At 47.3% G+C, this 72089-nt stretch overlaps 1 long non-coding RNA gene across 1 annotated transcript; it reads right to left on the bottom strand.

The window, feature by feature from the left end:
• Window positions 1-53935: 53935 nt before the first annotated feature.
• On the bottom strand, window positions 53936-64670 carry LOC146347157 (uncharacterized). Its single transcript, XR_014789853.1, has 5 exons — window positions 63175-64670; window positions 61555-61765; window positions 61251-61398; window positions 56938-57029; window positions 53936-54486 (listed from the first exon to the last, which is right to left on the bottom strand). It is a non-coding gene; the product is annotated as an uncharacterized LOC146347157 (long non-coding RNA).
• Window positions 64671-72089: the final 7419 nt, after the last annotated feature.

Here is a 72089-nt window from a genome sequence, read left to right as displayed (position 1 = left end):
TGTTGTTTTTAGCATCCCTCGCTAACCTCACCTCGTTCTCCGCTTTAGCCTTCCTGACGCCATCCCTGCAATTCTGTGCTACCTGCCTGTACTCTTCCTTTGTTACTTGGCCTTCTTTCCACTTCTTATATGTGTCCTTTTTTGTTTTCAGGTCATCCCTAAGCTTTTTGTGAAGCCACATTGGCTTCTTCTGTTGTCTTCCACCTTTTCTTCTTGTTGGAATTGTTTGTGATTGTGCCTTGAGAATTTCCTTTTTTAAAAGTTCCCACCCATCTTGGACTCCTTTTCTCGCTAGCATTGTTTGCCATGGGACCTTACTGATCATTGTTCTGAGTTTATTAAAATCAGCTTTCCTAAAATCCAGGGTACGCGTTTGAGTACACTCGGCTTTTGCTTCCCTTAGAACCAAGAACTCATGGCGGAATGAAGCCCCCCTCCCCACCACCCCGCGAAAGGCGTGCGAAATGGGGCATTTACCTGGTGCCGTTCACGCTGCTTTGCAAATGGCGGCCGCATCTGCGTAAATGTTTACGTAGCCTACCACGGCAAATGTTTACAATGTTTACGTAGCCTAAATGTTTATGTAGCCTAAATGTTTATGTAGCCTAAATATTTACGTAGCCTATCATGGCAAAAAAACAGGGGCGCAAATGGCAGCGACTACGGTGGCCGCCATTTGCTTCCCCACTTTTGCCGTGATAGGCTACATAAATACTTATATAGCCTATCACAGCTAATGCAGGGATGCCATTTGCATCCCTGCTGAGGCCGTGATAGGCTACGTAAATATTTACATAGCCTATCACAGCAAAGAACGAGAACACAACTGGCAGCCGCCGTAGCTGCCGCCATTTGCGCCCGTTTTTTTGCTGTGATAGGCTACGTAAATATTTATGTAGCCTACAACAGCAAAAAAACAGGAATGCAAATGGTAGGGATGTACGAATCCCTTACCTGTTCCGGTCGGGGCATCTGCTGAGGGGGGAGGCGCTCTGTCCTTCCCCCTGGAATTCTCAACAGGGGGGGAGGCGTTCCGGTCCTCCCCCCCCCAGAATCCTGCCTGGCTGGCTCTGCTCTGTGGCGGCTCTGCGGAGCAGCTGGCCAGGGCCATCCGCAAGCGGAGTTCTGGTGGTGGACAGAATGCTGCAGACGCAAATGGTGGCTGCCATAGCGGCCGCCATTTGCGTTCTTCCAGGCTGCCGTGATAGGCTATGTAAGAATTTACGTAGCCTAGCACGGCATGCCCCCCCCCAAAAGGCATATGCAAATGGTGGCGGCTACAGCGGCCGCCATTTGCGTTCCCTATTTTTCGCTGTTCTAGGCTACATAAATATTTATGTAGGCACTTGCAGCAAAAGAAAGGGAACCGCAAATAGTGCCTGCTATGCTATTTGCGGTTCCCTTTTTTTCGCTGTAATTGCCTACGTAAATATTTACGTAGGCTAGAATGGGGAAAAATAGGGAACGCAAATGGCGGCCTCCGTAGCCGCTGCCATTTGCGTATGCCATTTTTTGGGGGGGCATGCCATGATAGGCTACATAAATTCTTATGTAGCCTATCACGGCAGCCTGGAAGGATGGCAATGGCGGCCGCAGCAGCCCGGCCGCAGCCAGCCAGGAGACCATCCTCCGCTGCCACCGCCGCTGTCGAATCCGCCACCGGAACTGCCCTCGCCGCCAAATCCGTCCCAGGTAAATTCCATCCCGGGGGATTCCACGGGCGTGGGGGGGGGCAGGAGGCCATTCCACCACAGATTCCGGGGGGCTGGATTCTTTAGATTCCTTACTGGAATCCGTGGCGGAATTCTCTGCCATCCCTAGCAAATGGTGGCCGCTGTAGCCGCTGCCATTTGCATCCGCAGGCTCCGCACGCCTGCGAATGCACCTGGCCGGTGGCTCCACGGAGTTGCCACAGAGCGAAGCCAGCCAGGTTAGGATTTTGGGGGTGGAGCGCCTCCCCCCCACCACGAATCACCCCTTCGGAAAGATAAGTGACTTTCGCACATCCCTAGTTGCAGACCATGACCAGAATACAACTACCAAATTGCAGAGATGGTCATGAATTCTGCAAGGGTTTAATTTTAAGGAAGAAGATATAGATTTGGGGATCAAATCCCTGACTCACCATGCAAAGGCAAGCCAAGCCAAAGGAGTCTGTTGGGCCCTTAAAGGGCCAGATTTTGTGGAGACAGACATCCTTACTTACACCATTTGTGCTCTAGACAATGTCCAGCCTGTTTCATTGTCCTCAGACATGGCCGCCATTCAATGAGCACCGGAATGGCCAACAAAGGTAGACTCCATTCTGGGCCCATTTCGTGGGGTGGGTAGCTTCATTCTTCCATGGATTCCGGGGGGGGGGGGCGAATGAGCTGGCATTTGGCCTCCCTGGAATCCATGGTGAAGTTCTCCAACACCCCTACCCTACTCTCAGCACTGGAGAGGGCAATCAGGTGCAATTAAGTTGATGGCCCTCTGCATCTCACCATTCCACAGTGATATTAGGGCCTCAGCTTATCAGCTCTCTCCACTGAAAAATCCCCAAGGGCATTCAGAAATCCATTGGATTCCATCAATCTCCTGGGGTAGACCATCCAAATGGGTCCATCCACCTTTGCAGGAGGGAAGTAATGCCATGAGTTCAAATCTCACCAGGAAATGGTCTGACCATGGCAATAGGGTGACTTGTACACCACCACCCCCATTTACAGACTACTCGTCTAATAGCTCAAAGCAAAGACCACATCAAGGTCTGCCCCATTTCATGTGTTAGACCAATGACAAACTGAGACAGCCCCATGGTTGTCATGGAGGCCATGAAGTCTTGAGGTGGAGCTCCAGAGAAAGCCTCAGCATGGAAATTAAAGTCACCCAGGACCACTATCCTGGGTTACTTCAACACCATACTTGAGACTACCTCTGCCAGTTCAGTCAGGGAGGCTGCTGGGCAACAGGGTAAGTTATAGTGGCAGAGAGTTCCTTAGGCCTTGAAATATAAGCTATTCCTGGAAATAAGAAACTCCATAGGTGGGACTGCCCAGTGTAGGAGCAGTTTTCCCACTGATGGTGGCAGTGCTGGAGGAAATCTCCTATTGGTCTAGTTAGCATGAAAAAGATATTCAGAGGAGAAGTGAGAGCACCTTATAAGCATATCAGGGAGGGCACACAGTGTATGTCTAGAGGGGGAGATAAGCCATTTAGGTGACACATGAATACAGGATCTAGTGGTTAAAATGACCTCTATAATTGAGAAATTAACTGCAGTATGAAACCATATTTGTTGTCAGTGATGAATGAAACTTCAGTTTCTAAAGGAAAGGGTGTCTTGTTTTGTTTTTCATTTGGACATAATCACCCCAAGGCAAAAAAAGAAAAGAAAAAAGAGAGAGGCTTCTGGGAGATATCGCTGAAAGACTGAATTTGGAACCACTGTAGAGTCATTCATGAGATTTCACATTAAATAAAATGACAAGTGGTTCATACTGTATCCTTCGAGTGGCGTTTGATCTAAGAGTGTATGTAAACATGCTTCTCCACTTCAGAATGAATACAACTGGGGTTTACCTCTTCCCTTACCACATGGGAACCATTGTGGTTGGAATATTGCACCAGGCTGGGGTAGATACATGTTCAACCATCTACTCAGCCATTAAGTTTTCTTGGTGACCTTGGGCCATTTACTCTCTCCTAGCCTGATGTACCTCACAGGATTGTTGTGAGGATAAAATAGGTAGGGGAAGCATGTGTTCCTCCTTGTGGAAAGGTAGAATAATAAGTCTGCAATGCTATGCACTTACCTGGGAGTAAGTCCCATTGAATTCAGTGGGGGTTACTTCTGAGGAGACATGCACTTATAATGTAATAAATAAATACATATTTCCTGAACCACCACAGTCAAACGAATTGCCATTTTCCTACTACAAGAAATGGAGAATGGTGACATCAGCAATATCATGTTATTACTTGTTCGAAATGCCCAATGTTTATTTTTTTAAAATAATAATATCAAATTCATAGAAATATAAATAGGCACATTTTTTGCAAATGCAGTTCTGTATTCAAAAATCACAGGCTTGCATATCCTTGGCAGGTGAGAATGTGTACTAAAAGAGATAATGAAACTCTGTGGCAAGAGTGGTGAAATGTGTTTGGTTGCCTATGGGAAACGATGTGGAGGCTGTAAATTAAGTAACAACTTCTGTGATGGCTTGCAAACTAAATTCAAATATTCTACTAAAATAAAAAAAAAATGCATTCATATCAAAAAAGTGTTTCCGCTGCAATGAGACGTAAAGAAACAAAGTTTATATTCTAACATCAGAAATGGAGGGAAATGTGATGAAATATAAGGCTTAATGGAAGTCCTTAGGGGTAGGGAGAACCCTGTTATAGCGAATTACTGGGGTAGCTGTGTTAGTCTGAAGCAAAAATAAGGAAGAGTCTTGTGGCACCTTCAAACTAACACATTAACTACAGCATCAGCATTCATGTACTACAGTCCACTTGATCAGATAATAAAGTTATCATGGATCAAGCCATAACAGAACCTCATGATAAAAAAGGCCTTCTGTTGCTGACATTGGTTTGATTTCATGTTTTGTATATTACCTAAAGCAGTAGGCAAGACAAAGAATTAGAAGCAGGGCCATATACCAAATATGTCAGAGGTTAGATTTCCAACAATAAATACCTAGCACTTCAAATAAATGCCACTTAAGAGACATTTGTGCAGTATATAGTGAAAAGGTGCTGGGAAAATAAAACCAAGAAAGACCATCAGAGAAAGAGAGAGAGGGAGAAAACGAGTACTTCAATCTAAATGGCTTTCTCTGACAAATATAAGACATGCGCAGCAGAAGAGGTGTCTTATTACACAGTTGTAAGCAAACTTACTCTTAGCTTTCTAATGCTCCATGTACTTTGCCATTGGTCATGTTCAGTTGGAGGAGTCACATGACCAGGATGAACAATATGGCTGCATCTCATGGCAGGACCATCATGCCTGGGCTCTGGGTGAAGTTCATGTGCGAAGACACCACATCATGTCCCCCATTCCTGCCCAGAGATGCACAGATCTGTCAATTTTGCTTTCTTTTACACTGGAGGTGTGTGTGTGTGTGTGTGTGTGTGTGTGTGATAATGTTAAGGTCTTTCTGTCCTGTTTATGAAGAAAAATGCAAATTTTGGTATGCTCTTATCAAAAATGAACTGAATGAAATTCTCACCCATTTTACACTGGCTAAATTCTCACCCATTTTACACTGGCTGTACCTTCCTTCCATGTGTCTGTGGGAGCAACCTCTAAGAAAAAAGCATAGCAACCCTAATTCAGCACCCACAAGGCTGCATACACAAGGATACAAAGCCAGACTTTTAAGAGCTAAGCATCCACAAAGCCATGTGCCACATTCATTTTAAACTAGAAACAAACACTCGAATTCTTTCCATTTCGTTTATGAAGAAATCTACAGATTTTGATAAGCTCTTGTTAAAAAAATGAGCTGAATGAAATTCTCATGCATCTCTATTCCTGCCTTACACACTTTGCTCTTTCAGACATTGGATGTTGTGAGGCTGGTGTGAAGAAAGTTATCTCCCATGTAACTATGCATGAATCACAGTTCATACAATACATATGCTGAAGTTGCTTATATTTTATTATGGCTTTCATAATTTTTTTAACTGTAATTATATAACATAGCATGCATTTCTTTAAATTGTTCAGTACACATGACATTTTGCCACTTAACATGCTAGTTATTTAATTTGGTGGCTTATTCAGATATGACCCAAAAAACACATATTACACCTACTATGTTTGGTACATCAGCTATGAGTGGGGTGGATTCATTTATTTATTCATATATATGTATGTATGTATGTATGTATGTATATGTTAGTTATTTAACTTATCACCATCCATTTATCTCCTGATGACTGATGCTTTCTAATGATCTCTTCCACATTCACTTAACATGCAATGAAACTGTTGTCTACATCACCAACTTCATCAGTGGCGCACCATAGAAATCTCACACCAAATTTGTGTCACTGCCTATGTTTAGTTCAGTTGCTGGCTAGTTCTTGCAGAGCTGTGCTATAGGTAGAAAGGGGTGAAATACTGAAGAGGTAATTGCTACAATTGCCAAGAATTTGGGCATTCAGTTCTCAATTAAAATCAGAGTGAACTGTTCATCTAAATCCCCTAGGTGGCTTTGAAAACTTCACTGAACATGCTTGGATTAGGGGAGCAGGTGCTAACTCAAGTTTTATAGTTAAGTTTTGCTTCATTGCAATTTATGTCCCAAGACATAAATTCCTTGGTTGCAAGCACATGAAGTACTACTTCTCTTCTAGGGTAAAGCCCCAAAGTGATAGTTGTAATATTCATCCATATTCATGTACACGAAAGATTGTAACCATTCCATTCCTAAGCAACAATACCATTAATCTACACAATTTCATTTTAGGCACTCCCCCCCCCAACCCCGCCACTGCCCAGTGCACAAGATAATCATACAGATATCATTAACAGTAATAGCAGTGATGGTGTTGGAACAGAGGGGAGTCTTGCTGTTCTAGGCATTGTGTAGGTTTCCAGCAAGAAGACTACTTCTGATGAAGCAGACATCACTGTAGTCTCAATGTAGGTCAAGACAGGAAAGCTAGTAATACAAGAGGACATAAAGCATGCAGTACAGGTGCTAACATCCCAGTCTTTGAACATTAGAAGTAAGTCAAGCATAGAAATAGCTCCCACTGGTACGTAGGGGTCCATTCACACAACTCATATCCATGAGAAATGGATGCACATGTTGGCTCCCAGCACTGCCATATGCATGATTTGGGCTTTGCATACTACCACATTCTGTTGTTTGATCATTTACATGTTAATACCACCTACTGCATGTAATTCTGAGTGCAACAACTTGTGAGTCATGCATAACTCCCAGGGTCCTTCTCTGGTCATATCCAACCATAACCATGTACCCAACATTTTGCACAACATAGGAGCTAATGGTGCAGGATGAGGGGGTAGAGACAAAGTGTCCCAGATGGGTACATTGGTGTGCATGCATGTTTGCCTGTGCATATAATGAAGCAATGAGACTGGAGAAGAGTACCTCACTATAGGAATTTAGCTGTTCTAGAAGAACTGCTTTGCAAAAACAAGCAAACAAAAGTGGAGAAGCTGGTCATCTTTAAATAGGGATGTGTGAGAAATTTGTTTCATCAAGGTTGGGTTTTTTTAAAAAAGATTTACCCAATTTACATCTTCTGGACCCAAAACAATTTGCATTGCAAATCCATACATTTCTGAGCTTCCAATGTGTTCTGTGAAATAAAACACGAAATGTATTTGACAACATGCACACATTTAAAAAATGCACACATTTTCAAATTGTGCACAAACACACTTTAGTCAATGGGTACATGCATCCAAAATGTGTATGTTTAAAACTGTGCACAAAAATGCATACATTAATGTATACTTTACAAAATAATATGTACACATTTCTGTATGGACTTTTTTTAAAAAATGGGAAGCTCATGCAGAAACAGGATGGAACAAGTTTGACCTCAAAAAATGGACAATCTCAGGGAATACAAGACTGATAAACCTGTCCATCCCTATCTTCAAATGTAGAAGAAATTGAAATGTAAAAAAAAAAGGGGGGGGACTCTTTGCCACAGCATGGATTCAGCAAAACTATTTAAAAAATAACAGAATAGACAGAAACAAGAGAAAAGGGACATAAAGAAAATATATCTAGATAGATACAGTATCTAGATAGATATCTAGATAGATAAAAAGATACCAATATGTGCAATTGCATTCCTCATGCTCAGACAACTTGTACTTTAGGTGCAAGCAGCTCTCCTCATGGATCACTGCCTTGTTGTGGCGAAGGGGCTTGCGTAACTCAGTGAAGCCATAAGCTATGCCGTGCAGGGCCACCCAAGATGGACAGGTCATGGCAGAGAGTTCTGACAAAATGTGGTCCACTGGAGAAGGAAATGGCAACCCACTCCAGTATTCTTGCCAAGAAAACCCCATGGAACGTATCACAAGGCTAAAAGATATGATGCCAGAAGATGAGCCCCTCAGGTCGGAAGGTGTCCAGTATGCTACTGGGGAAGAGCAGAGGGTATTTCCAAGTAGTGCCAGAAAGAGTGAAGCGGCTGGGCCAAACCCAAAAGGACACTCAGCTGTGGATGTGTCTGGTGGTGAAAAGAAAATCCGATGCTGTAAAGAACAATATTGTTTAGGAACCTGGAATGTCAGATCAATGAATCAAGGTAAGCTGGAGGTGGTCAAACATGAGATGGCAAGATTGAACATCGACATCTTGGGAATCAGCAAACTAAAATGGACAGGCATGGGCGAATTTAATTCAGGTGACCATCATATCTACTATTGTGGGCAAGAATCCCTTAGAAGAAATGGAGTAGCACTCATAGTCAACAAAAGGGTGGGAAAAGCAGTACTGGGGTACAATCTTAAAAATGATAGAATGATCTCAGTACGAATCCAAGGCAAACCATTCAACATCACAGTAATTCAAGTCTATGCCCCAACCACTGAGGCCGAAGAAGCTGAGGTTGATTGGTTCTATGAAGACCTACAACACCTTCTAGAACTAACACCAAAAAAAGATGTCCTCTTCATCATAGGGGATTGGAATGCTAAAGTAGGAAGTCAAGAAATCACCGGGATAATAGGCAGGCATGGCCTTGGTGTACAAAATGAAGCAGGACAAAAGCTAATAGAGTTTTGCCAAGAGAACATGCTGATCATAGCAAACACTCTTTTCCAACAGCACAAGAGGCGACTCTACACATGGACGTCACCAGATGGTCAATATCGAAATCAGATTGATTATGTCCTTTGCAGCCAAAGATGGAGAAACTCCATACAGTCAGTAAAAACAAGACCTGGAGCTGACTGTGGCTCAGATCATGAGCTGCTTCTTGCAAAATTTTGGCTTAAATTGAAGAACGTCGGGAAAACCACTAAACCGTTCAGGTATGACCTCAATCATATCCCTGATGAATATACGGTGGAGGTGAGGAATAGATTTCAGGGATTAGCCCTGATAGACAGAGTGCCTGAGGAACTATGGACGGAGGTCCATAACATTGTTCAGGAGGCAGCAACTCAATCCATCCCAAAGAAAAAGAAATGCAAGAAAGCCAAGTGGCTGTCTGATGAGGCTTTACAAGTAGCTCACGAAAGAAGGGAAGCGAAAAGCAAGGGAGAAAGGGGAAGATATAGCCAACTGAATGCAGATTTCCAGAGAATAGCAAGGAGACACAAGAAGGCCTTCTTAAATGAACATTGCAAAGAAATCGAGGAAAACAACAGAATGGGAAAGACTAGAGATCTCTTCAAGAAAATTGGAGATCTCAAGGGAACGTTTTGTGCAAAGACGGGCATGATAAAGGACAAAGAAGGCAGGGACCTAACAGAAGCAGATGAGATTAAGAAGAGGTGGCAAGAATACACAGAAGAACTATACAGGAAAGATCTGAATGTCCCTGATAGCCATGATAGTGCGGTCACTGAACTTGAGCCGGACATCCTAGAGAGTGAAGTCAAGTGGGCCTTAGGAAGCATTAGTAACAACAAAGCTAGCGGAGATGACAGTATTCCAGCTGAGCTATTTAAAATCCTAAAAGATGATGCTGTTAAAGTGCTGCATTCAATATGCCAACAAATCTGGAACACTCAACAGTGGCCACAAGACTGGAAAAGGTCAGTTTACATTCCAATTCCAAAGAAGGGCAACGCCAAAGAGTGTTCAAACTACCGCACAATTGCGCTCATTTCACATGCCAGCAAGGTGATGCTCAAAATCCTACAAGCTAGGCTTCAGCAGTATGCGAACCGAGAACTACCGGAAGTACAAGCTGGGTTTCGAAGAGGCAGAGGAACTAGAGATCAAATCGCCAACATTCGCTGCATCATGGAGAAAGCAAGAGAATTCCAGAAAAACGTCTATTTCTGCTTCATTGACTATGCTAAAGCCTTTGATTGTGTGGATCACAACAAACTGTGGCAAATTCTGAAAGAGATGGGAGTACCAGACCACCTTACCTGTCTCCTGAGAAACCTGTACGAGGGTCAAGAAGCAACAGTAAGAACCAGACATGGAACAACCGATTGGTTCAAAATTGGGAAGGGAGTACGACAAGGCTGCATATTGTCACCCTGCTTATTTAACTTATATGCAGAGTACATCATGAGAAATGCAGGGTTGGATGAATCAGAGGTCAGAATTAAGATTGCTGGGAGAATTATCAATAACCTCCGATATGCAGACGATACCACCCTAATGGCAGAAAGCGAAGAGGATCTCAAGAGCCTCTTGTTGAGGGTGAAAGAGGAGAGTGCAAAAGCTGGTTTGAAACTCAACATTAAAAAAACGAAGATCATGGCATCTGGCCCCATCACTTCCTGGCATATAGAAGGGGAAGAAATGGAAGCAGTGACAGATTTTACTTTCTTGGGCTCCAAGATCACCGCAGATGGTGACTGTAGCCATGAAATTAAAAGACGCTTGCTCCTTGGAAGGAAAGCTATGGCCAACCTAGACAGCATAGTAAGAAGCAGAGATATCACCTTGCTGACAAAGGTCCGTCTAATCAAAGCTATGGTTTTCCCAGTAGTAATGTATGGCTGTGAGAGCTGGACTATAAGGAAGGCTGAGCGCCGAAGAATTGATGCTTTCGAACTGTGGTGCTGGAGAAGACTCTTACGAGTGCCCTGGACTGCAAGGAGGTCAAATCAGTCCATCCTAAAGGAAATCAACCCTGAGTGCTCATTGGAAGGACAGATAATGAAGCTGAAGCTCCAATATTTTGGCCACCTAATGCGAAGAGAAAACTCCCTGGAAAAGACCCTGATGCTGGGAAAGACTGAAGGCAAAAGGAGAAGGGGACGGCAGAGGATGAGATGGCTAGATAGCATCACGGATGCAATGAATATGAACTTGAGCACGCTCCGGGAGAGAGCGCAGGACAGGAAGGCCTGGCGTGCTATGGTCCATGGGGTCACGAAGAGTCGGACACGACTGAACGACTGAACAACAACAACAAGCTCTCCTCAGGTCAAAGCCAAACTGAAACAGTTGATTTCTCAAAATCTGGATGGATTCAGCATTGTTGAATTCTAGTAACAAAGTGAAATGGAGCCAGAAATGGAATGTATCATGCTACTAAATCAACTTGGGGGAGCTGGGGGAGGTGACGGCTGACAGGAAGCTCTGGTGTGGGCTGGTCCATGAAGTCACGAAGAGTCGGAAGCAACTGAGCGAATAAACAACAACAAAACTAAATCAACTTTTTCCTGAAGTGTTACATTAACAAATAGGCTTTAAGTATTTGCTGTGCTCCACTTACTCAACATTGCCTAATATTTTATAATGCTTGCAAAAGTCAAAGAACAAAAAAACATAATTATGGCACAAGGTAAAGTCTAATAATATATATGTCCTAGAAATTGTGTTATATAGATTCAATTGCCTACATAAATTAGAGACATAAAAAAGAAATATCTTGAATTTAGGCAACATTTATCTGAACCACATCAAGATTTGGGTCCCAATTTGGCTGTGTCAATATGGAATAATATTTTTCACAAATGTTTGGGCACACACATACACATGTGCACACACATGCGCACACACACACACACACACGTTAGTTCACATAGCTTAAAAACTATTCATAAAAGGGCCCCTTGAATAAAAACTACTTGAGGGCATTATTAAAACTGCAAAGGAAAGAGGATTGCTGGTTTCCCCAGGGAGGGGATTCCAAAATCAAGGTGCCGCTACAGAAGCTTATCGGACGGATATGCATCTTTTAAAATTGGGAGTCCTTTCTCCAATCTGTCTGAAATTTGGCAAGTCTGATGCCTTGAAGCAGTAGTTTGGAAATTTTTCATGCCTTTTTTACATTAAATTGCAATGAAATTTTCAAGCACTATACTATTCCATCAAGGCATCACAATAATTATACTGCTTGTTTAAGGGAATGCTGAATGCTGGAGAAGACTGACTGGATCTCCCACTGAAATTCTATGGGAAATAAAAACAAATGAACTAGGTTTGAATCTGTTATGAAAGTGAATGAAAAGCAAAAGTATGAATAAAGAATTTTTTTAATGAAGTATTTTTTCCTTGCACACTCCTAGAATATATTACAATAAAGATATTATGAAAATAACACTCTTTATTTCTGATTGCTGTTTATCTGAGGGAAAAGTCATAAAGGGCTTCTAGAAAATATTCTGATGCAGGCTATGTCAAACCACTGGAAGGAGATTGATCCAAAACTGACAAGTAAGAATACCCCTCACAGCTTTTACCTTCTCAGCAGAACATAGACTTCCTAATATGATCTATAGAAGTTTTTCATGATATATGTGTAGTGTGGTTACTGTGAAGTATCCAGTAGAAATAAAACACACTGCAGGAGTTCCTGTCCCCCTGTCACCATTCAAAACATATATTTGTCTGTATTTTTCTAGCCATAACAATTTCTTAGCACTGTATCAACCAAGATAGTGAATGGGTTTGCATGATCACAGAGCAGGGAAGAAGCCACGGTGGCTTATTTCCCCCATCATGCATGCCAGCCACGTGCTGGGAGGATTTACATAATTACCCTCACATGTGCAGCTTGCCGTATTGTGCAGAGCCGTTGAGACTGGCTTGTGGTAGTGGTTAACAAGCCACCCAGAACCCATGGGCTGATGTAGGATTCTGGCTAGCTTGTTAACCACAGCAACAAGCCACCTTTGCTGGGTTCCCATGATGTGGCAAGCCACACCAGCAAGGGTAGTTATACAAATCCCCCCGGAACACGCACTGAAGGACATATATAAGACATTGTGGCTTATTTCCCAATCCGTGACTGTGCAGACAGGCCCAGTATTACTCAGTCACTACTGCATTATTATCTTCATGCTAAACTATTTATTTATTTTTAAGTGTGTGAATGTGTGTGTGTGCGCACGCGGATATGCACACATCCATCACCATCACCATTCTGAACAACCATGTAAATCCTACTTACTGAACCAGTTTTTAAAAAAAGTTTTAGAAGAACAAATAGCAACATCTTTGCTGATTGCAGACTAACTAAAATGGTTCACATCAGCATCTCAAACGGATGACAAGGTTTGCACTGAAAGTGTAAAGTGGGAGTGAAAAGCATCCTGCAGATGCAGATGGTTAAAATCTCTTTAGAAATTTTTGTAAGAGTATAGCTACACATTTTCTTAAAGCCAATTGTGTGGGATTCTCTCTCCGCAGCACTGCCACTACCTATGGAGAAACTGCTCCTTCACTGGGCAATCCCACCTATAGGATATCCCATTTTTAGAAAATGCTTATATTTCAGGGCCCAAGGAACTCTCTATAACTATAACCCAGTATTCTAGAAGCTGACCCTTTTCCTCTGCCACTAGTTGTCCCAGAATACTTCAAAACCTCCTAGTATCCTGGCTTAGACATGAGATGGATAGCCAAAACACTAGAGATGGCTATTAGACAAGTAATTTATTATTAAGGGGATATTTTGTACATAGGGGAATATTCATGTTGGGGTTTTCAAAAGACTGGTTACTGATAATTTGAAGGACTCAAAAGACACTGTTGCTAATACAAGCCTCTTAATAACTTCTTTAACCTCAGGCCAAGTTCTCTAAACCTTCAGTCCAGCCAAATACCCTCACAACTGGGCCAGCTCTTGGGTATAGCCTTCCTCTGTCTCCCAAAGCTCATCCTATCATATTTCTAGCTTCCTGGACAGTTTATCTGGGTTTTTACTACCTGCTTCTTTAACCTTCTTCTGGTGAGATCTTATGAGAACCTCTTGGCATAACACAGCCACCTGCTCCCTTCTCCTGATCTTCACCAGCCATGTATGACTATCCCACAGAGAAAGAATAGCTTAATATTCAGGAGTCAGCTATTCGCTTTCCCTTCAGCTTTTTCCTAGTCTTTCTATAACACCACACACTAACCAGGAGACCTTTCCCCTCCTTGTCTACCAACTGACTAACTTCCTCTGTCAACTGTGAACTCTTTAACTGTCCAACCACTCTTTCCCACCTAGCTAGAAACCCCAGCCAATCAAAATTGAATTTACCTGATCCCAGCCCCATCTAACAATATTCAAAGTAACTGTCTCCCTCTGCCTCTTCAGAACATCACTAAGCAGTGACCACACAGGCCTTTGACAGTAACAAAGCAAGGCATCAGGCCCACTCAGATACACTATTGCCTTCCAAAGGCCATACAAAGTAAACGTTACAAAACAACAGTTATATACATGGCATTTCTTCAGACCAATCTTTAAAAGTACTTTCCAATTGGTGAATTACTGTTTTTCCATGTCAGTAATTAGAAATAGAATACATTTCACAGCAAAATTATCAGTGGTAGTAATTACCACATCATACTAGTTACTAGGGATGTACACCGGATTTGGACAAACCCTGAAACCCATGCAGAATCTGGAAGTTGGTCCAGTTCTGGTGCTTCTTCTTTTTCCTTTCTTTTTTCCAACAAAACCAAACCAAACCATAAAGAGGGGGGTTAGCTACATGGTGCTTCCTGTGGTGAAGCAGGCTTCCTTCCAAAGCAACGAGAACCAAAGGTGGAGCTAAAGAAACCTTTGTTACTGACTTGTGCTTTGGAAATGTGGAAGATGTGGACACTTTATGTCTCCTGCAAATAGCATCTGTTAGTTTCATTTCTCTAAAACACTGAGCCAGGGAAGGGGAGAAGGATTGAGTGACTGGCAGATCCACCTTCTAATCCAAGGCACATTTTACCAGGGGATCCAATTACTGTCCTTTGGGAGAGACTAAGTGTTGCAATAAAACTCTTGCTGTCTTCCTTTTCTCTCAGTTGTACAGTGTAGCAAGTTGGGACTAGGAAGTGATGTGATTGCTTCTTTTGTGTTGTGGAGTGGTGGTACTTGGCTTTAAGGTGTGTTCGTACATGATTTCCTACTTTATGCTTTAATTCAGTCTTTCTCCCAGCAAAATCTTTTTCTCCGTTTTTGTCTGTTGTGTCTTTGCATAAAACTAGGTAGTGAATCCATTTTTCCCTCCCCTACTTAAGAAAAAGAAATGAACTTATTTTAATTGAGATCCTATTGTCCTGTAGTTTTTCATGTGTGTGTGTGTGTGTGTGTGTGTGTGTGTGTGTGCGGGGCCAGCATCAAGGGTAGGCATGTCAGGCATCTGCCGAGGGCCCACACCCCAACAGGTGCCCACTGACAAGAGACCCCTGGAGTTGCTCCTCCTCTTCACCATTGCAACCTACTTCTTCTCCTGCCTCTTCTCTGGCTCAGACAATGGATGTGGTGAGAAGGAGTACCAGCAAATGGCATTGCCTACTTGCTCATTGGCGCTTTAGCTGTCAAGCAAGCACACTGTAGCAAGGATGAGAAAGAGAAGGAGGAGCACTTGTAGCTGGTGACAATGATGGTGAGAAGGTAGACTCACTGAAGGAGGGGAGCCCATGGAGGGTGTTTTGCCCAAGGACCCTCAAACACCTGGAATTGGCACTGTGTGTGTGTATGTGTGTGTGACATTATCTCCTGATTTATGTCTTGTTTCTTGCTTTGCTTTCTCACTAGGAAGTTCACCATACCCTAGTTTTTCTTTCCCTCTATTCAATTTTGAAAAAGTGTTTTTGTTTGATTTTCCCCAACATTTTTGTCCCATTCTTCTTTTGTTTCTGGTTTCATTCAGTACATTTTGCATCATATCGGCTTTATTAAGTATAATTAACAATATAATACAATTTATTCATTAGCTTTCCCCTTGAAATTCCTTCTGTTTTCTGTCTCTGAGGTAGGCCTTCAATCCAACAGGGTAGGGCATGGGTAACACCATGAGAGGGCCATTCTTCCAATGCCATCACACTTTACTGGGAAAGAGACTTAAATTTGAGCATCATAAAGCCCTACCCCTGTACCCATCACTCTGAAACTTTGCATGTTTGTTGTCTGGGGATATCTATACAATACATTCTATTTTCATACAAATCGCCCCAAAAACCATAGGGTGAGGTAATGGGAAGTGAATCACTCCCCCCTACACACACACAAATTGAGAACTCTGCTTCCATATGAACTGCTGCACCTATCCTGAATCTTTGCAGGTTTGTTATTGAGGGTCACCTTTAGTTTGTCTGTCACTTTCAGAACACTGCTCTGCAAGGAACGTGGTGGGTGGGAAGGAAAGTGTGTCATCTTTGGGATACCCTCAAACTGTCAAGGCTGCAGTGATCATTCTAAAATTTGGCGGGCTTGATTTCCTCAGCAGGGGCAAGTATCTCTGCAATTTTCATCCAATTCTTCCAAGGAATAAAAATATTATCAGCATTTCCCTTAAAAAAAATCAAAATATAAAGGCACATAGTACCTGTTGTTTGTCAGGCCTAATCCCCTCCTAAATGGCTACTCTGCCTGAAATGGTCATCCAATTCTAACCAAGAAAACAAAAAGTTAATGGCAATTTTTGATTTCCCATGATAGTCAATGGGAGCCATGAAGCCTCGGATTTCTGAATCTCAACTCAGGTTCAGGACCCAAGTTGAAGTAGATAGACTCTGAATCAGTTTGAGCCAAAGCTGCCCATCTTCAGAAGCACTGAATCAGCATCCAAGTCAAACTGGGGTCTGAGGGCAGCCTTGGGCTCTGTGCACATCTCTATGAATTACCTACATATGTCCTACCCCTGCGTCCGGCTTGCCTGGCGGTGGGGGGGGGGTTGCGGGCAGGTGGGGCGATGAGGACAGGTGCGGACTACCATTGGGCAGTCCTTCCCGCCGATGGGGAGGTGGAGGGGCTGGAGGGGCCTTTGTCTCCATCCTGCACCCCTCTCCTGGCAGTCTTTCTGGCACTGCTGGCAGCTGCAGAGCTTCCAGCATCCCACAGCGCACACCAGCAGCAGCCTCAGTGATGACCCCAGCAGCTCACTGGCGGCCTCACTGGTGGAGCACGCTACCGGCAGCTGCGGCCTGGTGGGGGGTCTTGGCGGCATCTCTGGCGCCCCGGTGGCTGTGGCGGCAGCGATCCCAGGGGGTGGCTGCCCAGGGGGGGCTTTGGCAGCATCCCCAGCGGCCCAGTGGTGGCAGCAGCAGTCTCAAGGGTGGCTGCCTGGCAGGGGGGGCTTCAGCAGCATCTCCGGCAGTGCAGCAGCAGCGGCTCACGGTAGCCCCTGCAGCTCAGCGGCCACGTGGAGGCCTCAGCGGTGGCCCGGCACCAGTCCCGACCTTGGATGGGTCTTTGCAACTTCTAGCCTCCACAGCGGCCCCTGCAGCCTCTTCAGCAGCACCACGGCCCACCTGGCCTTCTTCCGTCAAGGGTCCTGCTTGGCGGCAGCTTTGTGGGTGCTTTTTTTGCCCTGTGGGGCCACGGCCTGCCTGGTGTTAGGCAGGGGGAGGCTGCGACGCCCCGTGGCTGCAGGCCCTCTTCCCGGGATCTCCCCCACACACACTCTTCTTCTTTCACAAGATTGATCTTCTGGGCCTGCAGGCTGAGGATTGGAGTTGGGTCCCTGGGTGGGGGAGAAAGGGAGGGCAAAAATTTGTCCTTCAGGCAGGCTTAGGGCCCTCTCAGCTACCCAAGCATAGGTGATGGCCCGCCCAATTAAAGGCATTTCTGGGACCTTAGGCCGGGTGCAGGGCAGCTTGATTGGGAGGAAGGGGAGGTTCAACTTAGCCTGCGGCTTCCTGTGTAGCCAGCGGCCCCTGTGCCTAGTCCTTGACAGTAGGGGGGGGGCTAGGCTAGACATTGATGGGGGGGTTCTCTTCGCCCTCTTACAAGGGGGGCATCCAAGCCCAAATGTGTTGTCACATCACCGGTTTTAGCCCAAAGTCAATCAGGGCTTAGTTGAGTGTGCTCGGCACCATGCCTCTGAAAAAAGGGCAGGGCAGCAAGAAGGGAAAGTGCAGGGCCCCTAAGCTTCTCACAAAGAGGGCGTGGGGGGGCAAGACTCTTCCTCTGAAGATGAGGTGGGCCCTGATTTGTCTGCCATCCTGTCACGCTTAGAGGCAGTAGAGCAGGACACCAGTATTGTCCCTCCTCCCCAAGCTAGACCACATAAGTCCAGCATGGGGCAGCCCAAAAGAACGAGGCTTCATACACTCTTCAGCACTCTCTTTTGCTCTCCATTGCAGTTCATTTGGACACCACAGAGGTGTCCTCCTCGCATTCAGTAGACCGTGCAGGGAGTAGGGATGGCAGAGAATTTCTCCACGAATCTCCGGGAGGCCGAATGCCAACGCATTCGGCCCCCCGAAATTAGTGGAGAAATGGTCCGCCACCCCCCCGCCACCCCCGGGATGGGACTTACCTTTGGTGAATATCCCTGGTGCTGGCGGCTCCCGGCAGCTCCTAGCGGCAGTTCAGCGGCGGCGGTGGCAGGTCTTCCGACCGGCTGCCACCGCCACCATTTCCAAGTAAAAAAAAACAACTCAAGCAAACGTGATAGGCTATGTAAAGATTTACGTAGCCTATCACGGCTAGATTTTCAAAAAACACCGTGATAGGCTACGTAAATCCTTACGTAGCCTATCACGGCTGACTTTGAGAAGAAAAAAAAGCACGTATGCAAATGGCGGCGCCCATGGGCATTGCCCTTATTTTCACCGTAGTCTATGTAAATGTTTACATAGACTACACGTGCCCAAATAAGGAACGCAAATGGCGGCGCCCATGGGTGCCGCCATTTGCATACGCACTTTTTTTTTCCCTCAAAGTCAGCCGTGATAGGCTACGTAAGGATTTACGTAGCCTATCACGGCTGACTGCAGGGACGCAAACAGCGGTGGCTCCATCCGCCGCCATTGGTGTCCCAGCCGGCAAGGAGGATTCGCAGCCGGAGGGACGGAGCTCCTCCCCCCCGGCCAGAATTTCGGCCGGAGGGATGGGGCGCCTCCCCCCCAGCCAGAATTTTGGCGGGGAGGGATGGGGCACCTCCCTCCCACCAAGAATTTCGGGGGGAGGAATGGAGCGCCTCCCCCCCACCACGAAGCAAGCTGTGGGACCAGGTAAGGGACTTTCGTCCATCCCTAGCAGGGAGTGAACATCAATGGGAAGGTGCAAGTTCCTCTACAACGGCTCAAGCTGAGACAATAGGTGAACCAACAACCATCAGTGCTCCTGGGGGCTCAGGCATTTCTGTCCAGGATTCTGGTGAGGAGAATGTTGCACCTATACACACCAGTTCAGGTATGAACTCAGGGCCACTAGGTCCTTGGGGATGGACCCCTTGGCTCAATCTCCGGGGTTGGCCTTTCTTAGCACCTCAAGGTGTTGGACATAGCACAGGGACACTGGGCCCAGCAATAGTGTCAGAGACTTCAACTCCCTCACTGCATGATAGGACAGTGCCCTTGGAATCAGCTGCTGTAGTCCTGCTGATTAACAGCCCTACTGCAGCGGATGGGGTGGTGGCGTCCCTCACCTCGCCTTAGGCAGAACAGAGGCAAGCATTTTCTCCCTTTCCTGGGCTCCCCCACCCCCAGTTTTAGCCTCACAGGGTGTAATGTCCCGTACACTGGTGACAGTCACGGCCGTGTGTGCTAATGTGTGGCAAGGACCCATGGGGCCGTTGCAGGGGCTCTCCCCCTCACTTCCGCCTGTGCAGACGGACCACCAGGTGGCACACTTGCCTCAGACTACTTCTACAGTCATGCAGGTAGCACAGACGGACCCTTTTGTTCACTTTGCAATGGGGGCGATGCCTCCTGGCACCACTTCCTCCCCGATAGATTTCCACTTGTCCCTTGCCACTAGGGACAAGATCCTGTGGGGGGAATTCATTGATATTTTTTATCTACTATTCCAGGAACTGGACTTTGTTGAGAACAACAAATCTAAGGACAGAGAGGTACAAAGAAACAGGGGGATAAAGGTGGCCCACACCTGATCAAATTGGTTACCAGGTATTCTGATTTATGTGGGAATTGTTCAGCAAAGATTCCCAGAATGTGGGTGGGTTCTCACAAAATATATGGATATTATTTACAGGGTGTACACAGAGTATGAGGGCGGGGCATGACTGGCGTATGATGAGGCTTTTCGCTGGAGGGCCGCAACTGACCCATCCATGTGATGGGACCTTAAGGACCAGGACCTCTGCCTGCAATATATGACCCCATCCTGAACAGGTTTTGGGGATAGATCTGAGAGCGGTCACATTTTTGCCAAAAAGGCCCCTGCATCAGCCTCCAGGCCGCTTGTAGGGCAGGGTTTTCAACACCAGGGGCTGTGCTGGGAATACAGTTCCAAGGGCTCTTGCTCCCAGAACCCATGTAGGTTTCACCATGAATGTTCCATTTGTGGCGGACAGCATGCTAGCACCTCTTGCCATCATGCCCGGGGTTGGCAGGGACCAATTAGGGATGTACAAAACTCACTCACCTTTTTGCGGAATCTTTTGTGGTAGGGGGGAAGGCGCTCTGTCCCTCACCCCAGAATCCTCGACTGCGGGGGAGGCGATCCAGTCCTCCCTCCAGGAATCCTTGATGCCCAGCTCCGCTCTGCGGCCAGGTCGTGGAGCAGCCGGCCAGGGCCATCCACAGCCAGATTTCCAGTCACAGAAGTGCTGGTGCAGACGCAAAAGGCGGCCGCCATAGCAGCTGCCATTTGTGTCCAGTCAGGCAGCCATGATAGGCTTAGGGATGGACGAAAGTCCCTTACCTGTTCTTGAAGCTTGCTTCACGGTCGGGGGGAGGCGCTTCGGTTCTCCCCCCGAAGTTCAGGCGAGGGGGGGAGGCGCCCCGCCTCGCCCGGCCGAAATTCAGGCCGGGGGAGAGGTGCCCCATCCGTCGCCGGCAAAATTCAGGCCAAGTAGGAGCGACCCATCTACCCAGCTGCGAAAAAAAGTAAAAAAAACACAAAAAAACACAAACACCCGTGATAGGCTACGTAAAGATTTACGTAGCCTATCATGGCTAGATTTCCAAAGTCAGCCGTGATAGGCTATGTAAATCGTCATGTAGCCTATCACGGGTGACTTTGAAAAAAAAAATGCACGTACGCAAATGGCAGCTCCCATGGGGGCCGCCATTTGCGTTCCTTATTGTGACACGTCTAGTCTACCTAAAGATTTACGTAGACTCCGGCAAAAATAAGGGCAACGCAAATAGCATTCCCTTATTTTCGCCGTAGTCTACGTAAATGTTTACGTAGACTAGATGTGCCAAAATAAGGAATGCAAATGGCGGCGCCCATGGGCCGCCGCCATTTGCATATGCACTTTTTTTTTTTTCCAAAGTCACTCGTGATAGGCTAAGTGACGATTTACATAGCCTATCACGGCTGACTTTGGAAATCTAGCCGTGATAGACTATGTAAATTGTTACGTAGCCTATCACGGGTGTGTGTTGTTTTTTTTACTTTACTTTTTTTTTTTTGCAATGGCGGTGGTGCGGGCACCCCCGCACCCGACGGAACGCCGCTGAAACGCCGCCGGGACCCACCACCGAGAGGGACATTCGGCCACGGTAAGTCCCATCCTGGGGGGGGCCGGGGGCCAGCGGAGAATTTCCCCACCAAATTCAGGGGGCTGAATGCGTTGGCATTCGGCCTCCTGAAGATTCGTGGTGAAATTCTCCGCCATCCCTAGTAGGGATGTACAAAAGTGACTTACATTTAACGAAATTTGATTCGAGGTGGGGGGGAGGCGCTTCGTCCCTCCCCCCTGAAATTCTGGCAGGGGGGAGGCGCTCCATCTCTCCCCCCTGAAATTCTGGCGGGGGCGGAGGCGTTCCGTCCCTCCCCCCCCAAATCCTGGCCGACCGGGTGCGGAAATGGCGGCGGACGTAGCCGCCGCCGTTTATGTCCCTGCAGTCAGCCTGATAAACTACGTAAATGTTTACGTAGCCTATCACGGCTGATTTAAAAGAAAAAAAAATGCGCATATGCAAATGGCAGTGCCCATGGGCGCCGCTATTTGCATTCCTTATTTTGACACATCTTAGTCTACGTAAACATGTACGTAGACTACGGTGAAAATAAGGGGAATGCAAATAGTGTAGCGTCTACGCTATTTGCGTTCCCCTTATTTTCGCCGTAGTCTACGTAAATGTTTACGTAGACTAGACGTGCCAAAATAAGGAATGCAAATGTCGGCGCCCATAGGTGCTGACATTTGCGTACACGCAGTTGTTGTTGTTTTCTTTTTACTCAGCCGTGATAGGCTACGTAAACATTTACATAGCCTATCACGGTATTTTTTTAAAATCTAGCCGTGATAGGCTACGTAAATCTTTATGTAGCCTATCACTTTTTTTGGTTTTTTAAATTTTACTGGAAATGGCAGTGGCGGCAGCCGGTCAGAAGACCGGCTGCCGCCCCCGCCGCCCTCCCCGCCGCTGGAGCCGCCACCGCCACCAGGAGGATTCACCCAAGTTAAGCCCCATCCCAGGGGGGTGGGGGGGCAGACCGTTTCGCCTCCAATTTCAGGGGGCTGAATGCGCTAGCATTCGGCCTCCCCGAGATTCATGGCGAAATTCTCTGACATCCCTACCCCAGTCCTAACTTTCTTGTGGATCAACTGGACACCCTCAATCAATGTTGCCAGCTCCCAAAGGGTAAACTCGCAGTTCTGCGTGGGAAACTCATGGCAATTTCACAATCTCGCAAGGTTTCCTTGCAGGCCTTCCAAGAGTTAGTGGGGCATCTAAATTTTGCTTGTAGTGTGGTTGCACCTGGCTGGGCCTTCATACGAAGGCTATGCTGGGCAATGCAGGGTCTACTCATCACCGAACGAGGGTCATGGCTAGGGATGTACGAAAGCGACTTACCTTTCGCAGATTATGTTGCTGGGGGGGGAGGCGTTCCCTCCCTCCCCCTGGAATCCTCGACGGGGGGGAGGCGTTCCATCCCTCCCCCCCGGAATCCTTGATGGCCAGCTGTGCTCCGCGGCAGCTCCACAGAGCAGCCGGCCAGGCCCAGCCCAGCCCAGAGCCATCCGCAGCCACATTTCCGGCCGCGGAATGCTCTGGGGGGGGGGAAAACACCACGTACGCAAATGGCGGCGGCTACAGCTGCCACCATTTGCGTTCCTTACTTTTGGCTGCCTGAATCAATGTAAATATTTATGTAGACTATGACAGCGAAAATAAAGGGGAATGCAAATAGCATAGCGGGCACTATTTGCGTCCCTTTTTGATTCACCATTTTAGCCTACATAAATCTATACGTACGCTAAAACGGCGAATCAAAAAGGGACGCAAATAGTGCCCGCTACACTTATTGCATTCCCCCTTATTTTCGCCATCATAGTCTATGTTAATATTTACTTAGACTAAGACAGCCAAATATAAGGAACGCAAATGGGGTCAGCTGTAGCCGCCATTTGCGTACGCGGTTGGGTTTGTTTTTTTTTAAACCCACGCAGCCATGATAGGCTACATAAACATTTACGTAGCCTATCATGCCGTGTTTTGGTTTTTCTTAAACCCAGCCATGATAGGCTATGTAAATCTTTACGTAGCCTATCACGTCTTTTTTTTTTTAACTGGAAATGGTGGCAGCGGCAGCCGGTTGGAAGGCCGGCCACCGCTGCCGCCGCTGCTGCCGAACCGCTGCCGGAGCCGCCACCGGAGCCTGGAAGATTCGCCCCAGGTGAGTCTCGTCCCAGGGGGGATCCGTGGGGGGGCGAGGGGGTGGCAGGCCGTTCCACCACGGAGTTCGGGGGGCCGAATGCACTGGCATTCGGCCTCACCAAGATCCGTGGCAGAATTTTTTGCCATCCCTAGTCACGTCCGCTATGCGATTGGATATGAAGGTCTGGCTTCAGTTTTTGCAAGACTTTAATGGTACTTCGTTTTGGAGGTGCAAGTTGCTCCTCAAAGCTGACCTCCAGATTCATTCCAACGTGGCCGGGACACTGGGCTTAGGCGTCATATGGCTAGACCGCTGGTGTTTCGGGCAGTTGCCTGAGAGCTGGATAGGAGTGGGAATTTGCAGGGATCTTACATTCCTTGAGTTTTTTCCCATTTACGTTGCGGTCCACCTATGGGCCAATCAATTGGCCAAAACCGTGGTTCTATTCTGGTGTGACAATCTAGCCACCGTGCACGTCATTAACACACTGACCTCCACAAATCATAGGGTTATGTCATTGGTAAGAGCTTTCATGCTCCACTGCCTACGACATAATATCCAGTTCCGCACCCGCCACATGCCTGGCTTGGACAACTCAATACCCGATGCTTTATCACATAACTAGATCAACAGGTTTCGAGAGTTAGCACTGTGGGCTCGTCCATTCCCAGACCCCATGCCCATTGCTCTATGGGATATTGGCGGACTGAAGTTGAGCACGCCATGATGAACTCCATAGCTCCCAACACTAGGGCTGCCTACACCAAAGCAGGTAGGGGGTTCTGGGCCTTTCGGAGTGACTTCCACTTGCATCACATGTGGCCCATCCCAGTGGGTCACCTTCTGCAATTTTGTGTGTACTCCCGAAATTAGGGGCTGTCACCTAGGACTATTAGCGGTAAGTTGGCCACATTGTCCTTCTGGTCTAAAGTAAAAGGTGTAAGCGACTCCACAGCTGATTTCAGGGTGTGACGCACCATACAGGGCTGGGCTAGTTTGTCACCCACAATGGGGGACACTATGCATCCCCTTCACCAGATATCCTGTTGGGGCTTCGAAACCTTTGGCCTTTCATCTGAGCCTCACGCTATGAGGCTACATTGTTCCACGCCATGGCCTTAACAGCCTTCTTCGGGGCCCTGTGGATTTCTGAATTAGTTTGGGCATCCAAAAATGACAGGGCTAGAAGGGCTTTGAGATACTCAAGACATTCTGGTCAGTATGGATATCGTTCATCTTAAGATTCAGATATCTAAGACTGATCAGCAAGGAAAGGGTGTGACGGTATCCCTCCATGCAGCCCAGGTCAAGGAATTATGCCCGGTTAGTGCCTTAAGTAATTTTTTGGGTTTGCAGGGGTCAGCCGACGGCCCATTATTCTGCCACTCTGGGGGTTCCCCGCTGACAAAATTCCATTTTTGGACTATCACCAAGTCAGCACTGGAGATCCTCGGGCTGGGTGATTTTAGATTTGGAACACATTCTTTCCAGATAGGGGCAGCTTCCACAACCGCCTCTTTGAGTTTCTTGGAGGATCAGGTGAAGGCAGTGGGTAGATGGCACTCTCATGCCTTCAGGTCGGGTGTGCGCGGATCAGCCATCTGATTTGAAGCTTGGTTTTCTGGTGCTTAGTTATTTGTTATCATTTTCCTCAAATCGTAGTTTGGTTGCTCATATGTGGGCATAACATGGTGTTCTGGGCTGCCCGGAGGGCTTCTGTGATGAGCTGCGGAGCACAGCTCAGATTGTCCAGCAGGCAGCAGCGTCACTGTGCAATGGCTAGCCAGACGTAGCATGTGGTGGGAGCGCCTTCTGCCCACGCTATTTCACCAAGGTTGGGTTGAGCTGCCCCCGCAGGTCTTGGTGCTGCATTTGGGGGGCAACAACTCGGGATGTGTGAAAGGCAAGGACCTCATTGTGAAGGCCTTGAGCGATTGCCAGGAGATTCGCCTGAGATGGCCCGGCGTAACCATTTTATGGTCTTCTTTGCTTCCAAGGGTCAAGTGGAATGCGGTCAATGTGGGTGCCATTGAGAAGGCCCAGTGGAAGGTCAACAGAAAGGTTGCCTTGGAGTTACTCCATCACGGTGATGGAGTCATCACTCATCAGGTAATTCAATGGACTCGGAGGGAGCTCTACAGAATGGATGGGGTGCATCTGTCTGATGCAGAAAACAACATCTTTCTGTTGGATCTGCAAAGGGGCCTGCAGGAAGTTCTTCTGTGCAGGTAGGGGAGAGTCTGACAAGCAATAGGCTTGTCACTCCCTGTGGTAGTTAGGACGGGCCAAGGAGAACAAGCTTAGCGATGGTGAGCATTCAGAGGTACCTTACAGTGACAGGTGACTCCCGAGGACTTTCGCACAGGTTATGAGGCTCGGCGTGGGGGATAAGGGCTGCCTGGGAGACCAACTCACCTCACTCACCCAGGAGCTGTGTGGCCCCAGGAGGGGGTGACATGGGAAGGTCTACCTCCCCCAGGAGGGGCAGACCAGAGGGGCAGCGATGCAGGCATGCCACCCCTCAGGCTGGGAATGTTATAGCCCAAAAGGTGCCAGCTAGCTGCTGACACAGGCAGGGCCCGTCCTATGTCTCCCCTTTGTAGTTATTTCAATAAATGTGGCCCAATTTTGATCCAGGCTTTGTTGTCCGACTCTTCTCTGCACTGTCTCTGCTCGCAACTGAGTTGAGATTCAGAAATTTGAGATTTCTGAATCTCAACTCAGATTCAGGACCCAAGTTGAAGTAGATAGACTCTGAATCAGTTTGAGCCAAAGCTGCCCATCTTCGGAAGCACTGAATCAGGGACCAAGTCAAACTGGGGTCTGAGGGCAGCCTTGGGCTCTGTGCACATCTCTATGAATTACCTACATCAGGAGTTCTGATTATACTAGGAGTGGACGAAACTCACTTACCTGTCCTCGAAGTTTTTTGCGGTGGGGGGGAGGCGCTTCGCTGCTCCCCCCATGAAGTTCAGGCCGGGGGGGGAGGCTTCCCGCCTCGCCCGGCCGAAATTCAGGCCGGGGGGGAGGCTTCCCGCCTCGCCCGGCCGAAATTCAGGCCGGTGAGGAGGCGCCTCGCCTCGCCCGGCCGCGAACTCAAAAGTTTTTTAAAAAAAAATAAACGCCCCCGTGATAGGCTACGTGACGATTAACGTAGCCTATCACAGCTAGATCTGCAAAGTCACCCGTGATAGGCTACGTGATGATTAATGTAGCCTATCATGGCTGACTTTGCAAATCTAGCCGTGATAGGCTACGTTAATCGTCACGTAGCCTATCACGGGGGCGTTTTTTTTTTCTTTGATTGGAATGGCGGTGGCGGCGGCCGGTCGAAAGACCAGCTGCTGCTCCCGCCCCGGACGAACACCCGCCAAACCGCCGGCCGGACCCGCCGCCGGGAGGGACATTCGGCAAAGGTAAGTCCCATCCCGGGGGGGGGGTGCGGGGGGGGTGGAGAATTTCCCCCAAAACTTGTTCAGGGAGCCGAACACGTTGGCGCTCGGCCCCCCAAAGTTTCGGGGAGAAATCCTCCGCCATCCCTAGATTATACACCCTTGCTGTTTGCCATTGTTTAGTATCTGCAGGACATTTGCCTCCTGGATAACTGTAACAATGACAACTGTTTCAGCTCATGTAGAATAAGATGGGCAACCTCCTTTTTCCCCCCTTGGGATTAGGGATGTCAGAGAATTCCACCACGGATCTCAGTGAGGCCAAATGCCAGTGCATTTGGCCCCCCAAACTCCGTGGCGGAATGGACTGCCACCCCCCCTGCCCCCCACGGATCCCCACCAAGATGAGACTTACCTGGGGCAGATGTTCTGGACGGCGGTGGCTCCAGCGGCTGCGGCTGGTCTTCCGAACAGCTGCCTCCGCCGCTGACATTTGCAGTCTGTTCTTGTCCCCCCCCCCAATTTGTGATAGGCTACGTAAAGACTTACGTAGCCTATCATGTCTGGGTTAAAAAAAACAACAACCACGTACACAAATGGCGGCGGCTACAGCCGCTGCATTTGCGTTCCATATTTTTGGCCTTCTTAGTCTACGTAAATATTTACATAGACTAAGATGGTGAAAATAAAGGGCAATGCAAATAGCGCCCACTACACTATTTGCATTCCCCCTTATTTTCGCTGTCTTAGTCTACATAAATATTTATGTAGACTAAGACAGCCAAAAATAAGGAATGCAAATGGCGGTGGCCATAGCCACCATTTGTGTACGCGCTTTTGTTTTTTTTTAACCCAGACGTGATAGGCTACGTAAGTCTTTACGTAGCCTATCATGGCTGAATATAGGGACCCAAACGGCAGTGGCTACGGCAGCTGCCATTTGCATCCCTGCTAGCCAGCGTCCGGATGTCCAGCTGCTGGTGGAGCCAGCCGGCGGCTCCACAGAATCCCCGCGGAGTGGAGCTGGCCGGCCAGGATTCCGGGGGGAGGTGCTCCATGCCTCCCCCTGGCAAGGATTCTGGGGGGAGGGACGGAGCGCCTCCCCCCCCAGCGGAACCCAGGGGAGCCAGGTAAGCGGGGTTTCATACACCCCTACTTGGGATGACATTCCTCTTAATATTTGACCTTTAAAATTTTAGCTAGGGTAGGGGTAGGTGGCTTGGTACTTGTGTCTCTCCCTTCCCACTGGTAGTTTAGCTTTACCCGTTCCTTGTTACTTTCTAGCTGTCCCAGTGCCTACATTCTCTTGTCTGCTTTGTAGGGATGTTGGAGAAATCCTCCATGGACCCCACTGAGGCCGGATTCTATTGAATCTGGACCCCCAAAGTCCATGGAGGATCGGATCTCCTACCTTCTCCTGTAGGGCGAAGTCCTTGCCAGCGGATCCTCCCTGCCACCAGCTCTGAATCCCCAGCGATACGGCCGCCAGGGCCATATCGCTGGCTGTGCGGATTGACTGAGGACGCAAATGGTGTCCGGGATGCCATTTGTGGCTGTAAAGTCCTTAGTTTAAGGTAAATGCAGCCTTAAATGGCTGCATTTGCCTTAAACTAAGGCCTTTATGGCCACAAATGGCGTCCCGGACACCATTTGCGTCCAGAGACTCACCCTACATACCTCAGCAATATGGCCATGACGGTCATATCGCTGGGGCTTCGGAGCCAGCCAGCGGCTCCACAGAATTGCCATGGAGCAGAGCCAGCTGAAGAGGATTCCGGGGGGGAGGAACGAATTGCCTCTCCCGCTGTAGACCCCCCCTCTGAAATGGCAGGTAAGCGTTCCGGCCATCCCTACTGCTTTGTTTCCTCATTTTCTGATATTTGACTCCAGAGGTGTAATATTAAACAAGCAGCACCTCATTGCAGCTGTGTGGTAATCTGGGGCAAGAATAAGTCCCTGAAGTCCCAATGTAGATTAGGTCCCTGCATGGATTGTTTGTCTTTAAAAAGTTCTCGCCCATTCCCAGCTCACGCCCTCTTGCCCCCCGCTTGTGCCCTCCTGGACTCACCGCAATCGATCCAGTGAGTGTCTGCCATTTTCCTGCCTTTGTTGTCTGTGGAGAAAGGAAGTTTATTTTTAAAAAAATGTGCATATTTAAATATGTGCAGTTTGGGGCCAGGAAAGTTTAATGTTCACAGTATTAGAGGTATAATGCCTATTGCACATATTAAGCTTTTCTGGCCCCAAACTGTGCATATTTAAATATGCTCATTTTTAAAAACTTCCTTTTTGTGCAGCCAACAAAGGTGAGAAAATGGCAAGTGCTCACTGGATGGGATCGCGGTGTGTCCAGGCAACTTGCTGAGCTTGTGGGAGGCTCAAGCGTGGGTCCAGGGAGGGTGAGTTGGGGCCGTGCTTCCATGGGTGCCCAGAGAACCCAAGCTGGGGTGGGTTCTCACATCCCTACTGAAAGCTACGCAGTGTGACTAAAAAGAGTCATACTAGGGACTGGGAAATCCCACTCTTTTTTGGCTCAACTGAGTTCTGCAGTGTGTACAACTTGCTTTGCAACTTGTGAGCTGAACTGTGGGCTGTTCCCAAACTCTGGGGAATGTTTTTGTACTTGGGGGGGGGGGGGTTAAGGAGTTTGCACAAATTTCTGAGTAATTCATGCAAATTATGGCAGAATTTGTGCACATTATGCAAATTTGGCTGTAATCGGGGCAAATTGCTCAGAAATTTGCCTAAATTGCAGAAACTCCCCTGCCCCCCAAATACGTGAAATTCCCAGAAAGTCTGCAAACTGGCCCAGCTTGCTGCAGATCAAGTTGGTAGCTGCATTGGGAACCAAAACCAAAAGAGGGGGGCAAACCTAGAAAAACTCATCAAACTCCACCCCCGAAATGGATTTCTCCAACATCCCTAAGTCATACTCATATATGCATTTGATATGCATTTGGATGAGTGTCATATTTATAGCCTTCTTAAGAAGGCCTTCTTAAATGAACAATGCAAAGAAATTGAGGAAAACAATAGAATGGGAAAGACTAGAGATCTTTTCAAGAAAATTGGAGATATCAAGGGAACGTTTTGTGCAAAGATGGGCATGATAAAGGACAAAGAAGGCAGGGGCCTAACAGAAGCAGATGAGATAAAGAAGAGGTGGCAAGAATACACAGAAGAACTATACAGGAAAGATCTGAATGTCCCTGATAGCCATGATAGTGCAGTCACTGAACTTGAGCCGGACATCCTAGAGAGTGAAGTCAAGTGGGCCCTAGGAAACATTAGTAACAACAAAGCTAGCGGAGAAGACAGTATTCCAGCTGAGCTATTTAAAATCCTAAAAGATGATGCTGTTAAAGTGCTGCACTCCATATGCCAACAAATTTAGAACACTCAACAGTGGCCACAAGACTGGAAAAGGTCAGTTTACATATCAATTCCAAAGAAGGGCAATGCCAAAGAGTGTTCAAACTACTGTACAATTGTGCTCATTTCACATGCCAGCAGGGTTATGCTCAAAATCCTACAAGCTAGGCTTCAGCAGTATGTGAACCGAGAGCTACCTGAAGTACAAGCGGGGTTCCAAAGAGGCAGAGGAACTAGAGACCAAATTGCCAACATCCACTGCATCATGGAGAAAGTGAGAGAATTCCAGAAAAACATCTATTTCTGCTTCATTGACTACGCTAAAACCTTTGATTGTGTGGATCACAACAAACTGTGGCAAATTCTAAAAGAGATGGGAGTACCAGACCACCTTACCTGTCTCCTGAGAAACCTGTACGAGGGTCAAGAAGCAACAGTAAGAACCAGACATGGAACAACTGATTGGTTCAAAATTGGGAATGGAGTACAACAAGGCTGCATATTGTCACCCTGCTTATTTAACTTATATGCAGAGTACATCATGAGAAATGCTGGGTTGGATGAATCACAGGTCGGAATTAAAATTGCTGGGAGAATTATCAACAATCTCAGATACGCAGATGATATCACCCTAATGGCAGAAAGTGAAGAGGATCTCAAGAGCCTCTTGTTGAGGGTGAAAGAGGAGAGTGCAAAAGCTGGTTTGAAACTCAACATTCAAAAAACAAAGATCATGGCATCTGGACCCATCACTTCCTGGCATATAGAAGGGGAAGAAATGGAAGCAGTGACAGATTTTATTTTCTTGGGCTCCAAGATCACTGCAGATGATGACTGTAGCCATGAAATTAAAAGACGCTTGCTCCTTGGGAGGAAAGCTATGGCAAACCTAGACAGCATAGTAAGAAGCAGAGATATCACCTTGCTGACAAAGGTCCGTATAATCAAAGCTATGTTTTTCCCAGTAGTAATGTATGGCTGTGAGAGCTGGACTATAAGGAAGGCTGAGCACCAAAGAATTGATGCTTCTGAACTGTGGTGCTGGAGAAGACTCTTAAGAGTCCTCTGGACTGCAAGAAGGTCAAATGAGTCAATCCTAAAGGAAATCAACCCTGAGTGCTCATTGGAATGATAGATAATGAAGCTGAAGCTCAAATATTTTGGCCACCAAATGCGAAGAGAAAACTCCTTGGAAAAGACCCTGATGCTGGGGAAGATTGAAAGCAAAAGGAGAAGGGGACGGCAGAGGATGAGATGGCTAGATAGCATCACCGATGCAATGAATTTGAACTTGAGCACGCTCCGGGAGAGAGCAGAGGACAGGAAGGCCTGGTGTGCTATGGTCCATGGGGTCACGAAGAGTCAGACACGACTTAATGACTGAACAACATATTTATAGCCATGGTTCTGATCCAGCAAACTATACATACACAGATCTCCTTAGTTGGATCAGTGTCAGTGAAGATCTAAAAGAGCAAATATTTTCAAGACTGCAATTTGTAAGATTTCCAAACAAATCATGCTTTCATCATGTTTTGAACAGTGCCCTTCTAATCAGGGCAAATAAAATTGTATCAGGCATCTTCTGAACAAGATACTGTCTTCCTTCTTAGTGTTTGATGAAAATGCAACACCTGAATTTTTTGACAACAAATATACTGAGTTGATGTATTAGACCCGCAAGGGATGATCTTAAAATATACTTCAGCTAGAGTTATGGGGAAATATTCACACTTCCAGCAGAACTGTCAAAAATCCTATTTTAGTCACATTTACCCCCCCCCAAAAAAAAATGGTTGGACAATTTCTTGTTCTACATTTATGTGCATAAGATATCTGCATTGTGCTCTCTACAGTCCTATCTGAACATTAATGAACTGACCTAAATTTCTATTTGTTAAAGAGAAAGGCATTTTAAACACCTTGAATGTATCAATACATTTGGAAATATTTCCCCAACACAGCAAGAGGTTTTTGGAGCAAATGAGATATTTCTTTTTCTAATGCAAATAGCAGGTACAGGTTTAAAGTCCCCCTACCACCCATCCTAGAGTCCCATATTGCCTCCCCACCCCCAATATCTAACATTTATTTTAAAATGACATTCACACAATTAGCAGCTACCATCTAGTTTCACCCTAACTCACTCAACAAAACAGTAAATGTGTTGAAGGGGATTGTATAAAATCTTGCAGACTTAATATAACTAAGAATCATTGCTTAATTAACATTACTATATTATTTTGTCTCCTCCTCCTCCCTCCCTTTTCTCTATTCCTTTTCTCTTTTGTCATTAAGAATATAAGAGCATAAGAAGAACCATGCTGGATCAGACCAAGGTCCATTTAGTCCAGCATTCTGTTCACACAGTGGCCAACCAGCTGCCCATGGGAATCCCACAAGCAGGACATGAGTGCAACAGCACCCTCCCACCCATGTTCCCCAGCAGCTGGTGTATATGGGAATACTGCCTCTAATATGTGAGGTAGCATATAGCCATCAGAACTAGTAGCCATTGATAGCCCTAGCCTCCAGGAATTTGCCCAGTCCTCTTTTAAAGCTATCCAAATTGGTGGCCATCACTACATATTGTGAAAGTGAATCCCATAGCTTAACTATGTGGTATGTGAAGAAGTACTTCCTTTTTTCTGACCTGAATCTCTCCCCAGTCAGCTTTATTGGATGACCCCGGGTTCTAGTATTGTGATAGACACCATGCATGATAATTGGTCAGCTCTATCACGTTTACCCTTACTCACCTCTTTTCTAAACTAAACAATCCTATAGTACTCTTTCCTTATAGGGGAGTTGCTCCAGCCCCTTGATCATTTTAGTTGCCCTTTTCTGCACTTTTTCCAACTTTATAATGTCCTTTTTTAGGTGTGGCAACCAGAACTGTACACTGTATTCTAAGTGTGGTCTCACCATAGATTTGTATAAGGAGAGTATACAGTTTGATTTTCAATTCTTTTCCTAATTATGCCTAATATGGAATTTGCCTTTTTTGCAGGAGCCACACACCAGCTTGACATTTTCGTCACGTTTATTGTCTTATTATTTAGGTTGTGAGACTGTGGACAGCATATTTATGTTTCAGGGATGTTGCTAATGCCAGACCAGCAGATGTAGGTAGGGATGTCAGAGAATTCCGCCACGGATCTCGGTGAGGCTGAATGCCAGTGCATTCAGCCCCCTGAACTCCGTGGCGGAACGGCCTGCCACCCCCTGCCCCCCCGCGGATCCCCCCCGGGACGAGACTTACCTGGGTCGGATCTTCCAGGCGGCAGCAGCTCCGGTGGCGGCTTTGGCAGCTTTGACGGCGGCTGCTGGTCTTCCGACCAGCTGCCACCGCCACCATTTCCAGTCTTGGTAAAAAAAAAAAAAAGAGACGTGATAGGCTATGTAAAGATTTACGTAGCCTATCATGGCTGGGTGGGTTTAAAAAAAAAAAACGCATACGCAAATGGTGGCGGCCATGGCCACTGCCATTTGCGTTCCTTATTTTTGGCCGTCTTAGTCTATGTAAATATTTACGTAGACTATGATGTCGAAAATAAAGGGGAATGCAAATAGAGTAGCAGGCGCTATTTGCGTCCCTTTTTGATTCGCCGTTTTAGCCTACGTAAAGATTTACGTAGGCTAAAACGCTGAATCAAAAAGGGATGCAAATAGCACCTGGTATGCTATTTGCGTTCCCCTTTATTTTCGCCATCATAGTCTACGTAAATATTTATGTAGACTAAGACGGCCAAAAATAAGGAACGCAAATGGTGGCAGCCGTAGCCGCCACTGTTTGCATACTTTTTTTTTTTTTTACCCAGAGCCCTCTGCAGCCAGAAATCCGGCTGCGGATGGCTCTGGCCTGGGCCTGGCCGGCTGCTCCGTGGAGCTGCCGCGGAGCACAGCCAGCCGTGGAGGATTCCGGGGGGGAGGAACAGATCGCCTCCCCCCCGTCAAGGATTCCAGGGGGAGGGACGGAACGCCTCCCCCCCACACCATCAACATAATCCGCGAAAGGTAAGTCACTTTCGTACATCCCTAGATGTAGGCCTGGCTCCAAGTGCCAATCCATACACTTAAAAAAAATCAGGCAAAGACAGTGACCTAGGGTGCATGCACTCTCTCTCTCTTTCCCATTCTGTCCTCCTCCCACACCCCACTGGTGCTCATTCTCCCATTGTTTGTTTGTTTGTTTGTTTGTTTATTTCATTTCTATACCGCCCAATAGCCGAAGCTCTCTGGGCGGTTCACAAAAACTAAAACCAAACAACACACAATAAAACAATTTAAAATATATAGAACATTAAAACCACAATATAACAATACAACCACAATAAAACCTAGCAGCAGTGCAAGAGTTTAAAATACAGATTTAAAACAGCAAAGATAAAAATTTAGAAAGCATTGTTCCTTTGCTTTGCTTTCTTTTAAGCTTTAGAAAAGATTAGGTGTGATGTAGAAAAGGTGTTTTAGAAAAGATTAGGTGTGATGCAGAGGAAACGGCAGTCACACCCAATATTTTCATTTCTCCAAAGAACTTCTAGGAGATTCTAGGTGGGCCCAAAGGCACTCTGGGGAGATTAAGATGTCAGGCATAGCTGCAGCTTCCTCTCCAGCTGTGCCTGACCTTCTTTAACAGTTAACAGGAAGAGCTAGAGAAAGAAAAGGTGCCACTGCCTGGTGGCGAGGGGATGAGAACTAGCATGGGGAGGGGAAAGAGTTAAGAGAGAAAGAGATCATACATGGATGGAGGGAAAAGGGGGGGGGAGAGAGAGAGCCTGGTGGGAGGAGAAAGTAGAGAAAGAAAAAGTTTCCATGGAGTGAGACAAGACAAGAGCAGAAACAGAAAGAGCACTAGATCAGGGATAAGGGAACAAGCAGAGCAGTAGCAGGGAGAGAAGCGGGGGGAGAAACTGAAGATAGGGTGAGTGCCTAGGAGAGTGTGTGTGGCCCTCCAGGGGGCATCTTGCCTAGGGCACCTTCAACCATGGCAGGGAAGCCAAGGTCCAATCCTATGCATGTTTAGACAGAAAAAAAGTCCTACAACTCACAGGGATGCTGGGAGTTGTTGGATGTTTTTCTGTCCAAAGACGCATAGGGTTGGGACTTTCATCTCTTGTACACCCAGTTGCCTCCCCATTTTTTTAAAAAATGATTCAGTCTATCAGGTATAACCAAAAATGAATGTAGTTGGCATTACATTGTAAGCCAGTGATGACATCCAACTCAAACTCAACCTGCTACTTGTATTCCACTGTGTGAAGAAACCTAATTTTTTTCCAAAATAACAAATATGAACAGCAAGTTTCCAGAGGTAGACTAGAGTAGTGAAGGGGGGGTACCTGCATCAAACTCTAAACCATGCCCCTTTTTCAAAAGTAACAGGTGCACCCCTTAGGGAGACTGGAAGTCCCACCCTAGCCACAAGTCCCACCTATGCAATCAGCTGGCCAGGTCATATGACCTTCAAGGTCACCTGATGAAGGTCATGTGACCCCTCTACAAACTCATCATGCCACCATGGACCAATAGGAAGAGGTTTTAGAACCCTAACAGGTATGGGTGCAGAAATGGCCCGCAGGGCCATTTCCAAACCCTCCCCGGATTGGCCCTCCAGGGCCCACATAGCCCTGTAAGGTCACTCCCCACCCCACTGACCAATAGGGACAGTTTTACCCCCAGAAAAACAAGCTTTCCTACCAACCAATCAAAAGCAGGGGCAGTCAGATTTGCTCAATGTAGCCATTTAGCTTGTCCAGACATGTTTCCTACATAGAGAACATAGAGACGCCAGGCACCCTTGAATATTGAACCCCAGAAAGGCTGTAAGTGGAGTCATGCCTACATACTTTTAAAAAGAACTAGAAAGGGAGAGCCTGATATAGCTCCTGTGAATGTAAGAAGAAAAGATGCAGCTGTGGCAGAGAACATACCTGTAGACATTTTTGCAGAATTCCTGGAAAATTTGAGGAGGCTGTAAGTAGCCTGTTGAAACAATGAAGGCCATCTGCAATAAGCAGTTCAATAAAACTTTAAGGAAGAAAGAAACTTTACATCTACAGTATGTAGATGTACTGTACTGCCACAAAAGTTATAATTGCAGTTTTCACAGAGCTACTAGGGGGGCAAGCCTTATGGAGACAGAAAAAGAGGTTTCCCTGTCAAAGAACATTTTATATTAAGTTGTCTAGCAGCATCTCACCCTTCCTTCCTTCCTTCCTTCCTTCCTTCCTTCCTTCCTTTCTTTCTTTCTGCAGAACTCTTGGTTTTATGTTTAAAACTTACTACAAGCTTACCTGCAATTTGCCCCATCACCCTAGACACATTTAAATTTTGCTAGGGTTTCCCAAAAACTATGCTCACCCCTGTAAAGTGACTTTGCATCATTAACCCTCACATGGAGATGTAGAAGACAGATGCAGATCAAGCAAGGGACTACACAGAATTGTTAGGATCCAACTACTACCCCCCACATGCACACTTTTGTTAGAGAGTTTTGTGTTAGTCCCGGGGGCAATCTGGGGAGGGCTTGGAAATGGCCCATAGGGCCATTTCCACACCCGTACCTGTTAGGGCTGTAAAACCTCTTCCTATTGGTCCACAGTGGAATGACAAGTTTGTAGAGGGGTCACATGACCCCCATCAGGTGACCCTGAAGCTCATACGACCTGGCCACCTGATTGCATAGGTGGGACTTCCGGCTAGTGCTGGACTTCCGGTCTCCCTAATGGGGTGGAGCACCTGTCATTTTTGAAAAGGAGCATGGTTTAGAGTTTGATGCTGGTACCCTCCCCTTCACTACTGACTATATGGACTCCTGTTAGTAATCTGCTAGACCCCTAAATAGGATTTATAGCATTCATTAAAGCAAGCCTCTGGAAATGCAATGGAATGAAAAACTGAATGACATTATCAGGACTCAGACCGGACAGGGCTCTAGAACCTTCCATCCAAAATAAGGAGTTCTAGTTCTCAGGGAAAGGTCCTTGACGTCTTCCCCCTGCAGTTGGTCTCCCAGCACCACTGCTGTTCTTTTTGAAAAGCTAAATTCTGCTTACTTCCTGGACTCAGTGATGTCTCATAACTCTTACAGTGGTGTGTGATTTAATTTCTTCTGAAGTGTTATTTTTTAAAGTGTGTGGCTCAGAATAGAAAGACCGAGGGGAGCCGTTAGCTCTGCAAGGCAGGTGGCAAGTAATAGCCTAGACTTCACAAGACTTCTGGTAGCTGGATGCCAGTAAATTGGAAAAGTTGGAGATTACACCCCAAATTTGCCTGGTGGTCAGACCAGCAGCCTCCATCGCCACCTGTTTAATTTGATGGTCAGGGCTGGAATTCCCCACAACACACCCTGTTCTCTTTCTACAACATCTGATCACTTCTTTATCTTTAATTACAACTGGGTTTATAGCTCCCTACTTGGAATGTGCCTTATTTAGTGTGCTGAAGACATAATAACTATCATTAATGTGAAAAATGAATGCCGTTAATTAATGCAATCAGTATATTTACAGTCATTTCTGTTTACATGCAGACTATCTGCTTGTTGGAATAGTTGGAAATGTCATTTCATTAGTGAAGAAAATGAAAACAATGTTGAGACAGTTCATGTCTCTCTCACTGAATTTCTGGTGTACAGTCTTTAAGGGAAATCTGAGTAGTGAAGCTGTTGACTTTTGTATTAAGTTGGCTTGTTGGTCGAAGCCCGTCCATTCATAATGCTTACCTTTGTAGCAAGCCTGAATCAAATGAGTGGGCAGGATTCACAGTAAGCTGAACTCTAGCTATGTCTCTTGGCCTCATCATCACCCCATGACTGGGAGTATACTGTAAAACATAGCAGAGCTTTCCTGTGATTGCACATTGCAGGGGAAGATTGGCAGAAATGGCCAACTGTTCTTCAGGAATTATTATCCACCACTATGGATCTTTCCGGGGGCCGCGGTGGCTTAGTGGTTAAGACGCTGAACTGCAGACTGGAAGGTCAGCAGGTCAGCAGTTCGAGACCCGAGTGCTGTGTGATGGAGCGAGCTCCCGTCTTCACTCTCAGCTTCTGCCAACCTAGCAGTTCGAAAGCAAGAAATTGCAAGTAGATAAATAGGTACCGCCTCAGTGGGAAAGGTAACAGCGTTCCGTGCACCTCGGTGTTCAGTCATGCCGGCCACATGACCACGGAAGCATCTTCGGACAGTGTTGGCTCTTCGGCTTAGAAACGGGGATGAGCACCGCACCCTAAAGTTGGACACGACTGGTTGGGAACACCTTTACCTTTTTTATGGATCTTTCCATTGAGGAACCCCTGATAAGCTTCTAAGGAACACCAGGGTTCACCAGAACACCATTTGAAGAGTACAGTACTATATAAAATTATGGGATTAGGGATTCCAAGAGGTAATGGGGCAAATTCTTTTAGCCTTATAACAGAATTTCACTTTAGCTTTACAAGGTTAACATGCTGTAAGGGCATATTCCATTTTGACTTTTTTCTGATTCATGAATGATCTGTTTTAGGGGTGAACGAAAGTCACTTACCTTTTCTCGCAGCTTTTTCGCGGTGGGGGGGAGCGCTTTGCTGCTCCCCCCGCGAAGTTCAGGCCGGGGGGGGAGGCTTCCCGCCTCGCCCGGCCAAAATTCAGGCCGGGGGGGGAGGCTTCCCACCTCGCCCGGCCGAAATTCAGGCCGGGGAGGAGGCTTCCCGCCTCGCCCGGCCGCGAACACGAAAGTTAAAAAAAAAAAAAAAACACGTCCCCTGATAGGCTACGTGACGATTCACGTAGCCTATCACGGCTAGATCTGGAAAGTCAGCCGTGATAGGCTACGTGAATCGTCACGTAGCCTATCACGGGTGACTTTAAAAAAAAAAAAAAGCGCGTACGCGAATGGCGGCCCCCATAGGGAGCCGCCATTCGCGTTCCTTATTTAGTTGCTGTAGTCTACGTCAATGTTTACGTAGACTACGGCGAAAATAAGGGCAACGCAAATAGCGTTGCCCTTATTTTCGCCGTAGTCTATGTAAACACTGACGTAGACTACAGCGACCAAATAAGGAAGGGGAATGGCGGCTCCCTATGGGGGCTGCCATTATCCGTACACACTTTTTTTTTTTTAAGTCACCCGTGATAGGCTACGTGACAATTCACGTAGCCTATCACGGCTGACTTTGCAAATCTTGCCGTGATAGGCTACGTGAATCGTCACGTAGCCTATCAGGGGACTTTTTTTTTTTTTCTTTCATTGCAATGGCGGGGGCGGCAGCCGGTCGAAAGACCGGCTGCCGCTCCCGCCCCGCTCAAACACCGGACGAACCGCCAGCTGGACCCGCTGCCGGGAGGGACATTCAGGGAAGGTAAGTCCCGTCCCGGGGGGGGGGCGGGGGGCAGGGGGGCGGAGGATTTCTCCCCGAAACTTGTTCGGGGGGCCGAACACGTTGGCGCTCGGCCCCCCGAAGTTTCGGGGAGAAATTCTCCGCCATCCCTAATCTGTTTATATCATCTTAACTGGGTTGTGGCTATATGTTTTTTCCCATTGTGTAAGGAACAAAGGTAAGAGTCACACCTGTAACTCTGACTACTTTTGACTCTGGCCACACCACTTCTAGAATGCAGATTGAGAGCTTCCAATCAAGTTAATTTGGGCTATGACAGGAGAAAGTTTTCCCCACCCATGCTCTAGTTACGTTTTCTTCATGTGGCTATGAATGAACTTCAGAAATTCTACTGCAGAGACCATTGTGCTGTATGCTTCTCAAGTGTGTGTGTGTGTGTGTGTGTGTGTGTGTTTTAATGAATTCAGCCTCCCAGCCTTACCGTTCATGATGTGCTAAGGGCAAATCCCAAGATCACGAAGCTAGAGATTGAAAACAAACAGATTTCTTGGTGTGATTGATTTTTTTTTATAAGTCCACCAAGAATCATCCTTTTTGATTATAGAGCAACAGGGGGGGGGGGAGGAGACAGAGAGAGAAATGTAAAGATAATATTTTATAAATTATACTGATATGCATCATTTTTTAAAATAACACTGCTCCAGTCTTCAATGCACATAACATTTATTTTATAGTATCATTTTCAATTCCCTTGAGTCATGACTCAAGTACCATGGGCAAGAATCAGTTCCTGAAGATGAAAAGAAGCAGACAACCCATCCCTTGAGGCCATCAGTTACGTTCTGTTTATGCAGTAGCCACTGAGCAATTACCTTTCCAAAATGAAGACAACTTAGTTAGCATTGTTATTGACTATTAACTCCAATTCAGAAAAAAAAATATTTGATGGAAATCACAAACCATACAGTTTTATATTGTGTTAGATCTTCTTTTGTCTTCTTGCAACTTGATATTGGACTTCCCAAGACTCAATGTATATAGATTAGTGATGTTAATTAATTTGCAATAAAATATCACAGGAGGAACTATGTTTGTCAGGGTTTGTTTTAGAAAAGTAAAAGCAGTTAGCATGGTTCTGTACCTAGAACTCGCTGGATCATCACCTTGTTGTGGTAAGTGGGCTTGTGTGTTCCAATGAACCCTGTGAGCGAAGCCATCAGGAGTTATGTATTCCCAGCAGGGACACCCATGGCAGTAAGGTCAAGGGGGAAGAACCAGACAAAGAATGATCCAAGAAAGTCCTCAATGGCAGAACAAGCGGAAGATAACAAGATGTATTTTACAATGGCTGTGAAGGCGGATGAAGGCTGCAACAGATAAAGGACTACCAATCATCATGTTATGCATACCATTGGATTAGAGCCTTTTTCTGTGCAGACTGTGTGTTGATCATTGAGCACTGATCTCCACACATAAAACAAATTCACGCACAGGCATCTTCCAATCCACCTAACCAATCAAAAGTCCCATGGCGATTGGTGAATGGCAACGGGGGCAGGACTGTGAAATCTGGAAGCCCCTAGTCATGGACCAGCACATGGGTGGTGGATACAGATTCAGTCGTCCTGACTCAAGGACCGAGGAAGTTGAGTAGTTCGGCAGCTGTATCCACGACTGAGCAGTCCTATTTAGGATCCACTCTGATCACCCCGTATGGGAAGGGGACTAGAAAAGGTGCCCTAAACATAGCCTGCCTCACTCCTCCCTGACTGGATTACCATGTCCAGTGGGGTCACCACTTAGCAGTCGCAAAAAGACAAAAGAACTTTGGAACATGGAATATACGGACACTGCTGGACAATAGATAGTGAATGCCCTGAATGCAGGACTGCCATCATTGCAAGGGAGCTGAGACGTTTTAACATTGATATAGCAGCACTCCAAGAAACCCGAAGAGCAGGAGAGGGACAACTGAAGGAAGAAAAAGGAGGTTATAGCTTCTTCTGGAAAGGACTGCCTGAACAAGAACGATGAATACATGGAGTAGGCTTTGCTATTAAAAATGTTCTTATGAAGCTCTTGTCAGAAGTTCCTACTGGCATTAATGAACGACTCTCAACCCTTCGAACAAAACTCGCCAAAAACCAGCAGGCAACTATTTTAAGTGCCTATGCACCAACATTAGATGCTGATGAAGACATCAAAGAAAAATTTTTACTCCCTGCTGGACACCATCTTATCAGAGATACCTAAGGAGGATAAAATTATCCTCCTGGGCGATTTCAATGCAGGAGTTAGGCGTGATTTTGATTTGTGGCCGGGGATCATTGGGAAAGAAGGAGTCAACAATAGTAACCAGAATGGAATTTTACTTCTGTCTAAATGTGCAGAGCATAATCTTGTTATTACCAACACACTCTTTCACCAGAAAAATAAATTTAAAACATAATGGAAGCATCCTCAGTAGGGGTGTACGAAACCCCGCTTACCTGGCTCTGCCAGGTTCCGCAGGTGGGGGGAGGCGATCCGTTCCTCCCCCTGGAATCCTCGATGGGAGGAGGCAATCCATTCCTCCCCCCCCCCGGAATCCTGCCTGGCTGGCTCCACTCCGCGGCCAGGCCGCTGAGCCACCGGCCAGGCCAACCCGCAGCGGGGCCTCCAGCCACTGCCGGGCTGGTGTAGGGATGTACAAAAATCACTTACCTTTCATGGATTATGTTGATGGTGGGGGGAGGCATTCCATCCCTCCCCCCGGAATCCTGGACGAGGGGGAAGTTCTCCATTCCTCCCCCCCGGAATCCTCCGCAGCCGGCTGTGCTCCGCGGCAGCTCCGCAGAGCAGTCGGCCAGGCCCAGCCAGGCCAGAGCCGTCCACAGCCGGATTTCCTGCCACGGAGGGCTCTGGGGGGGGAAACTGCGTACGCAAATGGTGGCGGCTACGGCTGCTGCCATTTGCATTCCTTATTTTTGACGTCTTAATCTACGTAAATATTTATGTAGACTAAGACAGCGAAAATAAGGGGAACGCAAATAGTGTAGCGTAGAAAATAATATAAATAAGGGGACGCTATTTGTGTTCCCCTTATTTTCGCCGTCTTAGTCTACGTAATTATTTACGTAGACTAAGATGGCCCAAAATAAGGAATGCAAATGGCAGCGGCCGTAGCCACCGTCATTTGCGTAAGCCTTTTTGTTTTTTTTACCCAGTCATTTTAGGCTACGTAAGTTTTTACCCAGATGTTTTAGGCTACGTAAAAACTTACGTAGCCTATCACATGTGTGTAAAAAAAAAAAAAAAAGCTGCAAATGGCGGTGGCGGCAGCCAGTCGGAAGACCAGCCGCCACCGCCGAAGCTGCTGCCGGAGCTGCCGCCGGAGCTGCCTCCACCCGGAAGATCCGCCCCAGGTAAGTCTCATCCTGGGGGGATCCGTGGGGGGGCAGGGGGGCAGGCCGTTCTGCCACAGATTTCGGGGGCTGAATGCACTGGCATTCGGCCTCCCCGAGATCCATGGTGGAATTCTCTGCCATCCCTAGGCTGGTGCGGACGCAAATGGCGTCCTGTGTAGGGGATGCCATTTGCGTCCCTACGCCAGCCCATGATAGGCTATGTTAATATTTGCGTAGCCTATCACGGCCAAAAAAAAGAAAAAAGGAACACAAATGGCAGCGGCTACAGCGGCCGCCATTTGTGTTCCCTTTTTTTCCTGCCGTGATAGGCTATGTAAATATTTACATAGCCTGTCATGGCAAAACAGGGACGCAAATGGCGGCCACTACACCATTTGAGCCCCTCTGTTTTGCCGTGATAGGCTCCGTAAATATTTACGTAGCGTATCATGGCAGAAAAAAAGGAAACACAAATGGCTACCGCTGTAGCCGCCGCCATTTGCGTTCCCTTAGTTTTGCCATGATAGGCTACGTAAATACTTACATAGCCTATCATGGCTTCCACAGGGATGCAAATGGCATCCCTGCATTAGCCGTGATAGGCTACGTAAGTATTTACGTAGCCTATCACAGCTATATGGAAGAAGCAAATGGTGGCCGCAGATGCGGCCGCCATTTGCAATGCAGCATGGATGGCAGCAGGTAGGTGCTCCATTCTGGGCCCATTTCACGGGGGGGTAGGGGGCTTCGTTCTGCCATGGATTTTGGGGGGCCGAATGCGCTGGCATTCGGCCTCACCGAGATCCGTGGCGGAATTCTCCACCATGCCTAATCCTCGGTCAAAGCACTGGCATCTCTTAGACTATGTAATTGTCTGTGCCAGAGATAGTTGTGATGTACTCTTCACTAGAGCCATGACGAGTGCTGACGGCTGCTGGACAGACCACCAATTAATTTGTTCTACAATGGCCATTAGGATTGTCCTCAATGTAGGCTCCAAGGAAGAAAACTAAGACATAAAATCAACACCCAAGCCCTTCAAAATCCTATTAAGTGAGCCTGCTTTCAAACAACTCTCAAGGAACATCTATCTATGGAAACCCCTGAAAATGTCAAGGAACACTGGAATAAACTGAAGACCTCCATTATCGCAGCCTGTGAACTAACTATCGGATTCCAAACGAAGAAACATCAGGATTGGTTTGATGAGAATGATAGGGAGATTGAACATATTGATAAGAAAAGGAAAGCCCTCCAAATATGGCAAAAATACATGAACTGTGCCGCTAAGAAAAAAGTCCACACCAGTGCAAAGGCTGAGGTCCAAAGAAGAACTAGAGAACTTAAGAACACCTGGTGGATAAACAAAGCTCAAGAAATCCAGCATCTTGCAGATGTCCATGATGCATGGGGCTTTTTTAATGCCCCAAAGGCCATCTACGGACCAAGAAATCATGGTACAAACCCCTTATGCTCAATAGATGGTGCCAAACTTCTAAAGAACAAAGAGTCTATTGCACTGCGTTGGAAAGAGCATTATCACAACCTCCTTAATCGTAACTCTATTGTAGCTGATGAGGTCTTCTCGCAAACTCCACAAAAACAAACCAGAGATGAGCTTGCAGTATCCCCTAGTTTGAAGGAAGACAGTAAAGCCATCAACCAAATGAAAAATAGCAAAGCTAGTGTACCTGATGAAATCCCTGCTGAAGTTGTAAAGAAGGTGGGCCTGAAGCTACACAACAGCTTCACAAGCTTATCAAAAAAATCTGGATGAGGGAGGAGATCCCAGCAGACTTCAGGGATGCCATAATTATCACTCTCTTCAAAAAGGGTGATAGAACAGATTGTGAAAACTATCAAGGCATCTCCCTTCTAGCTACAACAGGCAAAATCCTGGCAAGGATCCTTGCAGACCACCTTCTATCTACATCAGAAGATATCCTCCCTGAATCCCAAAATGGCTTCCGCCCCTCCAGGGGGACAGTGGATATGATCTTCACTGCACAACAGCTCCAAGAAAAATGCAGGGAGCAAAACCAACCTTTGTACATGGCGTTTATTGATCTGACTGAGGCCTTCAACACTATAAACCGAACTGCTCTCTGGACCATCCTTCTGAAAACTGGATGTCCTAATAAATTTGTGAACATCTTACGGCCCCTCCATGATGGCATGATGGCAACAATCTTGGATAACAATGGCTCTCAAAGTGATCCATTCAAAGTGGGATCAGGTGTTAAACAGAGATGCTTCATTGCTCCAACCTTATTCGTTATCTTTATCGCTATGATTCTAAGCTAGGGATGTACGAAAGTCACTTACCTTTTCAAAGGGTGATATTTGCGGTGGGGGGGAGGCGCTCCATCCCTCCCCCCGAAATTCTCTCCAGCCGGCTCTGCTCCACGGAGATTCCATGGAGCCGCCGGCCGGGGCCACCCACAGCCAGACATCTGGCCGCTGGGCAGCCTGCAGGGACGCAAATGGCGGCTGCCGTAGCCGCCATTTATGTCCCTGTATTTTGCCATGATAGGCTACGTAAATATTTATGTAGCCTATCACGGCAAAAATACAAACAAACAGCGGACGCAAATGGCGGCAGCTACGGTGGCCACCATTTGCGTTTCCTTTTTTTTTTTTGCCGTTTTTGCCTACGTAAATATTTACACAGGCTATTACGGCAAAAAAAAGGGGGGAACACAAATGGCGGCCGCCGTAGCCACCGCCATTTGCATCCGCTGTTTTTTGTGTGGGGGGGTGCCATGATAGGCTACGTAAATACTTACGTAGCCTATCACGGCCTCCGCAGGGACGCAAATGGCATCCTTGTGTTAGCCGTGATAGGCTATGTAATTATTTATGTAGCCTATCACGGCTATAATGAGGAAGCGAATGGCGCCGCAGACATGGCTGCCATTCACAAATCAGCACAGACAGCAGCAGGTAAGTGCTCCATTTTGCACGCCTTTCGTGGGGTGGGGGGACGGGGGGCTTCATTCCGCCACAGATTTCGGGGGGCCGAATACACTGGCATTTGGCCTCACCGAGATCCATGGCAGAATTCTCTGACATCCCTATTCTACACCTTGTTGAAGGGAAACTTCCCAGTGGTGTAGAAATCATATATCGAACAGATGAAAAACTTTTTAATCTCAGTAGGCTGAAAACAAAAAGTGAGGTAATTACAACCTCTGTCATAGAACTTCAATATGCTGATGAAAACGTAATCTGCGCACATTCAGAGGAAGATCTCCAAACTATCCTAAACATCTTCGCAGAGGCATATGAAAAGCTCGGCCTCTCGCTTAACATCAAAAAAACCAAAGTGCTTTACCAGCAAGCACAAACCAATCCCTCTGTAGCGCCATCAATCCAGCTTAACGGTGTGATGCTGGAAAATGTTGATCACTTTTCTTATCTTGGCAGCCATCTCTCCACAAAAGCCGACATCGATGCTGAAATTCAGCATCGCCTGAGCTCTGCGACTGTAGCTTTCTCCCGAATGAAGCGTAGAGTGTTCGAGGATTAGGACATTTGCAGGGAGACTAAAATGCTTGTTTACAAAGCCATTGTACTACCGACCTTGCTGTATGCCTGTGAAACATGTACCATCTATAAACGCCACTTCCAACTTCTCGAAAGATTCCATCTACGCTGCCTCCGAAAAATTCTGCAAATTACTTGGGAAGACAGATGGACTAATGTCAGCATACTGGAAGAAGCAAAGACCACCAGCGTTGAAACAATGATTCTCCAACATCAACTTCGCTGAACCAGCCATGTTGTTCGAATGCCTGATCATCATCTCCTAAAGCAGCTACTTTATTCCCAACTTATGAATGGAAAACGGAATATTGGTGGTCAGCAAAAGAGATTTAAATATGTTCTCAAAGCTAATCTAAGAAAATGTAATATAAGCATTGAGAACTGGGAAGCTCTAACCCGTGACCATTCCAACTGGAGGTCAGCCTATATTAAAGGCGCTATGGACTTTGAAGAAGCACAAGTACAGAGCGAAAGGGAGAAACGAGCTCAGCAGAAGGCACGTCAAGCAAATCCTCATCGTGATCGCCTTACACCTGGAAACCCATGTCCTCACTGTGGGAGGCTGTGTGGATCCAGAATTGGCCTTCACAGCCACCTGCAGACCCACTGTTAAGACTCTACTCTTGTAAGACAATCTTACTCAGTCATGAGTGATCACCATGATGATGATGTACATAGAACTGTTCTAATGCAAGATGTTTATTTGCATGCTGCACTCTCATACTTTCTTACACACCTGACCAAGATCACACATAATATATGCAGATAAGGAATATTTTCCCTGGTGCTAGCTGGCATATTTATAGTGGCACAGTTGGTTGTAGTTGGGGCTGAATTGAAAGGAAGCAAGTTTCTGCAAAAAATGTTTGGAAGCAGTAAAACTTGCTCCCCCTTTCAGCTGAACTAAGAAGTATTGCCCGCACTCTCAGTTAGGGATGTACAAAAGTCACTTACTTGTTTGCGGATTATGTTGATGGGGGGGCGCTCCATCCCTTCCCCCGGAATCCTTGCCGGGAGGGGGGGCGCTCCGTTCCTCCCCCCCAGAAACCTCTGAGGCCGGCTATGCTCTGCGGCAGCTCCAGATTTCCGGCCGTGGAGGGCTCTGGGTAAAAAAAAAGGACCGCATACGGAAATGGCGGCTACAGCCGCCGCCATTTGCGTTCCTTATTTTTGCCCTCTTAATCTATGTAAATATTTACATAGACTATGACGGTGAAAATCAAGGGGAACGCAAATAGCGTAGTGGACGCTATTTGCGTCCCTTTTTGATTCCCCGTTTTAGCCTACATAAATATTTACGTAGGCTAAAACAGGGAATCAAAAAGGGACGCAAATAGCGCCCGCCACGCTATTTTCATTTCCCTTGATTTTCGCCGTCATAGTCTACGTAAATATTTACGTAGATTAAGAGGGCAAAAATAATGAACGCAAATCGCGGCGGCCATAGCCACCACCATTTGCATATGCGGTTTTTGTTTTTTTTTAACCCACCCAGCCATGATAGGCTACGTAAAGATTTACGTAGCCTATCACGTCGTTTTTTTAAAAAAAACCTAGTCATGATAGGCTACGTAAATCTTTACGTAGCCTATCACGTCTTTCTTTTTCTTTCTTTCTTTTTTTTTACCAGAGTGGAAATGGCAGCGGTGGCAGCCAGTCAGAAGACCAGCCGCCGCCGCCGCCGGAGCTGCCACAGGAGCCACTGCTGCCCAGAAGATCTGCCCCAGATGAGTCTCATCCCGGGGGGGGATCCGCGGGGGGGGGGCGGGGGGGCAGGCCGTTCCACCACGGAGTTTGGGGGGCCGAATGCACTGGCATTCGGCCTCACCAAGATCCATGGTGGAATTCTCTGCCATCCCTACTCTCAGTTGGTTTTAGTGAAGTCTGATTGGCTGTGACTACATGGTATCATAGAAGCAACACTCTTACTACATGATCCGTGGTTGTCTGGGATTGCTATTCCCAGAAGAAAAACTTTTCAATTGGGTTTTTGTTTTTTGTTTTTAAAAATAGTGCTAAAGTATCATGCAGTTGAAAGTGAAGGGGTTTTTACTTAAAGGTGACCTAAAATCATTTGAAATAAACAAACAGCAAATAAGGCAATCAAAAGGAGGCTGTGTGAATTTTATCGCAAAACAATATTTTGGCCCTCAAAATCAAAGTAGGTGAGCATTCTGTGCTGCAGACCTAACTGAAGTTATAAAACAAGAGAGGGAGGCAATAGGAATGAAACTGAGTTTTTAACAGCCCTTGCAAGGCATAATTTTCATGAGTGGTAATGGGATCCCTCTTACAATATAGGGGAAGGTGACTAGAAAGTTTGGACAATTGTACTTTTGAAGGGCTTATTGATGGTCTCATGCCCAGGGAGTCACACAAACTTAGAACCTGTTGCACCTACACCTAGAGGAAAGAGGAAAGACTTGAGTATTTGGTAACTAGGGCCACACTTTATTTAAATATTAACAAATGTGAATGTAGCACACTCCAGCTGTGGAGGAACTGGTGACATGGCTGACCCAAAGCATTTTGCTGTCTGAAGCAGAACAAAAATGCTCCTACCCACCCACAGCCATCAAGGTACATAGTACTCAAGTTTGATAAAATTATTTTGGCACCTCAGGCCGGAAATAATATAACAATCAGTTTAGTAACTAACAATTTGCTGCCCTTTCATGAAACCCAAGATCAGCAGCCTGAGGCTGCTGCCTCGCTTTGTCTAATGGTAGGACCGGTCTGGCTAGCAGTCTCTTCCTTAAGTAGTCAGTTAACAGGGCAGCATGCCCTGCCCCTGGCCTGGACAAGAGGCACTATATTACCTGCCTCCAGGCTAGCTGGCCACACCTTTAGGTTTTGAGGGAGGCCCTTTTGACTCACAACCATCCCAAGCCACAAAACCTTGGGTGTGTGATCTAAGGGGCCTTTTAAGGGAATCCCTAGTTACCACCAACATGGCTCTCTTAGTGATCATCTTTTCCCACACTGGTCAGTCAGGTGTGATCAACCTATTTAAACTAGGGGTGGGGGAGAAATTCATTCAGTTCACATTTTAATGTGACCTTACCTAATTTTGCACTCTCAGACTACTATGCGAACCGAAACACAGTTATCCTTCGAAATTTGCACTTTCCCCAATTTTCCGATGGAGTTCTCCATATATATATATATATATATATATATATATATAAATGCACACAAAATTGTATATTAGAGAAATTTTTTATTTTATTTATTATTTAATTTATTAATCGCCCATCTGGCTGGTCACCCAGCCACTCTGGGCGATGTACAACATACAATAAAACAATAAAATTCTACAATAAAAACATTTTCTAAAGTACCCTAACCCACCCCAAATGCCTGCCTGAACAGCCATGTTTTTAATGCACGACGGAAGCTCATTAAAGAGGGGGCATGACGGAGTTCCCTAGGGAGGGAGTTCCACAGAGTAGGGGCAACTACAGAAAAGGCCCTCCCCCTCGTCCCCACCAGTCTAGCTGTCCTGGCTGATGGGACAGAGAGAAGGCCATCCAAGGCTGATCTTGTTAAGCGGCCTGTCTGGTGCTGCTGGAGGCACTCCTTAAGATAAGGATATAGAGAATAATAAGAAAATAAGGATATTAGAGAAAATAATGTTCAGATATGCATTCTGTTAGGGAACCTGCTTGCAAAAAATGTGTATATGAGGCAAACATGCATACAAAACTGCATGTATTGGGAGAGATGTGCACAATAATGCTTATGAATTTCCGTACAAGCTTATTAAAATAAATCTCCAAGTCTGGAATGAACCAGACTTGAGACTGGACTAGTTCTTGAAGTTCAAGATGAAACAAACTCAAGTTTCATTGCATCTGGGGGCAGCGGGGGGGGGGAGCAGAAAGGTGCAATATTAATAAAATAAGGAAATAAAATGAGAAACTGAGAGAAACCAAAATCGACAGATTTGTCCATCCTAATTTAAACCCAACATCACCCTAGCCAATGTCCTGCCATTCCTGATTTGCAGGACAGATTCAGCAAAACAACAACAACAACAACAATAACCCTCTTTCCTAGAGTCAATCGCATCTACAAGGGGCGAAAATAACCGTCATGACCTCAAAGGAACCATTCTTTTCTATGCTGCTACTCTAGGGAAGGAAGGTGGGCATAACAATTATGGCATATATAATGGGAGTGATGGCTTATATAGCCTCTCACCCCATCCTGATTGTGTATGGACCATTTCCTTCAGTACCCCTCCTCCCTCCAGGGTGGCCCCAATGCCACCTCCAACCCCATGCATCCCTTTGGGTGGACGCAAAAGGAGAGCTTACTTCTGCTTACCAAAGTTCAGAAATGACCAGATGATCAATCATTACACACAACTTTAAATACCCACATAATGGAATAAACTTGGAAACTCTGAATGATTCATTCCTTTTTACCACAGATGGTTTGGGTAAACAGAATGTGAGGTTGCCTTAATCCCCAACAATAACGAGATGTTTACTGCAGACAGAACTAGAGTGTATAGCATTTTTGTTTGCTTGTTTTTTAAGCAATACTTTCTTCCACTCTTCCTAAACAAATCATGGATAATGGTGGAAGAACAGCCTTCTGGTTTTTGTTCCAGCTGTATCAAAAACTGCAATGCAAATAACACAAAAAGGCCTGTGGGAAAAAGATACATAGACTGCATTCTGTCTTGGGGTCCCTGAGGTAGCTGCACACTGAATTGTAATAGAATCTCCAAGGAATTACCTGCTTGCTGTTTCACTGATAGGAGTGACCTCAAAGTATAACAAATGTTTCATTCAGAAAAATAATAGGTTGTATTGGGAGCACCCAAGGGAATAGGGATATCCCAGGATTAAAGTCTCTCTCTCTCTCTCTCTCTCTCTCTCACACACACACACACGACAAACCTTAAAGCCGTTTTAGTCCAATAGCAGTTTGTAAAGCAGTTACAAATATAACATTTGCACTTTTCTGCAGTTCCTGCTGCTAGCTATATTCTTTTATTGCACTCGGATTCTTTTGTTAGTAGATGAGGGAGATGGATGAGAGGATTCTTGGGTTGGGTTTTTATGCTGAGGTTGTGTGCAAGTTTGGCTTAAAGAAAGCATAACTCTTGCTTATAGGGAGATTATTAAATCTAGATCTCCAGCATTTGAGAATGGCAGCTGATACAGCCTTTCCCCCATTATTCTAACAATTCTAATATGGAATTGTTAGAGCTTCGTATCTGTAAACGTTAATGGCTTCCAAATACAGGAGAGCATTTATGCTTGCCCATTTCAACATGCTGCCCTCTGCACTGTTAAGCAGATGATTTAATAAGATCCTGTTAAACAAACATCTGTGTCTGTGTGGAACTGGAGTAACTGAGTCTGTTGATCATGTAGTCCTCTACTGTAATTTGTTTAGAGACTGCAGAGAAAAGCTGATTCTCCCACCAAGAACTCTTCCAGGATGATCTTCTGAAGATCTGGTGTTGTTCTGCTTAAGGGATGATTGATCTTAAGAGAGAGTTGTTAATTTTTATTTTATTTTTACTTCAATGCAAATTAGGGGGGAAATAGGTTGGCTTCCTTTTAAAACCCAGTTGTTTTATCTATCTGCTTTTAACGTGCTGTACTTCTTCTGGTATCAAAGTTCTTATTGGTCTGTGACTGTAATAAATAATTCATTCAATTTTGGGGGGAAAGAATATCTTAAGCATATCTTAAAAACCTGCAGATTAGATAGATGCTCCAGTCTAGACAGCAGCCAGATTTCAAAAAGCCACAACCCCACACAACGACAAGCTGTTAAAGCCAAAGTATGTTGATAAGTTTAATGAACTATGATTTCACAAGTTTGAGTTCTAGGATAAACGACCAATGTACAATAAAAACACTACTCGATAAGGTTCAAAATAGGGATGTACGAAAGTCACTTACCTTTCCGGGGATTATGTTGATGTTGGGGGGGAGGCGTTCCATCCCTCCCCCTGGAATCCTGGCCGGGGGGGAGGCGCTCTGTTCCTCCCCCCTGGAATCCTGGCCAGCCGGCTCCACTCCGCAGCGATTCTGCGGAGCCACCGGCCAGCTCCACCAGCAGCCGGACATCTGGCTGCTGGCTAGCACGGACGCAAATGGCAGCGGCCGTAGCCACCACCATTTGCGTCCCTGCAGTCAGCCGGGATAGGCTACGTAAATGTTTACGTAGCCTATCACGGCTGATTAAAACAAAAAACAAAAATGCATGTATGCAAATGGCAGCACCCATGGGCGCCGCCATTTGTGTTCCTTATTTTGGCACGTCTTAGTCTACGTAAACATTTACGTAGACTAAGACGGCGAAAATAAGGGGAACACAAATAGCGTAGCGTCTACGCTATTTGGGTTCCCCTTGTTTTCGCCGTCTTAGTCTACGTAAATGTTTACGTAGACTAAGACATGTCAAAATAAGGAACGCAAATGGCGGCGCCCATGGGCGCCGCCATTTGCATACACGCGTTCATTTTGTTTTGTTTTTAATCGGCCGTGATAGGCTACATAAACATTTACATAGCCTATCATGGTGTTTTTTTAAAAATCTAGCCATGACAGGCTATGTAAATCTTTACATAGCCTATCATGTTTTTGGTTTTTTTTAACCTGGAAATGGTTGCGGCGGAGGCAGCCGGTCAGAAGACCGGCTGCTGTCGCCGAACCGCCGCCGGAGCCACCGCCTCCAGGAAGATCCGCCCCAGGTAAGTCCCATCCCAGGGGGGGCGGGCCGTTCTGCCACTGATTTCGGGGGGCCGAATGCACTGGCATTCGGCCTCCCCGAGATCGGTGGCAGAACTTTCGTATATCCCTAGTTCAAAACCATGTCTGAAGTAGCTAAATGGCATGCACCAATGCAACTCCAACTAAAGCTGAACAGTAGTATTCAGCTGTTTAACTCTGAGCTCAACTGAACTGGTACAAGTCTGCTTAGTAGAGTGTTTAATAGAATAATTGTACTTTTACTTTTGTTGTGTCTGACCAGGTGACATCCATGCAAAGAAGCTGAATGTGTTGCTTTCTCCTAGGTAGGCAAGTAAGACAAATGGAAAGATAACAAAACAGGGGAAAGAAAGAAAAGAGGGGGAGCTGGGAAGGGGGACATTTCATTTAAATATTAGGATTATGAACTAAATGGTGGATGACTTAGTAGCTAAGTTATTGCTAGGATTTTAGTGAGTATTGAGGATCACAAAAATTGTTAATGGATTGTTCATTTAAAAAAAAATCCCAGCATCTTAATTTTTTCAAAGATTTTAAAGTATTTCAAAGAAAAAGAGAAGCCATCTAGAAGATCACAGAAGCTTCTTAAAAGAAAGTATTAGAATGCATTGAAAAAATTACCACTATAAACATCTCTCACAGTGAGCTCTTATTTTTAATGTAGACAGCATGCAGACAGTCATAAGATCATAAGAAGAGCCATGCTGGATCAGACCAAGGGTCCATCTAGTCCAGGATTCTGTTCACACAGTGGCCAACCAGCTGTTGGCCAGGAACACTCAAGCAGAGCATGAGCACAACAGCACCCTGCCACCCATGTTCCTCAGCAATTGGTGTACATAGGCTCACTGCCTCTGGTACTGGAGGTAGCACATAGCCATCAAGATTAGTAGCCATCAGTAGCCTTCTCCTCCATTAATTTGTCCAATCCCGTTTTAAAGCCATCCAAACTGGTGGCCATCACGACATCCTTTGGTAGCGAATTCCATCGTTTAACTATGCGCTGTGTGAAGAAGTACTTCCTTTTATCTGTCCTGAATCTCCCACCAATCAGCTTCATAGGATGACCCTGGGTTCTAGTATTTTGAGAGAGGGAGAAAAATGTGGAAAAATGCACATTCTCCATACTATGCATAATTTTGTACACCTCTATCATGTCTCCCCTCACCCTCCTTTTTTCCAAGCTAAACAATCCCAGCTGTTGTAACTTTCCCTCATAGGGGAGATGCTTCAGCCCCTTGATCATTTAAGTTGCCCTTTTATGCACTTTTTCCAGCTTTACAATATCTTTTTTTAGGTGTGGTGAACAAAACTGGACACTGTATTCCAAGTGTGGCCACACCATAGATTTGTATAAGGGTGATATGATTTTGGCAGGTTTATTCTCAATCCCTTTTCTAATTATGCCTAACAGGGAGTTTGCCATTTTATTTTTACAGCGGCTGCACACTGGGATGACATCTTCATTCAGCTGTCCACTACAACCCCCAAGATCTCTTTCCTCATTAGTAGTCACTGCTAGCTCAGATCCCATCAGGCTATATTTGAAGTTGGGATTTTTTTAGGGGTGGGGGAGAATTTCTCCCCAAAACTTCAGGGGGCCGAGTGCCAACGCATTCGGTCCTCCGAAGGTTGTTCGGGGAGAAATTTTCCGCCCCCCCCCCCGGGATGGCACTTACCTTTCACGAATGTCGCTCCCGGCGGCGGGTCCCGGCGGCGGTTCGGCAGGTCTTCATCAGGGGCAGGGGCGGCAGCCAGTCTTTCGACCGGCTGCCGCCACTGCCATTACAAGAAAAGTAAAAAAAACAAAAACAAAAACGCCCCCTGATAGGCTACGTAACGATTAACGTAGCCTATCACGGCTTGATTTGCAAAGTCAGCCATGATAGGCTACATTAATCGTCACGTAGCCTATCACGGGTGACTTTAAAACAAAAAAAGCGCCTACGCTAATGGTGGCCCCCATAGGGAGCCGCCATTCGCGTTCCTTATTTGGTCCCTGTAGTCTACGTAAAGATTTACGTAGACTACACTGTAGTCTATGTAAATCTTTACGTAGACTACCTGGACCAAATAAGGAACGCAAATGGCGGCGCCCATAGGGCGCTGCCATTTGCATACGCGCTTTTTTTTTTTTCAAAGTCACCCGTGATAGGCTACATGATGATTAATGTAGCCTATCACGGCTGACTTTGCAGATCTAGCCGTGACAGGCTACGTTAATCGTTACGTAGCCTATCACAGGGGTTTTTTTTTTCTTTTCTTTTGAAGTTCGCGGCCAGGGAGATGGGGCACTTCTCCCCTGCCTGAATTTAGGCCGGGCGAGGCGGGAAGCCTCCCCCCCGGCCTGAATTTTGGGGGGAGCAGCGAAGCGCCTCCCCCCCACCGTGAAGCAAGCTGCGAGACCAGGTAAGTGACTTTCATACATCCCTAGATTTTTTGGCCCAACGTGCATTTTTTGGCCCAACGTGCATTACACTTGCTTACATTGAACCTCATTTGCCATTTAGATGCCCATTTTCCCAGTTTGGAGAGATCTTTTTGGAGTTCTTCACAATCCCTTTTTGTTTTAACCACCCTAAATAATTTGGTATTATCCGCAAACTTGGCCACTTCGTTGCTCACTCCTAATTAGGGGTGCACAAAAGTCACTTACCTGGTCTCACAGCTTGCTTCGCGGTGGGAGGGAGGCGCTTCGCTGCTCCCCCCAAAATTCAGGCCGGAGGGGAGGCTTCCCGCCTCGCCCGGCCGAAATTCAGGCAGGGGAGAAGTGCCCCATCTCCCCGGCCGCGAACTTCAAAAGAAAAGAAAAAAAAAACCCTGTGATAGGCTACGTAACGATTAACGTAGCCTATCATGGCTAGATCTGCAAAGTCAGCCGTGATAGGCTACATTAATCATCATGTAGCCTATCACGGGTGACTTTGAAAAAAAAAAAGCACGTATGCAAATGGCGGCGCCCTATGGGCGCCGCCATTTGCGTTCCTTATTTGGTCCAGGTAGTCTACGTAAAGATTTACATAGACTACAGTGTAGTCTACGTAAATCTTTATGTAGACTACCGGGACCAAATAAAGAACGCAAATGGCGGCGCCCATAGGGCGCCACCATTTGCCTACGTGCTTTTTTTTTTTCTTCAAAGTCACCCATGATAGGCTACGTAACGATTTACGTAGCCTATCACGGCTGACTTTGGAAATCTAGCTGTGATAGGCTACGTTAATCATTATGTAGCCTATCACGGGGTTGTTTGTTTTTTTTACACTTTACTTTGTAATGGCGGCGGCGGCAGCTCACCCTGCCCCCGACAAAAGGCCAACGAACCACCACCGGGACCCGCCGCTGGGAGGGACATTCGCCAAAGGTAAGTCCCATCCCGGGGGGGGGCGGGGGGGCAGAGAATTTCACTGCCAATTTTGGGGGGCCGATAGCATTGGCACTCAGCCCCCCTAAGATTTGGGGAGAAATTCTCCGCCATCCCTATGGAATTTGGCCGCTGGAGTCCATGGCGGAATGTTTCCACTCACCTCTGCCTCCCGCCGGATTGTCGCGGAGCCCAATCCTCCTCGCCAATGGCTCCATTCCACAAGCAACATAGCCGCCATTGCCATTTGTATCGCTGTGGATGAGAAACAGGAAGTGATCCAGATGCAAATGGCGCGGAACCCCCTGGGATGGCACTTACCTGGGGCGGATATGGCGGATGCGGCGGCGGCTTTGGAGGCGGTGATGGGGCGGTGGTGCAGCAGCGGCGGTGGAAGGTGCAGTGGCGGTGGGCATGGCAAAAGGTGTGGCAGCAGCGGAAGGTGCAGTGGTGGGGGCAGTGGGGGTGGCAGGTGCGGTGGCGGGTGTGGTGGCGGGGGCGGTGGTGGGGGCAGCAGGGGTGGCAGGGGCGGCGGGGGCGGGGGCGGCTGGTCAGCAGCAGCTGGTCTCCTGGCCAGCCGCAGCTGGGCAGCTGGGCGCAGCATACACAAATGGCAGTGGCTATGGCGGCTGCCGTCTGCGTTTTAGCCATTCTAGCCTATGTAATTATTTACGTAGGCTAGAACGGCGAAAAATAACGAACGCAAATGGCGGCTGCCATAGCCGCCATTTGTGTATGCCTTTATTTTACTTTGCTGTGATAAGCTACATAAATATTTACATAGTTATCATGGTTAAGTACAGGGACGCAAACGGCGGTGGCTATGGCTGCCACCATTTCCGTCCCTGCTGCCCAGCAGCTGGGTGTCCGGCTGCCGGCAGAGCCAGCCGGTGGCTCTGCAGAATCCCTGTGGAGCAGAGCCGGCCAGGCAGGATTCCGGGGGGAGGGATGGAGCGCCTCCCCCCCACCGTGAAGCAGATCACGAAACGGTAAGTGATTTTCGTACATCCCTAAGCTATTTACGTAGCCTATTGCGTGAAAAAACAGGGACATTTTTTCATGCAATAGGCTATGTAAATAGCTACGTAAATACAGATGCATAGCCTATCAAAGAAGAAGGAGGGACACAAATGGCATGGCAGATGCCATTTGTGTCCGGATCACTTCCTGTTTCTCATCCACAGCGATATGGCATGGCAATGGCGGACTCACCACAGAGCGGAGCTGGCCAGTGAGGATTCCCGGGTGGGGGAATGGATCACCTCCCCCCCTGCGGACCCTTCTGCGGAGCCCAGGTAAGGGGATTCATACATCCCTATTTACTTGCCTCCATTGGGAGAATTTACCATTTATTCCTACTCTTTGCTTTCTGTTCTTTAACCAGTTACTGATCCATAAGAGGACCTGTCCTCTGATTTCATGACTGCTAATTTTGCCCAGGATTCCTTGGTAAGGAACTTTTTCAAAAGCCTTTTGGAATTCCACATAAACAATGTCTACTGGATCACCCCTGTCTACATGCTTATTCACACTCTCAAAGAACTCTGAAAGTTTAGTGAGACAGGACGTACCTTTGCAGAACCCATGGTGATTCTTTTTCAGCAGGGCTTGTCCTTCTATATCCTTACTAGTTTTATCTTTAAAAATGCCTTCAACCAATTTACCCAGAACAGATGTTAAGCTAATGGGCCTGTGATTTCCTGGATCCCCCCTGGATTCCTTTTTGAAAATTGGTGTTACATTGGCCATCTTCTAGTCCTCTGGTATAGAGGATGATCTTAGGGACATTTTGCATATTTTGGTTAGAAGATCAGCAACTTCATATTTGAGTTCTTTGAGAACTCAGGGATGGATACCATCTGGGCCCAGTGAATTATTTACTTTCAGTTTATCAATAAGGTTGAGAACTTCATCTTATGTTGCCACTATTTGCCTCAGTTCCTCAGACTCTCTTCCAGAACAGGTACAGGTATCTGTCCTATATCTTCTGCAATGAAGACTAGGGATGGACGAAAGTCCCTTACCTGTTCTCGAAGCTTGCTTCGCAGTGGGGGTGAGGTGCTTCGGTTCTCCCCCCGAAGTTCAGGCGAGGGGGGGAGGCACCTTGCCTCGCGCAGCAGAAATTCAGGTCGGGGGGAGGCGCCCCATCCCTCGCCGGCGTAATTCAGGCGGAGTAGGAGCAACCCGTCTACTAGGGATGGGGGAGAATTTCTCCCCGAAACTTCGGGGGGTCGAGTGCCAACGCATTTGGCCCCCCGAAATCGGCAGTGAAATCCTCTGCCCCCCCCCCCCGGGATGGGACTTACCTTTCACGAATGTCCCTCCCGGCGACGGGTCCCGGCGGCGGTTCGCCATTACAAGGAAAGTTAAAAAAAAAACCACCCCCGTAATAGGCTACGTAACGATTAATGTGGCCTATCACGGCTAGATTTGCAAAGTCAGCCGTGATAGGCTACGTTAATCGTCACGTAGCCTATCAGGGGGCGTTTTTTTTTTTTTCTTTCATTGCAATGGCGGCGGCGGCAGCCGGTCGAAAGACCAGCTGCCGCTCCCGCCTCGCTCGAACACCCGCCGAACCGCCGGCCGGACCAGCCACCGGGAGGGACATTCGGTGAAGGTAAGTCCCGTCCCGGGGGGGGTGCGGGGGGCGGGGGGGTGCAGAGGATTTCTCCCCGAAACTTGTTCGGGGGGCCGAACACGTTGGCGCTCGGCCCCCTGAAGTTTCGGGGAGAAATTCTCCGCCATCCCTACTTTGTGCAAGCTTTTGCTCCCTTTTGTTTTCCTCACTTGGGCAAGACTTCTGAAGGAAGCTCTCTTTTTTCTACTAGCTCCCTTAACAGTGCTTATTAATGTCTTGGACTTGGTGCTACCTTTCCTAACCTGTGGTATACATTTTAACTGGGCTTCTATTATTGTGGTTTTGAGTAATCTCCAAGCATTTTGAAGGGATTTAATCCTCTTGACTCCCCCCTTTAACTTTCTTTTCACCACTTCCCTCATTTTAGAGAAGTTTCCTCTTCTGATGTCAAATGTGACTGTGCTAGGGTTCCTGGGCACTTTTCCACTTAAATATATGTTAAATCTGATCTACGGATGTTGGAGAATTCCACCACGCATTCCAGGGAGGCTGAATTCCAGTGAATTCGGCCCCACAGAATCCATGGCAGAACAAAGCAACCCCCCCTGCCACCCCACGAAATGGGCCCGGAACGGAGCGTACCTGGTGTCGGCCGTCCGGTGCTCTGCGAATGGCGGCCACATCATTCACCTTCCTTTGAATTCCTTTGAATGGCCGTGATCGGCTATGTAAGTATAGAAATACCTATACACGGGGGGGGGGGGTGTCCCCAATTCCTCTGGCATGTGCATCTTTTGATATGGGACTTCAAAATCGCTTTGATTGGCTATTATGTTCTACCATGTACTCCTGGCCTATTTCCTCCCCTTCTACATTTGGGCAATCAAAAACATTTTCACCTTCATCCCTTTGAGAAGATAAGACCCAAACCAGATGCTTCCCAACTCTTGTTGGCTTTCCCCCAGGGTTTAGTTTAAAAGCTGCTATGGCACCCTTTTTATGTTTAGCACCAGCAGTCTGGTTCCATTTTGGTTCAATTCCTTCTTGTACAGGCCCAGCTTGTCCCAAAACATTCCCCAGTGCCTAACAAGTCTGAATGCCTCCTCCCTGAACCACCATCTCATCCATACACTGAGACTCCTCAGCTTCGCTTGTCTAGCTGGCCCTGCACATGGAACAGGTAGCATTTCAGAGAAAGTCACCTTGGTTGTGGTTTCAACCTCCCACCTAGGAATGTAAATTTGGCTTCCAGGACCTCACGGCTACATTTCCCCACATCATTGGTACCAACATGGACCACAACCACTGAGTCCACCCCAGCACTATCTGCTAGGCTATCTAGATGGCCAGTGATATCCGCAACCTTCACACCAGGCAGGCAATTCGCCATGAGGTCTACACGCCCATCACAGACCCAACTGTCTATGTGTCTAATGATGGAATATCCCACTACCATAAGCCCCCCTCCCTGCATAGGCACATCCTGGGTGTGAGAGGATATTTGTTCATCTTCTGAGGAATGGGTCTCTTCCAAAGGATTGTTTCCCTCTTCCTCAGAATGATGGCGTCCTTCCCCAAGACCCACATTCTCCATGACAGCAGAGGAGCTGTCACCCTGGGAGGGGGACACAGCTAATAGGTCCCTGAAAGTCTCATCCACCAACCTCTCTGCATCTCTTAGCTTCTCCAGGTCAGCAACCTTGATGTTCCCTGAGAGCCAGGAGCTCATTATACCGAGCACACACCCATGACTTCTAACCAGCAGGCAGATAGTCATACACGTGGCACTCAGTGCAATACACTGGATAGCCCCCACCCCCCTGCTGGCTTTCTACCTTCATATCTGTTTAAAAAAAAAAAAAATGGGTGTGTTTTCCCTGGAAAAATTAGTTGTTTACCATTTGCGGCTGCAGCAGCCCAGCAGTGGCTGGAAGTCTGGCTGCAGCTGTTCCTGGCTGGCAGTTCTGCAGCCTTGCCACAGAGCGGAGCTGGCTGGGGAGGATTCCAGGGGGAGGGACGGATCACCTCCCCCGCACCGCCGAAGCCCTGGAATGGAAAGAGGTAAGGAATTCGTACATCCCTAGCTGTGCCCTTGTTTGGGCTTCAGCTGCTATTTAACAATTTTAAATTGTTACCTGAGGTACTATAATAGATAATTAAGTAATTTTACTTACCTTTCCCTCATACAGTTGCTTAACTCACTTGTTTGCTGGTGCTTTGTCACTGGAGCTCCTTGCGCTCAGAGTGCTGGCTCCCTCACAAGTGTGCCTCCTTATATAGATAGGCCCAACTGCTGCTGCAGTGAATCTGATTGGAGGGCCTTTCTCACAGTTGCTTAACTCACTTGTTTGCTGATGCTTTGTTATTGGGGCTGAGATGCATCATCACTGGAGCTCCTCGTGCTCCGGGAGTCCTGGTTCCACATAAGCAACAGAGTTACTCTGTGTGCTTTTTATGACAGAACTTTTTCTTTTAAACTGAAAACTTTTTTCCCCCTATTTGCTCATGTGGGACTTTGCTAGACTCATTCCCTACCATTTCCACGCCAGCCATCATATTATGCAATGTTTTCTAAAGAGCATTTCAACAAGCTCTTCCACTGTGTCTTGAAGCACTCCGTGCTTGCTTTCTATTCTTCCTCATTGTTCTTTCAGACACAGCCATAGCCACAATCAGTTCTCAAGCCTGTTCCTTCCTTCCCAACATCACTTGAACAAAATCATGATTGCTCATCTCTGATTAACTGTTATGCCCATTCTGATCTCCAAAAGAAAAATTGTGCTTTAAAATCACAAAGAGAAAATGAGTCTAAATTGTAAATCTATTAATTTGTACAACATTAACGTACACATATACCAGTTCAATAAATAACTTAGTTGAGCTCAAATATTTGGATATATATGCTCATTGGCTTCAATGGGACTAAGCTGACAAAAATACATGTTCTTTGGGTCAATTACAGTGTAGATTTGGTTAGCCCCATTCCCTTTTATATCCTCCTGTTCTGCTGTATACATCTTGCGAGATGTATACAGCATCATCTGTATACATGATTCCCAAAGGGCAACCGGTAATAAACCCACACTGCTTCGGGGAGGGTGGGAGGGAGCTGCGTTGAGCCAGAGAGCTGAGTTTGAGAAGGGGACTGAGTTTAAGGCAACTCAGCCTGCCCCTCCTTGCATGGTGGTGCCACTGGGGTGCACCAATCAAAGGCCCTTGCGTCATGTCACCCCACCCGCCCGCAATGCCCCCCCCTTTTAGCCAGACAAGCTGGCGCCAGGTGAGGGCATTTGCGAGCGGAGATGGGTTAAAGAAGACGTAGACAACAAGCTTGGGTTGAAAATTGGGCCACATTTATTGAAATAGCTGCAAAGGGGTAACTAGGACGGGCATCTAACTGTGTCAGCAGCTAGCTGGCACTTCTTGGGCGAAAACATACCCAGCCTGAGGGGTGGCGGTGATCTCGCCATCCCTCCGGACTGCCCCTTCTGGGGGAGGTAGACCTTCCGGTGTCATCCCCAACCTGGTGCCGCGAAACACCTGGGTGAGTGAGTAGGGTTGGTCTCCCAGGCAACCCTTATCCCCCCGCCGAGCCGCACAACCCGTTCGGGGGGCCCTCAGGCGTCACCTGTCACCATAAGGTGCCTCTGCATGCACACCATCCCTACTTTCCTGTTTTGCCCATCCTAGCCGCCACAGGAGTCACAAGCCTAGAGCTTGTGAAACTCCCCCCACCTGCGCAGAAGAACTTCCCGCAGGCCCCTTTGCAGATCAGACAGACATATGTTATTCACTAAATGAGACAGGAGGACACCGTCCTACCTGGAACGCTCCCTCCATGTCCACAGAATTCCCTGGCGGGTGGTGCATCCATCACCTCATTCATCTGGCAATAAGCCATTTCTCTGTGCACTTTCCAACGTTCCCTGCCACTGGCAACGTCATTCCATTCCTTCCCATTGATCCATGGGAGCAGTGAGGGCTGCAATAGGCTACTTCCGGCCGGGTATGCCGGACCACCTGTATCTCAACCAAGGCCTGTTCCATCAGGTCCTCGCCTGGCTTACAGCCAAAGTCATTCCCTCCAATGTGCAGCACCTGGACCTGCGGAGGAAGACTGACAAACTTGGTGGGACAGAGTGAGGAGGGGACTCCCACCGTATGCCACATCTATGGAGCCACTGGATCTTAATGTGACAGGGTGACAGAAGCTGAATTCTGAAGAAGACATACAAGCTCTTCATGCAGCTCCAGACATCAAAACGTGCCCATGTAAGAGCACCCGTACCGGCGTACAATGAGCCTGCTGGTCTAAGGAAGAAGCACATTAAGGGAAACTACACAATTGCCCTTAAGTCAACAGCAAACCGTTGAAGTGATAAAAACAGAGGCCCCTCCTCAGACCTGTGGCATGCCATAAAACCCATAAGGTGCCGCCAGAGCATAATCCGTTGACTTGCGTTTGGCCGTGGGCCACTGCCGTGCCCTTGCCATGCCGATCAATTTGATCACCAAATATGTAAATGGATTACTTTGGGCCAGACCTGTACCTTGCAGCAAATCAAGGCCCTCCGGGACAAGTCGGTCTTGTGAGCCCAGACCAACCCTGCATTCTGTTAGAGCTGCTATGTGGAACAGGGAAACGTCTTATTGGAAAGCTCAAATGGAGGGCCATTACCTCTGGAGCCCGAAAGGGGTATCCGGAGAGAGAGGGTGGTTAATTTACTAATGCAGGCAAACATCTGTGCCCAACACTATCTTGCATGCCGAAACCTAAATTCTGACATGGAGTCAGTGAAACCCACCTTTGTGGGCTGGAAGGCTAAATGGCCAGCTTGCAACTTATGGTCCCAAATAGTCTGCAAAAGCTGGTTTGAAACTCAACATTAAAAAAACTAAGATCATGGCATCTGGCCCTATCACTTCCTGGCATATAGAAGGGGAAGAAATGGAAGCAGTGACAGATTTTACTTTCTTGGGCTCCAAGATCACCGCAGACGGTGACTGTAGCCATGAAATTAAAAGACGCTTGCTCCTTGGGAGGAAAGCTATGGCAAACCTAGACAGCATAGTAAGAAGCAGAGACATCACCTTGCCGACAAAGGTCCATCTAATCAAAGCTATGGTTTTCCCAGTAGTAATGTATGGCTGTGAGAGCTGGACTATAAGGAAGGCTGAGCGCCGAAGAATTGATGCTTTCGAACTGTGGTGCTGGAGAAGACTCTTACGAGTCCCCTGGACTGCAAGGAGGTCAAATCAGTCCATCCTAAAGGAAATCAACCCTGAGTGCTCATTGGAAGGACAGATAATGAAGCTGAGGCTCCAATATTTTGGCCACCTAATGCGAAGAGAAAACTCCCTGGAAAAGACCCTGATGCTGGGAAAGACTGAAGGCAAAAGGAGAAGGGGACGGCAGAGGATGAGATGGCTAGATAGCATCACGGATGCAATGAATATGAACTTGAGCACGCTCCGGGAGAGAGCGCAGGACAGGAAGGCCTGGCGTGCTATGGTCCATGGGGTCACGAAGAGTCGGACACGACTGAACGACTGAACAACAACAACAGTCTGTTGTTCCTTACGGAGGCGTGAAATTGTGGCTAATGATCTATAGATAAGGGCCATGAATCCTATCGCTGAGGTTTTGCCTAATGCACGGCACATACACCCTGCTCTGTCGCAGGCGGCTCCTGTACGGAGAGCCATGGAATGCAGCCTGGCATGCCTGGCTTCAGTATCCCGATCTCCCATAATACTGCAAGGATGGGATCTGGGAATGGAGCACCCACGGGGCTAAGGCCCGGAAGATGTTGACCTAATTTCATGACAAGGCATCAACAATTGGGTTTGCCTAACCCAGCACATAGTGGACCCAGAACCAGATGTTGTAATACTGACTCTGGAGCGCGAACACACTGACACATTACATGACCCTCCAATTTCGGGAGGACGGAGAATGAATAACGTGGTCATGTTGTCATAGCGAAGGGGGGGGGTTACTGACTTGGCTATAAGGTTATCCCTCAATGTGCTTGGTGGGGGCGGCAGCCTCCACTCTACATGCCTTTACCCACTGCACGATTGGACCTGCCCTAAGAATCTGAAACCCCTTGGGGTAGGGGCGGAACCATGTGTGTCCACAGTCCGCCTTTGAGGAGAGGCTCACGCTTCCGAAAGGAGGTGCCATTAAAGCCCTACTAAGTTGAAGCCATGCCTGATGTATAACTAATTGGAGCTGTGCCTAATGGACCTGAGGGAGGTGAGAATAACACCTAAGGGTAACGGATTGGCTTCACCAAATGTTGCTGTGGGAGACAGGCCCTCAGCCTTTGTGAGCTAAGGGGCACCGAAGTAACAGAAAAGGGGAAGCAATACTTGCATTAGGTCAGAACAATGACCACCATCTTTGGACTCCATGTAGCACATGCCCATCAGGGACACGTGGCCGGGATCCCAGACAAAGACAGCTGCCTCATCGAAGAGGTGTGACACATTGAGCAGAGATGATCAGGGATCTCGTGATAATTGACTGGCCCTCAGGAAAGAGAGGTTACGAATCAGGATAAACTCCCTAGAGGATTTCCTGGGCACCATTTTGAGAAGGGAGATCCCTAGAATAGCTAACGGGGTGTGGAAAAAAGTGGGGGCTAAAACCCTTCTGCCAGTACTGCATTGTTAACCTCTCCTGAACCTGTCGACGCCTAGCAAGGAGAAATGTTGCTTATGAGGTAGGGATGGTCTATGTTGACCTAAAGAAAAAATGCTTGGGGGCCCTAGAACCTAGCATAAACCGTGTTCCAAGTTAAAACGTGTTCCCCCAGTTGGGTAGTGTCTTAAAGCCGGAGTATAAGCACCAACCTTACTAGGCATTGGCCATCCACAGCTTCCTACTGCCTCGGCTTTTCCAAGGGGGCCCTCCCCTCCCCTCCCCGAGCATTGGACAAGAGGTGCAAGAGTGCTGACTGCTACAAGGGAGCATTCACGATGAACACTGCACGTGTCCTGGGAGCATGTGCCCACTGGGGCTTTACTCCCAGCACAGATAGCAGTGCTGAAGCAGCGGACCCGCCAGAGGCCGAGGGCCAGTGCGGGAGGCCGCCTGGTGAATGTGGCCACTGCCAGATCTGTTGCCGACCCCAGCTGGGAAGGAGTCAAAATTGAGGTGAACGGTCCTGGTCAAACAGGTCCTTATGCAGAGAAGGGCAATGGCGGCCCTCCTGCGAGAGGCCTAAACAAGCCATTCGCACACCTCCTCGGGCGAAAGACATTACGAGAAGGAGTAGCCCTGGTGACAATACAACTCGCCAGATTAGCGTAGGGTTCTGATATGCCCCTTACATGGATGTCCAAAACGGGCAGGGGCAGGCGAGGGATCCTAATTAATCCAGGAAAAAACCCTGTAAGATGATGCATTAAGTGGCTGGGGTTACTGGGGTGTGACTGACGGAGCTGCAGGCGGCCCGAGCATCATATAGGGAGATGACATTGGGAGGGACAGCCGCCCCCAGGTAGGTAAGCCAAGGCAGCAACCCCACAGCCCTAAGGGTCACCCATCTGAACAACTGGGGTGAGGTGCAGTCATCTCACCCATATCCAGGGCAGCCGTGTCTGGGTCCCCGGGAGCAAGGGAGGTGATACCACTTGCATTGCTCCTGATGGAGATGCCCCATGAAGGCGGACCGCCTTCAGGTGTGCTGTGTCGCCTGGGCGAAACCTCAAGGAGGAGGATGTTGCTTGGATCACTGCTGACGGAGATGCCGCAGGAAGGTGGACTGCCTACAGTGGTGAGGTGCTGCCATGGTGAACCTGCGAAGGCGAGATGGAGGCCTCAATGGCGTCCGGGTGCCCTGAACCCAGAAAGGAGCTGTACCAATCATGGGCACACTCTGATCCCCAGCTGGAAAAAACCGAGGTTGTTGCTGGTGTGCCCAGGGAAGATGAGGCAGCAGAAGAGAGGAGCTCTGCTGAAGGCGGTGAGCCTTCTGGAAGAGCTGATGAAGAGGAGGTGGATGCCTCAGTAGCATCCAAGCGATCTGAAATAGAAAGGAGCAACGAGCGTTGGGTCTGCTGTTGTGTTCGCTTGTGCTGGACCACTGAGGATTTTTTGTGCCTGGCCAGGGGAGGAGGAGGGATCCCCGAGGAATGCTCAGCAGCTTCCAAACGAGAAAAAATTGATGCCAGTACCGGGTCTGCGTCCACATCAGAGTCAGAATCGGGCCTTGGCAGCGGACTTTGGGGAGGGGGGGCGGGGCCCTGCCATTCCCTTTCTTACCACCCTGGCCCTTCTTAGGAGGCATGATGCAGGAGGTGAATTAAGCAAGCTATCTGTCAGGGTGGACACTGAGCCCATAGAATCCCAGAGTAGTTCTAATGCTGAGGAAGAGCAGTCGCTCCTGGGAGAGGAGCACGCTCCTCTTTCCCAGGACCAACTGCTGACGGAGTTTCCTCCCCCCCACATTCCTAGTTTTAGTTAGCAGTGAAGGGAGTGACCGAGCACAGATAGCAGACTTAGTGAAGGCGTGCACTCAACGGCTGCGCCCCGAGGATCCAAGGGAAAAGGGGAGGGATTCTCCCTAGTCCTTATATTCGGGGGTCTGCCAGTAATTGCTTTTCAAACAGGGACCAACTGTTCCAACTTAGGGCATAGGGATGCTGCTGCTCAGATCTAGTTGATACCTGTAGAGTTGTTAAGTTGCAAAGGAAGAATAAATCGTTGAAAAGAATCCCTTTGTCTATGTCTGGACTTGGCTACTGGATTAGATTGAGAGAGCCCTCTAAGGAGCCCTTGACACCATCAAAGAGTTAATAAAGCCGCTGGGCACCCCAGACAATAGGCAGCCACCCCACAGTCTTAAGATCTGTGGGTGTGAGTTCCAGACCGAGACAGAGAGGCCTGGGGATGAAGATGGGAGCGCTGCACTACCGTTTAGATAGAAAATCAGATTTTCAAGAGGCGCAGCCAGGGGCCAAAGGTGATGGAGCTGCGTTTGAGTGTGGGTGCCCACAGCCGAGGGCACCCTGTCACGGGAGGCGCCAAACAGGCAGTCGCCGCTGTTAGGCAATTTTATTAATTAAATTTTTAATAATCGTAATTTAATTAATTTTTATTATTTTTATTATGATTAATATTAATATTATTATTTATTTAATTAAAGCTTTCTTTTCATACAGACATAGGAAGCTGCCTTATACTGAGTCAGACCCTGGGTCCATCTAGCACAGAACTGTTGACACTGACTGGCAGCAGCAGATCTCCAAAGTTTCAGGCAGGATTCTTTCGTAGCCCTACCTGGAGACGCTGGGGATTAAACCTGGGGCCTTCCGCATGCCAAGCATGTGCTCTACCACTGAGCCACAGCTCTTCCTATTTTTTTTTATTATTTATTTATTTATTTATTTATTTATTGAGTGGGAGGGGGAGATGTCCCAAGCCCATGGGAGGTGACCAATCGGACTGTGATATACACGCCCCGACTCGGCTCAGCAGCCAGGCGCCCCTCCAACAGGCAGGCTCGGCTGACCAGTGGGAGGGCAGTCAGACCGTCACTTGGAGCGCTGCCACCGGCAAACACCAGCGCCGTGCTCACCCGCCCGCCGACGCCTCCCGCCGGGAGCAACACCTCAGGGAGGCCGGCAAGGCGAGGAGGAAGAGGCCGGCAAGGCTGGCGGCCGGGTAGACAGGCTGGCAGGCAGGCTGTGAGCCGGCCCGGCGGCTGGCGGGCCCATCAGGCAAGCAGGCGAGTGGGTGGGCAGGGTGAGCAAGCGAGCGAGCGAGCGAGCGGGTGGGTGGGTGGGCGGGCTGGCGGGTTGAGCGAGCGCGCAGGCGTGCGGGCGTGCAGGCAGGGCGAGCAAGCAGGCGGGCAGACGATCAAGCAGGCGGGCGGGTAGAGCTAGCGGGCGGGCGGGCGAGCGGGTAGGAGAGCGAGTACACGAGGAGACCAAGCGGACGGGCGGGCAAGAGGAAAGGAGCCGGCGAAGGAGGGAGGGAGGCGAACAATATCACCAAGCAAAGATTTTGGCACGCAGAAGCACGCTGGGTCCAGACGGCTGGAACGAGGACGAAGCCGTTCTCCAGCAGGCCAAAGTCCCTCGTCGTGAACCAAGGAGAAAGGGGGGGGGTGGGCGCACTGCAGCCTCAAGAGCCGGGGCCCTCAGCATGCGCGACGACACCGGTCTCCTTATCCTTGTCGTTTCTGGTGGAGCTGTAGTTCTCTCTAGCTGCGTTGAGCCAGAGAGCTGTTTGAGAAGGGGGCTGAGTTTAAGGCAACTCAGCCTGCCCCTCCTTCCATGGTGGTGCCACTGGGGTGCACCAATCAAAGGCCCCTGCGTCATGTCACCCCACCCGCCCACAATGCCCCCCCCTTTTAGCCAGACAAGCTGGCGCCGGGTGAGGGCATTTTTCTTAGCAAAATCACATTTTTATGGGCAAGCAAAAGAAGACACAGGTAAAGACTTATATTATGCTCTTGAATCCATAAGATCTTTTTTCTCACTACCTATGAATGTCTACAGGGAATGAAAAAAAGTCACTGATCAATTTGAATTTGTAAGATGGAAACTTCTGCCAAAAAACAGAAGTTTTTTGTGACATCTCTTGTCTTTATTTAGTCCTGTTCAAACTGTTATTTACAAATAAGAGGAAGGAGAAATTCTGGATTCTACACATTTATATAGACCACAAATATCATATAGAACTATTTCTTCTTTGTGTGTATTTCATTTCCCCACGCCAGTCCTTCTAATAGCAAATTCAGTTTGTGAGTATCACCAGGATTGTAGCCACAATGAGAAACAAGAGGAAAATATGTACCCTTGAACATACCCTGAGTTTTTGCACAAGTACAAAAATATTTTAACCCTAAGGGGGCAAACACTCACCCTCGCACACAAACACACCAGTTAGGACTGTGCATCCAAGTAGCCAGGAATGGCTAGAAAGGGAAAGTTGGAACATGGGGCTGGGGAGGTGGAAGGAGTGAAGTGACCTGCTAGAATGCTTAAAGGAGCACTCTTTTTAGGGCAGACAATACTTTGTTGCAGGCAGCTCCCACTTGTTTCATTTTTAAAAGATGGTTGCTAACTTTGTATATAAACATACCACCCTCACCCTCCTTCTGATCTGTCTTTATTCAAAGTTTGGCACGTTTGGCATTTCTCAGCTAATTAAAATAGTTTGTTCTCTTAACATTGGACAAGCAAAGTTCATGAACATGCCAGATTAGATAGAAAAATGGTAGAAGCCATTATGATTGTGGCTGAAGGTTGGAAGGAACTAGGTTTCCTAGTATGGTGTCTTAAGCATACTATAGACTATGGATGTATGAAACCACTTACCTGTTTCGTAAGTAGCATCCACGGTGGGGGGGGAGGCGCTCCATCCCTCCCCCTGAAATCCTCTCTGGCCGGATTCGCTCTGCGGTGCATCCGCAGCCGGGCATCCGGCTGCGGCAGGTCTGCAGATGAAAATGGCGGTCGGCATAGCTTTTGTGTCCCTTCGCTAAGCCGTGATAGGCTACATAAATATTTAACCTCTCTAATGCTGAGTGAATGTAATGACTTTTGCCCAGTGGTAACTTATCACATTGTGTATGTCACAACTTGATAAGCTGTTCATCTGTAAGGTCCTCCTGGCAAGTCATAATACTCTTACCATGCTCCTGCCTTCCTCCATTTCTGATCAGGTGTGGAAGTATAGTAAGATTTTTCTGCCCGCTTGGTGGGACAAGGCAGATGATCAACTTCCAAGTGGTTATATGCATAGTGTGTGGTAAGTTACTACTTGGCAAATAGTCATCTGTTTGGGTTCATTCCTTCCAAGCAGATAGTAGGCCCAATTCATGCTCTACTAAATGTGGAACTGGGGTCCACCCAGCCCCATTGCAACTCACCTTTTAACAGGCAGCAATGATTATTTTCTTACAACAGGCCTTTTCTAAATGTTACTGATCAAGGTTTTACTGCTACCATTTTCTTTTTTTACAGTTTTAAATTATTTTAATGGTGCTATTTTTATTGTTATTTCAGTGTATATCTATTGATCTTGCTTTCTGTTAGCTGCCTTGATGATTTCTTATAGAAAGGCAGGATATGAATATTGGAAATAAATAAATCATGATGCTTGGTTTCATTTTAATTGTTCTGTGTTTTACCCATTAAAGTTTTAACTGACCGTGTCAAGATTGTCAGCTACTTAGTGTGTTGCTGTGCTTATTTTATTCTACTTAGATACTGTTGGCTCATAATCTATAGCACTCATTTCTAAAATACTTGTTAGTTTCCTTAGATAACGAATACATCCTTCATTTCCTATTGCACGATTTAGAGAAGTATAATTAAATACTGAGACACTGTCTAATATGTTAAAAGGAGGGGGAGGGGGGTCCCTGGAAAGTTTTAAAGTCTCTCAGTGAGAAAAGAAATCTTGGTGTTTCATCCAATGCTTTTCCAGAAGATAGGTAATTGTTCATCAAATGAATTGCAGCCAAACCTGTTTCTCCACCCCCATTAAGCCATCAAGGTGGAAAATGTGTGACCCTGCACATGTTATTGGACTACAGCTCCTATCATCCCTCACCACTGACCATATAGGCTGGGGCTAATGGTAGTTGTAGTCCAAAACCATCTAGAAGCATCCCACCCACCAACCCCGCATTGAGGATTTCAACAGGTCAATGCCATTCTGTATCTCTTCCTTGTTGTTATGCTGCTATCCCAATTATATGCAGTGGACAAATTAA

This window comes from Heloderma suspectum, chromosome 4, assembly GCF_057233095.1.
Source record: "Heloderma suspectum isolate Gila_16-S chromosome 4, 16-S_ref, whole genome shotgun sequence".
Classification (NCBI taxonomy): domain Eukaryota; kingdom Metazoa; phylum Chordata; class Lepidosauria; order Squamata; family Helodermatidae; genus Heloderma; species Heloderma suspectum.
The sequence above is the reverse complement of the archived record's forward strand: the minus strand, read 5'-3'. Positions and strand labels throughout refer to the sequence as shown.